The sequence below is a fragment of the Mytilus galloprovincialis genome, chromosome 2 (genome assembly GCF_965363235.1).
Source record: "Mytilus galloprovincialis chromosome 2, xbMytGall1.hap1.1, whole genome shotgun sequence".
In the NCBI taxonomy this organism is placed as follows: domain Eukaryota; kingdom Metazoa; phylum Mollusca; class Bivalvia; order Mytilida; family Mytilidae; genus Mytilus; species Mytilus galloprovincialis.
Window position 1 is genome coordinate 5,772,047 of NC_134839.1, and position 72,089 is coordinate 5,844,135.

Here is a 72,089-nt window from a genome sequence, read left to right on the forward strand (position 1 = left end):
TGATCAATTCAATACAAATTGCTTACAAACTCATTTCGTTTGTTACCTTTTTTGAGACCGGAATTGGATTTTTTATTACATTAGTTGTACGGTGCGTACTGCTGTGTGTTGTTTATTCTACATTGGCTCGAGGTAAAGGGTCTCACAAAACATGTTTATCCCTATGGCAATTTTGCTTATATCTCAAGGAAGTCCTTTATGTTTTTTTTTTTAATTTCGATTCAATCATATGTTTTATGTTTTAGTGTAACGTCCATTTCATTGAAAAGGTACACATTTTGTTAAAGGGTCAGCTGAAGCCCGCCTCTGGATGCGGGATTTTCTCGCTGCGTTGAAGACCTATTTTTGTCATTCGTCTATTGTCTGCCCTTCAGTCGGGTTGTTGTCTCTGTGATACATTCCCTTTTTCCATTGTTATTTTTTTTTATCAAACTGGAAGAGTCTATTTGTTTCTTTATTTTATTGAAGTCTAAAAATAACATATTTTCATGATTTGTTTTATTTTTATTAAAAGACAATTAGTCAGGAACAATAGATGTAAATTTACTAATAATAGCCTCTATGACGTTTCGTCAATTGTTTTTTATACTTTTCGTAGAATCTAATATTTCCCCGTTCTTATATCAAATATGTTTGTTTGTTAATACGACCACATAAGTGGATTTAGTGTGTGTCAATGAAACAACAAAAGTATATAAACAAGAGGTTATTTTATTTTACACCTAAAATATTGTGAACCTTCAAGAAATTTTTTAGTTCGTCATATTGCATTGATTTTGGCAGGTTTGTTATCAAGATGAAAGAGTCGAATATTAACAGTAAGTGTAATTCTAGTACATTATCTTGAGGTTTATATGTTAGATAATTATTATTTAATAGTTATAATTATACATTTGTACAAATGTTATAATTATTATTATAATTGATAGTTTCTTGTAGGTGTGTTTTTTATGATTATTATTACTATTATTCCTAGTTTCTTGTTGATGTGTTTTTATCATTATTATTACTATTATTCCTAGTTTCTTGTTGATGTGTCTTAATGATTATCATTACTATCATTCCTAGTTTCTTGTTGGTGTGTTTTTATGATTATGATTAATATCATTCCTAGTTTCTAGTTGGCGTGTTTTTTTATTATCATTAGTATTAATCCAAGTTTCTTGTTGGTGTGTTTTTTTTTATAATCATTTTTACAGTTATTCCTAGTTACTTGTAAGTGTGTTCTTTAAAATTATTATTTGTAATATTCCTAGTTTCTTGTGGGTGTCTATTATGGTTATTTTTACTATTTATCCTAGTTTTTTGTTGGTGTGTTTCTTATAATGATTATGACTATTATTTCTAGTTTCTTGTTGGTGTGTTTTTATGATTATTATTACCATCATTCCTAGTTTCTTGTATGTGTGTTTCTTACAATTATTATTTCTTGTACTGATGGCAATAATTAGATATTAAAAATAACGATTTGGCACAAATCAAAACTTTAGTCCTCTCACAAAATCAAAAATTGGAATGAAATAAAGTTTAAAGGTCAATGATAAATTTTAGGAAAGAAATAATGAACGAATATTAAGTATTTATTTAATTTGTTTATTGTTTATTTTTGTACAGTTGGCTTCAACAATGAAAGAGTTTCCATGGATGTAGCCTCTGATTATTGTGACAACGTTAAAGACGAAAGACAGGTCAATACTCTGCAAGGTTCCACTGTACAGGTCAAAAAAGTAAATAAACCTCGTCAGGTAGCTAATGTACCAATGCAGTTGAATGAGAGTGTAGTTAGAGTGACAACAGAACCAAGGACTACCAGAGATGTATGGATTACATTGAAGCAGCACAAGTGGTCCATACTTGCATTTGTGTGTGGTGTAGTCTTGGCACTAGTGGTAGTTGTCCCTGTAATGGTGTCAAAATTCTCATCAACAGAAACGGGTAGATTTTTTTGTTTTCTATTAATTATATTTAAGACTTTTTCTCCGACATTTTTCGATATACATTATACACTATGTCTATTAGTCCGTATTTGTAGTTCCTTATTTTATTCATAGGAACGTTTAGTCGATCAAGTGTGGTCTTTGGAAGTTAAAAAATATCTAAGAATCAATTTGGAAGCAGCTCGTTTACATAATACTATGCTTTAAGAAGAAAAGCACATGATTATGCTCCAGAAACCAATAGAAAATGACTCAAATGTATATTTATCTGTTGAATATCCTAAGCATGTCAAGGTTCGTTAAAATTGTCTGCGATATCAAATTTCTAATAACGGCAATACTTTTTCTGCAAACGACTTTACGTGAAAAACGACAAGTCTATATTTTTTGTCAAGCTGGACTCAGATAAAATGAGGTGTCCATAGGAGAACATTGGCAGATATTAAAAAACTGTTAAGCTTCCCAATATTTAAATAAACACACACTCATGTATTTATATATACTAGTATATATATTAAGCTCACATGATATACTCAGAAATAATTATAAACTGGTACATCTCAGATCCGACAGTCAAATTTCATTTATGACTTTTGAACAGCAGTATACTAATGTTGCCTTTATTTGTCAAATTTAGAAATGTTAAAATAAGGATTAGAATATTACATCACATTTTAAACGTATGAATTTTGTATATATTTGTTTATTTCAGATGATCAGGCTGGATATTTATTTTCTCTTAGATTTGACAGAAAGTCAACTCATTCATTACTATTCCTGTCCAATGATGATACAGTACTGGGTAATTCTTTCACTGAAGAGACCCCGAATCCCGTGAATCATCCGGAACAGTTTAACAATTACGACGGAACCATAGGAGATAGATGCTTAACTTCTACAAGTAAACTATACTTTGAGATTAAGTTCTCGTTCAAAATATTCAAGTCATTGAATTATGACTCAAATGCATTAGTCCTTGAAGTAGGAGTAGCCAGTCGTAAAAAAATAGACACTCACCATTATGTAGGACATCACGGATGGTCGTTTTTCATTAATAATTGCAATACTACTATAAGCCTTATAGCCAAACATGGTACTACAAACACACGGGAAGAAGTAAAGAAATTAGATATCAGTAATACAGCCGGTACAGTGACCACAGGAAGACTTGGATTCTTTGTTAACATGAACCGTAATGAGTTCTCCGTTATTGACAAAGACACTTTAAAAATATTGTACACGTTTACAAAAGTAGTGTCCGCTGATCAGCTTTGCCTAGCGTTTGGTGTTTATAATCCCGAAACATTCGAAACAAACCAGGAAATAAGGTATGCGTATGATTTCAAAAATCTTCCAATTTTAAATGTGGTTGCTTAGAAAAAAATAAATAAAAAACATATGTTGAACAATGTTGAATCAGCTTTACTTAAAACCCCATTATAACTATAGGGTCATTACACTATTAGTATTTTCATTTTTATTTTTTTTACTAACATTTTTATAATATAGTCCAAAATATTTTCGCAGCACAAATGTTTCGTTTGATTGCGTGAATATTGAATTGGATGACAATTGGCAGCTAGAATTTCAGCCCAGAACCAACGATCAACCATCTTTTATATGGAATAGTGTACCGAAAAGTGAACCGAAATGAAAATTATGCGAAGTAGCTTGAACAATTGGGTCCTCATTACAAGTATCGTTTTAATTGGTTTTAATTCAGCGCCAACCGTTTACTGAATATAGAACTATATCAACTAGAGCTGTTCCTGTCTGGCACCACAACCCTTTATAATAAGGGACGTCCATTTGGGTGTGTAAGATGTAAAAATATACAGTCCCGTCAGGACTGTGAGGACGTTAAACCCAATGTCTCGTTTTGCAAAAATGATTTTTGCAACAAACAGTTCATCGATCTGTAGGTGGAATGCTGCCATTTAAATATTATTCACACTTCTGACATATTCTTTTTAATCATAAGTAATATTTTCCCGCTTTTTTTGTTTGTTTTAATATTTACTTGCCATTCGGACAAGTACACTGTAGTGTTATGAGATATATCAATAATTTATATTCTCCTGATCCACTAAAACTCCCTGTGGTTATTTATTTTAGAGACAAGTGCCTGTGGGTTGTGTTCCATATATGTGTTTTTATCATTAAGATGATTTTTACCTTTACAACCTACTATATACAATGTTTTATATACGTATTTGAATGTTTTATGCGAGTTGCTTGACTTATATAAAATTTTGCATCTTAGAACTTGCAACACGTTTTTGGGGTTGATCTATTGTCAGTATACCAATATTTTGTATCTTCAATGACTACGTTAAAGTATTTTATGTGCATAATGGTATGCCGCTGTATAACCAAACGACTGAAGTGATTTTTATTTAGTGGAGGTGGGGTTCTGCAGCTCGCAAATCAACTTAGAGTCAATTTGAGCAAATGTCATCCCGAAGCGTCCATTGTCCGAATATTGATTTTCATTTTCACGATTATCTACTAGTTTGCCTGAGGAGATTGGTGATTAAAAGACAATCTACATACGATTCTCATTTAATGTGAGATGTTCATTATTTGATTATAAAAATGTAGGTAAATTTTAAATAATTTGACATTAATAATGTGTAGAATTTTCTCCAGAGATATCCGATCGGATGAACTACACAGTCGGCAAAAGAAAACATGTTTCAGATGTTCCACTCTGCTTTTTATCTAAATGAGGTTATAGAACGATTATATTTCATTAAGATGACTCAAGTAGATTGTTCAGGGCTGCTTGACGATAAATGCAAACAAAGATGTACAAGTCTATAAGGATAATGTCCTTCCATTAAATTATCTAAATGTTGGTGTCCCTATTGTACGCATATATCCCGTCAAACTTACAATAAAAAATACAGTTAAGTCGTATCATATCATGTCTACTCCTAGAAATCGACATTGAGAGACTATTTTAAGAACAAAACTGTACGATAAAAGAGATAATATTAGCTTCTGAATGACGAACATTTGTTTCTGTGTAGACAAATGCTAGCCAGACCTGCATATGGAGTATATATCTCCCAGGTAATACGATAATTTACTTGAATTTCATATCATTATTTCCTTAACAGAGTATTCATTGCTGCTTTCTAGAAAGCTATTTACATAAAAGTTTTGAGTGGCCGAGTTGAAATCAATATTCGAAAAATTTTACGGACACTTTATTTGGCAAAGTTTTTAGGAATTTTCGTCCTAAATGCTCTTCAACTCCGTACTCTATTCGGCCTTTTTAACTATTTTGGATTCGAGCGTCACTGATGAGACTTTTGTAGACGAAACGCACGTCTAGCGTAAATACAAAATATATTCCTGGTATCTATGATGAATTTATAAAACGAGTTGCTCGACCGATTCAAAATATATGTTCGAATAGTCGTAACCAGAATCTATCTTCGTTTCTCGAATATGACCTACCGAATCACACGTATCACTTGGTTTGTACTTAAATGAGCAGCACATCGGGTATCATGTGTGGACCATAATCTGCTTACTCTTCCGGATCACGTGTTTGATCAGTCTTTAGATTTGTGTATTGTATATTGTATACTGTCGATTTTTTTTTTTATATTTATTTGGGCCTTTTGTTTGTTGTCATGGCACTGTCAGTTTGTTTCCGACTTTTATGTATGAATATCCTTTCGGAATCTTTTTTTGGTCTCTCTTTCAGACATTTTATTGATAAAATCGTATGACCAGTTTTTATGATATTCATACAATGTGTTCTGCATTTTTATGGCACTTTCAGTTACGAAATCACAATGCTAGTGTCATCATCTTTCATCAAGATAGGTCAATACAAGGCAAAATCCAGGTGAGCGATAAAGTGCAGCTTTTTTTTTATTTCGTTTTTTATTTTCTTAGGATTGGATTGTTTTCCTACACCGATCTGCTACAGCTGGTAAGATACTGAACTGGATTCTTTGCTTAAAAAAAGAAAACACGACGTTATCAAATTCATGCGTCCGAAGCACATATCGTGATTTACCTTCATCAAGAACTGTTAAAGCCAAATATGTGAAAGCCAATGTAAAATTTGACCGAGGGAGTTGAAATCTTAGTTTTTTAATAATTTCAAATTATAAACGTATTATTTTGAAAGGTTTATTTTAAGTTATGTCAGTACCGAAATACTGACTATTGGTCTGTTGATTTCCTCGGGACTGATAGTCCACCAGCAGAGTACCGTACTTAAAAAAAAACGTTATAAGTTTTGAGCGGCCGAAGCGCTTTTCTGGATTTAGATTTATCAAGAACTATCAATGCCAACAATGCCAAAAACCAAGGATGTTTAAGAACCGAATCAAATGATAAGCTTTACGTCAGCCAAAAAGGATTTTTTTTAAATAGCCAGATTCATCTAAAGTCAACATTGATGGAGGAAGATGGAATTTAAGTGTCTTAATAATATCAAAATATATCAACGAACAATCTGAGAGAGATTAGTTATTAAGCATATCGGTAACGGAAGATTTATACCAATAATTAAAGGATCTGTCTTTCTCTATGTTAATTGCGAAAGTGAAATGACTCGCACAACATAGTGAAACTAACTTTTATCTCAAATTCAGAGATTAGATGGTGTTATGCTTCATCCGGCGGTGATTTCATCAACAATTGTATTTGACATGGTCCAATCGCTTTCTGGTAACATTCTTTAAAACAAATGTTGCAATTTCTCTTTGAATCATTGCATTTGGTATTTTTTGGGGAAAAATTTAGTAATCTATATTTGAAGTAATCGCTTATATGAACTATGCATATTCATATCATCTGAATCCTGGGCAAATTAACAAACGAGACATAAACATGATGTATAAATATGATATATACTGCAAAAAAAAAGACAATTATTCAATTAGTAGTTCGTGACTTGGGACGGGCACAAACATCGTTTTGGTGTGTTTAAACATGTTTGCTGGCGCCAACAACCCTCTCTTTAACCTGGGAGGCAGTGGTGTGACAGCACACAAATAACTCACAAAAACATAAAAGACACAAGTACAGTTCTGAGGGTTATTGTAGTTACTGTAAGCAAGTTAAAAGACAAAACAACTTATAAAAAATCAGTTGAGTAAGACTAAAATATCAAGCTTTACGAATGCTTTCAATGAGTTCACACATTTGTTGAAATGTTGTACGTAACAAGCAAGTGGCAATATATTATAACAAAGGCACAAATGTGTTTCAAGATCATACTTTTGATAAATAACAGATAAAGTCACAGCTTTACATAGTTCATCATTTTTTATGCAAAGAATGATTAATCCTCAAGACTTTCAAATAGCACTTATTCAGCCTAAAACATAAGCGACAGATTTTTGTTATATTCTTTTGTTTATCTCTTAAATCCTAAATGTATTATTTAATTGTCATTCGATAACATCGTGTCTATAAGGAAATCGTTACCTAGCAAACTTCAAAATTAAAATATGTTTTGAGTTCAGTGAAAGTCAGACATTCGTACTGACAACATCGGCCCAAATTGTAAAACTGCATGTATACTGTTCTTAAATCATTAAATCGTGCACACCTGCATAGGGCTGGTGTCTAACTCTACATGTGGAGTTAATGCAAATATCATCATGCAAGTAACTGAGCTCAAGTCATTGTCTATCGTTGTCATTGCACATTTATGTAACCGGTCTTGTTATTATCATCGTTATTCTAGTAATCATTTATCTCTGTTATGATATTTACGATTTAAAAATCCAAACTTAACTTAACCACCATCGAGCTGATTGTAGACGTTGGGTGAGTTTTAAATCGACAAAGAACAATCCGAGAGTAGCCGATATATGATATCAAAAGTATTTTGAGTCATGTACAATTTGTGTACAAAAATATATCAATTAAACGTTGTGCATAGAAAATAAGAAGATTAGAGTGCAAAGTATTTTTTACGGCAAATTTTCCTTTAAAAGGTTGTAGTACTTGATTAAACAAGCTTTTTGAAAAGATATCAAGTAGTTTTATAATGCTGTATAAATATGTTTATAGTATTGATCGACTTTGAGTTATCAAAATGCATAACAAACAGTATGTACAAAGATTTGCAAATGACGGTATTAAGCAAAAACACTTCAAAGACACAAAAAATTAGTTTATTCGACGTTTTGTAATTAAACATTGTTGTTTAACTTGATAAAGTGTGTCCATGTTTTATAAAAAGAATAAACCATATCGGGTAATTGATGAATTTTTCTACTTTAATGTTCTAATTTACCAACTTTGCCTCGCGACACAGCAACGTCCTAATCAACTGTTCGGTGGATATATCAGTGATACAGTGGCGGTTAATCACTGGCCAACATGTTTTACTCAACCACATTCTGGCTGAGTCAAGAGCGTATTGATTCCTTGTTGTTTAAATAGAGTATTGGATGGGTGAACAAAAAAATCAAGCTACCCTGTTTTGATTTAAATAATCTCGCACAAAACCACTGTTATTAACCTAGGGGATATAATGGCCTAAAATGTCCCCAGATTTACAAGATAATAAAACGACTAACAGAGCAGATTTTTCTCCATAAAATATTAGAATATGAGTCAATGATTACAAAAAACTGTTTTTATCTAACAAAAAAAGGTGTTCAATGGCGTCACAATGGTAGGTGCGAATGACGTCATAATTGGGAAAATAAGCAAAAATACAGAAATTTGGATGGTTTTTCTAAATTTTTACCACCGCACCATGCTTGCACCAATTCGAAATTTTAACATTTTGACAAGTTCATACATATCAAACTTCGGATAAAAAATCTTTTTGGTGCAAGGTTGGTGCGATGGTTTATTTTTTTCATAGTCAAGAGGAGCAATAAAAAGCTGAAATTTGACGTCCAAATTGGACCTATTCATCTGACAAAGTTTAGTTTATATATCTTTATGCCTATAGGAACTTTATTTTATTGTTTATGAATGTAACCTTTATTCCTAGTATTATGCAAAAATGCAGCGGGGTTAATATAAAAAAGAAGATGTGGTATGATTGCCAATGAGACAACTGTCCACAAGAGACCAAAATGACACAGACATTAACAACTATAGGTCACCGTACGGCCTTCAACAATGAGCAAAGCCCATACCGCATAGTCAGCTATAAAAGGCCCCGATAAGACAATGTAAAACAATTCAATCGAGAAAACTAACGGCCTCATTTATATAAAAAAAAATGAACGAAAAACAAATATGTAACATATAAACAAACGACAACCACTGAATTACAGGCTTTAAACATATTTATGAGATCTCAACCCTCCCCCTATACCTCTAGCCAATGAGAAAAGTAAACGCATAACAATACGCACATTTAAAATTTAGTTCAAGAAAAGTCCGAGTCTGATGTCAGAAGATGTAACCAAAGAAAATAAACAACATGACAATAATACATAAATAACAACAGACTACTAGCAGTTAACTGACATGCAAGCTCCAGACTTCAATTAAACTGATTGAAAGGTTATGATTTCATCATATGAATATCAGGCACAATCCTTCCCGTTAGGGGTTTAGTATCATACCATCATAATATATATGAGAAGAACATAACCCGTGTCATGCCAACTGATAGTTTACTTAACTTTTCACTTATTTTAAGCTTAAAAAGGTGACCAATTCCAGAGGCACGTCCTATCACCTTGTAAATAGAGGTACCCATACCCCCTCTTTTCAACCCCAACCCCTACCTGAAACATAAGTACTGTAATGGAAATACACCGATATTTCAAAACACCCGTTAATGCATGTGTCTGTATCTATTTATTTTACATAATTAATATTAAGATTTCTTAGTTCTAAATAGGTGTTCTTCTGGTCGTTATATTATTCTTCTTGTCGCTGATGAGTAAGACCCCACCCAGCACTAGATGCACAATCTGTATATATCAGCAATACCCAGTGTTTTGTTTTGTAGAGTTTGTTACGTTTTACAATTTGCATCTTAAATTGCCTTTCTGTTGCAACATATCAAAATTAAATCTTGTCAAATAAAAAACAAATTGAGGTTGCCATGGGCACAGATGTGTTGCTAGGGGGAAACAACAGTGAATTTGGCAAACATGTGCATTTAATTATGTAATATTTAAAAAGTGTACAAGTGTAAAGTTCAATCCATGCTTAACAGGTATATTTTCAAATATAGATAGATTCAAGCTGTATATTAATCATATTTGATGAGTTTAACTCCGCCATTATATTGGTTGCTAGGCAACAGAATAAATGAGTTAGACCCTAAATGCAATTTTTTTCAGAGGGTCTATGGTATAGAGTTACAACATGACAAATTAAATGAAATTTGGGGGTGGGGCCAAAAATGGCTCTTATAGCCCCTAGAATGGAAATCAGAATATTCCCTGCATTATCTGGTATTTCGTAGACCAAAGATATCTGAATGCTATTGCATGGTCTGATTGGCAGTACTAAATGGATTCACATTATGATCATCCACAATATAAATTGCAAAACTGTCTGTACTGTTTTTCTTTTGTAATGTAAATGTGGTAAGCATAATAGTCATGTCAAAGTGAATGAATGCCCATCGATATAATAAATGACCATGACTGTTAGTCAGACCTTTCATTCTAGGTGGACTTTTGTAGACCTTTTAATCACACTAAAGCAGATATTAACTGACTGATTAAAATCACTTTTACCCAACATGCTCATCTTTAGATCTTTGAAAATAAGTAACACACACCACATTAAATGGGGATGACAATCGATTGCAATATCAAACGAAGGACCTGATATCTTATTGGTATTTTAATGATTTCAAACATGTTCTAAAATAATCTGAGATCATTCGGAACTCAACATGAACAAATAGTTTATTGTTTGATTAAACTCTACTGATTAAAATAAAATACACCGCCTTTACTATCTTTTGCCGGTAATGGCAACCTGGAGATACCAGAATATTTAGCAAAAATCAAAAACACTGAGAAACTTCCTGTTTGAAGGACAACACACTTGTTGAAAATTGTTTTTCTCTTTGTTTATATCGAAAGTAGATGGAAAGTTAATAATACCAAGTGCAAAACACTTTTCTAGAGTAGAAACAGACGATCGCCGATAGAGTGGAAACGTAACACCCGAACTTTCGGTTTCCTTTTTTCAAGTTTACTAAGAAAAAAATGGAGTGATTCTTACTTTATAAGGACGTGACACATGTTGTAGTATGCAAAAGTCTTCTCATGGGATGTTCGTGTTTACTAGGAAACGAGTGGGTAGAACTGAAATACAAGGTCATATCAGACGTAATAAGGAAATGAGATGAATATGATATGTAATTTCTTCCAAATGTTTTTTTTTTTTTTTTTTATTTATGATACTAAATGTCATTGGATTGATTATGAAAACACTGACCAAAGATAAATGGCTTATAATTTGTAACCGAAGACGGACGTTTTGGGGTAACATGGTGTAGAGCATTTCGAAAATAAAGGAAACAGTAGTATACCCCTGTTCAAAAACCATAAATTGATTGGGAGAAAACAAATCCGCGTTTTAAATTAAAATCGAGGGAAACACATCAACTATAAGAGGAAAACAACGAAACAACAGAAATATTGAAGAGCAGCAATAAACCAAACGACAATGAAACACACACAGATATAATCGAAGTAGTTAAATCTTATTCTAATATTATGACGTGCTTCTTTTGCTTTGTGAACAAACCCGTGCTCTAAATCCAATAAATTTTGTTTGCACATGCGTATATTGACTACTGCAGAATCATGAAGGTTATCAACTTGGCATGCCTTTTATATATCTTATTAACTTAAAACACTTCGAAAATCTTACTTGATGCACATATTGTTGATAATTGATTTATTATATCTGTAATGTGTTGCACTCCGAAATTGACATATTTGACCTAGATACGACAACCGTTCATGTTGGCTGTTCAAACTCCTCCCTCTGAAAATGACAGTGTCAGTTGTTTCCTTCTTTGTAAACAAAAATGGGAGGTTCATGGGAGGTTCATGGAAGAGCCTACACAAACGATCTACACTTATACCCATCGGACATAAAAATTACCTTAAATTACCTTAAAAGAGGGACGAAAGTTACCAGAGGGACAGTCAAACTCATAAATCGAAAATAAACTGACAACGCCTTGGCTTAAAATGAAAAGGACAAAGAGACAAACAATAGTACACATGACACAACATAGAAAACTAAAGAATAAACAACACGAACCCCTCCAAGTATTAGGGGAATATCAGGTGCTCCGGAAGGATAATCAGATCCTGCTCCACATGTGGCACCCGTCGTGTTGCTTATAAGACAACAAATCCGGTAATAGTCTTATTCGGTAGGTCATATTCATGACAGGGAAGGGGATTGTAGTTACGACGTTAGGAACATATCCGATATCAACAAACTCGTGATGGCGTCCGTAAAATTAACGAAGTGATGATTTCAACTTCGCCATTTTGGAACTCTTAATTTAACAGCTTCCTTGTGAGCAACAACCCTCTATCAAGAAAATCAGGATAATAAATGCAAGCACGGGAATAACGTATCAAGATATATACACCGTATGCGGGTGCTGCTGGAATGTTGCTACTTAGAAATAGGAAGTTCACAATTGGAAAGCTGAAATCATCTCTTTTGTCGTAACGTTTTGTTTTCAATCGACCCTCATTGTCAATTTCTAGATGTAAGTCAAGATATGAGGCTGACTTAACTGTATCTGTTGTATACTTTATCTCTAGTTCAATGGGATAGATACGTTCAACATAGTCACCAAATTTTGAATTATTTAGTGAAAGAACATCATCTTTATAGCGGAAACTAGAGTTTAAGGATATTGCTAACTTCTTATCTTTCTTCCTAAGAAGTTCCTGTATGAAGCCAGCCTCATAATAATAAAGAAACAAATCGGCAAGAGGAGGGGCACAATTAGTTCCTATTGGAATGCCGATAGTCTGTTGAAAACCACGTCCTCCGAACGTAACAAAGATGTTGTCAATCAAGAAATCAATCATCTTGATAATATCAGTGTCAGAGAATTTTTTGTTTGAATCAGAGTGATTCTTTACAAAGTAGTTGTCCTAATTAAAATCAAAATAATTGATGCAAGCTATACTTTCTTGGTAGTTTTTACACGGGTAGGCATTAAATTTGTGTAATTTTAGCCCTCGCTATCGTTCGGGTAAAAATAATGGAATTTAAGTTAATAGACTTAAATTCAGTTATCGCCGGGGCCACTCACGGATTGTGTTTCATGTTTTAGATTTACCCAACATGTGTGACGTTATATTCTGTGACGTCATTTAGTCCTTTTTAGAATTTCATCGCAGCAAGCAAGCTGTTTGAATTTTGTAAGCGGTAAACTTGAAAATTGAAATGGTAAAGTAAACTAGTGTAAGAATTTGTATGGTTATAACCTGATTCATGCTTCTTATGTTTATTAGAAGTAATCTTAGAAAGAATTCGTTTTATCGATCGTCATTTTTGAACCATATTGCATCGCCACGTGGAGAGCACATGTAAAGACTGAATGAGAAATCGGTCCCATGAATGGATTATTCGTTTTCATTTTTATAATTATTTAAGTTTTACAAGTGTGAGTAATTAGATGCAACATTGTCCTAAGATTTGCAGATTATAATCATGTTTACCATGCGTCATTGTATATTTCTACATAAAATTAGATGCACGACGAGTTTAATTTGTTTTTATTTTAATTTTTTTTATATATTACTTTTTCCCCATATCTTATACTATTGAAATTGAGTATTGACAGATCGTCTAGTGCCTATGGGTCAGTGCTATGGGTAAGCCTAACAAATTGTATTTGCGCTGTAACAGATCATGCAGGTTAGTAACGTGTCTTTAATGATTATGTGTTGTGGGCAGGTGTTATTTAATGAACGCCCGAAAACTTCCGAATTAAAAGTAAATTTTCCTTAAGAGGGTATACATCGGTAATTGTGTATCTAGATCTTTCATAGCACATATACAGCAAATATTCCATGAAAGGATATGAACGTAAAAGGGACGTACTCTTTGGGGCGAATGACCCAGGTTCGTAACCGGAAGTTCAACTTTCGATACAAATAAACAAAAATCTTGGAAATCTTGAACAGAGACCATACCCAGAGTTAAGAAGCAGTTGGTGGATTTAAGCAAATATTATCATTATCTGTATGTATCCGGCTATAAATTTTCCGTGTACCTACACATTTGTTTACTAAAAATTGTCAAGAGTCGTTCATCACAGTGACATGTATACATTTTTTAGTTGCTACTACTCTCTAGCCTAGACTAGGTCGATATGGTATGAATAGTTCGGTTAAATCAAGAATTTAGCCATATGTAAACAGGCCACAGCTTGAATTATTGTTGTAATAACTCAATTATATACTAATATTACACTATGTTACTATCAACTGACTATGGTCCGGATTTAAGTTTAATAAATATATAAATCTGTATATATACTAATTTTGAATTATTTTTTTTTTAAATTATTGTAACTATTATCGACACAACTACATGTATGAGTATACGTAATTTTTAATTGTTATTGTTTCTTTGTACAGTCATTTGGTTTTGTTATGTCAATGCTGTGTAGCAAAGTGGAACTAATATTTACTTTTTGTTGAGTTGTAGCACAATGTTGGGTAGATCAGTTAGAGACCTTGCTCGACCACAGAACACGGCCAAGGGTCGTAACAGTTGGACCAGAGACTTGGACAACAAGGACACACCAGTTTTTACAGATGGGTTACCAGACTGGACTGGATTCACGACTCATCACGCCACTAACTCAACTCCTTTGGTCACATATGCATACATTTGTACATTGAATCATCATCAGATGTTATTTATGCAAACTCCTAGAACTTTGCATTGGTATGATCCAGTTGAGAATTTTTCAGGTAATCGTCAGATTTACTAGTTAAAAGCAGTATATTACTTTTAAGTTAAACCCCCTCATGTACAAAATGTACATGTGATTACAACATATAACAAACATATTTATATAGATTAAGACAACTTTTTCTAATCTTATGGGTTGGATTGAAAAGATTTGTGTAACGTTTATATCTCAGTTTCTAAACTTAAAATTGCTGAATGTGTTACTTTTACAAATTTATATGGCCTTACAATGATGGGATGCCGCATCATGTGTTTGAAATAAAAAACTTTCATAAATACGAGGTTACATTCTATATAATTGTTATATAATATATTACATTGAAACTTTTAAATGTTGTTTGGTATTTATCACATTTTGAATGGAGGACGCTATCAATTTATATAACATTATAATATTTATCTTGTTTAATAACCTGATAAAAAAAAAAAAAAAAAAAAAAAAAAAATCAGATATGCATGTACTGCATGAATACAGATTTTGCAATAAAGTACCACAATTTAAAGGACAAAAGTTTATAGAAGTGTATATTTATTGATCACTAATTTAGGACAGACTTCTTATTGCTGTTTGCCACAAACCCTACCAACCAGTCTCAGGGTGTGGGAAATTTTCATTATTATTGATTTTTTTTATATATATATATATATATATAAAGGGAAAAAAGGGGTCCAATGGTTTTATCTTGTAATCAACTTTTAAATGAGACTATTTCAAGTTTTGTGTAATTTAATTTGTCAGTAGCAGTTAAACGGATATGTACATGTAATATTAGCAAATCTAGTACAAACTAAGTAATTATTTACATCCTGTCTTGCAGTCTGCTCCACCGTTAAAAATCTTTAGTAATTAGGTGTCGAAAAAAGCTTTAATTTATATATATATACTAGTCTAGAATGTATTGTAATCTTCATCCTCGGAATTCTAGAAGTTGCCCAATTTATGAGTATCGTACACTGTATGTTTAGGTGCCGTTTGTTATTTTAGGCTGGTGCATTACCAGGAACTTTTCATTTGCATAAATCATTGGCCCTACTGGTTGCTTGGCAACAGTTGATTCCAAATTATGGTTGTTATTTATTATGAAATTATAGTACCGGTTGAATTTCAGTAACAGTTAGCATGAATGCTTGGGCTTTTGAAATGTTATGCTTTTAATTATGAGGGTATCAAGATGTAACGGTTGTTAAGCACTTGTTTGTGTTTTGTTTTTTGTGTAACGCAGGTCATCCTTTATAGCTTTTGGATGTCCTAACAGGTAACTTTAACCAGGTTTACTTTGATTAATATATGCCTTCTTGTGATATCCAAGTTCAAATCACCTTATCCTTTAATGGAAATAAGGTTTCATTTGGGCAACCTGGTTCAAACCCAAGATGAGACAGAGAGAGAGTGGTTGCTGCTGTTAAACTAAATGTTTGTTTCTGCTTACATGGATTTAGACTCTAGTATAGGGTTCTCATAGTCATTCTTTTAATTTGCGTTTGCCTGAGTTGATCCAGTTATTCTTGCTTTGTATTTATGGGCGTTTACATTATAATAATTTCACTCCTACATAGTCATCTTACACATTCAGGTATTGACCATCCAATCTTTTATGGTAATACACTTTACAACGGACAAATGTCAGCTTTTACCTCAAAAACTAACAAAACATAAAAGCAAACTTATCTAAAGTAGAAATACTGTTGCCTGCATATATATGGTTTATTTTGGCTTCAATATTGATTCACTTGCACATCTATGCATCAGACTAAAACTCCTTTATTTTTAAACCAGTTGCAGGTATGATAAGAGTTATGTTTCTCTAATATATTTTATGGTGATATGATAATAAACCCCCATGACGGGTTGGTGCTAGATTTTCGTATATTCAAGACATAGTTTTTCGAACAGTTTAATTGAGGTCTGGAGCTGGCATGTTGGTAACTGTTCGTAGTCCCTTGTTGATTTTTGTAATATCGTCATTTTCAATTTTTGTTTTGTTTAATTTGTTACTTATTCTGATATTGGACTTTTATGATTTTTACTGTGCGTATTGTTGTGCGTTGCTTCTTCTTCATTTAGTTGAGATTTTGAAAAACTTGTTTAACCCCTCGCCATTTAAGTATCTGTTCCAAGTCTGGGGCCTCTGGCCTATGTTAGCTTGGGATGAACTTTTATTTTAGATTTGAGTTTAGTATGACATTCATTATCACTAATCTGGTAAAAAAAAAATAATCATTATGGATGAAGCCATTTCTGGTTTTTAGAGGGATTGCTTCAGATGCTTGGCCCCAACTGCAGATGTTTATCATCCCAAGGGAATTTTTACAGTTATTTCAGACCTTTAGTAACCGTTTACTTGTAAGTTCCACACCACCCGTACATACCATGTATCAGAGAGGACAGTCTTTCTTTTTTTCATGAGTTCGGTTCTCTAGTTGATTTATTGAATACATTTCCTATCTCTTTATGAATTGTTAAGGTATTGCTTACTTGTACATTTTGTATCGCTCTCAACAAAAATTGTGACATTACTAATACTAGGATTGGATATTTTTTTTTAGTAATTTAATGTGTGTCAAAATTGAGGTTTGAGTTTTTAAGAAGGTATTAATACTCCAGGCCAGAGTCATGCTGAAGTTTAGCAATATTTTCTTATCTTGTGTTGGTATGAATTCAGTGTATTTGAAGCTGTCCTTTCATTGATTTTGGAGGATTATTAAATGGGTTGGAGATCCAATACTGACACTTAATACAGGGTTTTACAGAAGAATTATTATTTTTCTTGATTTATTATGCTTTAAATTGTATTCGTATTACTATGTAGCTATACTTCCATGTAGCTATTTGCCGTACAGAATTGAAGGAGATTTTTAATGTTTGATGTTTGAATAGTAGAATCCTCAATAGTAAGTATGTTTTTGTAGCAGACTGACATCCTCCAGATGGGGTTGACTTAGGTCTAGCCACAGAAATGCATTTTTGTGGTGGCATATTTGTCGCATGTTAAAAAGTTAACTCAGAGTATATAATGAAACTAAGGATCCAACATATTTTTAATAAACTTGTAGTGGTATTGACACAGGTAGTTCTAGAGTGGGTCTTTGCCAATGAGATGAAGAACATGATCAGATGGAGTGTGAGATTCATCATTCCTAAGTCAGGATTGTCTCAATTTAGACCAATGCAAACATGGACTGGTGCTGCTATAGAATTTACAACTATTTATTGCCGTTATAATAAGCGGTCGGGTTGCTACATAAAATATTATGATTTTCGATCAGACCTGAACTTTTTCAACTAGATGTTTTTCACTTGTCACCCTTAACCTGCTTATGAAATGAATTAATAACATCTTTATATTATTTGTTGATATACTATAATATACTATATTTTATGATATACAAATACAATCAACTATCTTGTGGTTTGCTGTAGTTTTGGTAAGTATTTTTATCTGTGTAGGTAAATATGTTTTGAACAGTTGTTCACAAAACTTCATCTAGATTAATTAACATATATTATGTACCAGTTGTACTTTAAATAAAACTATCTATTTATCTATCTAGACATTTATCATATATATGGACCAAGTTGTGCGTTAAATAAAATAGCTATTTATCTACCTAGATTATTTAATATATATATGTACCAAGTTGTACGTTAAATAATATCTATCTATCTATCTAGATTATTTAATATATATATGTACCAAGTTGTACGTTAAATAAAAATATCTATCTATCTACCTATCTGTAGTTATCTCATATCTGGTTCACAGCTTTGCAGCGAACCGCCCTTTTTATGGCGGTTGACAGAGTCTCTGTTTTCCTCCGTCAATGTGGCAGAATTCGCTGCATAGAATCTTAATGTTAACTATGAAATTTTAGGTTTTTGGATAATACAGACTACACTTGTGTATTCCCCGGTGTTTTCTAAATTTAAAGCACCAGTGTATCCCACGGTGCATCTTTACATTTTCATATATATCTATCTTCACATATATCTATCTATCTACCTGGTTGCCATATTATCTTCGGGTAACCGACCATAGATCTATCTACATATACATGGTCTATGGTCAATCTATCTATCTATATATATTATATATTATATGAATCTATCATATTATGAATAAAAGCTGTGGCCAGATATCGCCAAACCATATATGTATTTTGTTTTAATGGCACCATCTGAGATAATCACGAATATAATGCCTACCAATGTTAAAACAACCAATAAAGTATAGTTTGCATTAATTATTTCTTAAATAAAATTTGAAAAAAATAAACATGTATGATTAATAACATTACCTCAATATTTCGTAGTCTCACACTATTGGTGGTAGTATGTTACCAAGAAAAGGTGTTTTCTAGTTAAAGTTGCCTCTTACCTATTCTTTTTCTTATGTTTAACAGAACCTATATTAACGAAAACAATAGAAGTACGATTCCGTATGCCCTCTGAATTTCTATAAATGAACTCGTACCTTATCTTTTTGATATCAAATTTACCCTTTATAATTGTATCTTCTCTTGGAAAATATCAACGTCAGAGTGATGATTTTACCAGAAAAGTATAATTCGGAGTTTAGTATGACGTCCATTATCACTGTACTATTATGCATATTTTAGGGGCCAGCTGAAGGACACCTACGGGTGCGGGAATCCTCGCTACATTGAAGACCCATTGGTTGCCTTCGGCTGTTGTTTGCTCTATGGTCGGGTGGTTGTCGCTTTGACATATTCACCATTTCCTTTCTCAATTTTATTAGAAAACTGTTTAACATTGAAACTTTCTATGAATTCAGACGTGTAGCAATGTTTAAAGGTAACAGGCTTATTAGAGACTTTTAGGTTTTTGACGTACTTAAACGTAACACACCTTAACATTTAAAAAACAAATGTTCATTGTTATCACCGGTTGGTCATTTACTTTGTGAATTAAACAAAAGTTGTATATTTTGACGTACGTAATACACCTTAACTTGGTCGTTGTAAAATTGTGGTTCTCTCCCTTTCTCCATTTAGTTCAAATTTATTAGAAATAGCGTATTCCACGAGCAAGAGCTTACACGTGTCTTATATCTGAAAATACGAAAAGGCAAACTTTATTGGCAGAGGACACACATATATTTTGAATGATATACAGTTAACATTTTTTTCAATTTTCGTACAAAAAGAGTTTCTTTTTAACTAATTTGTGGATATGGTGTGCCTTGTCAAAAAGAATACGGGATAATTGGTTTTTGAATATATTTATTCTAAAACGAATAAAGTTGATCAAAGATTAAGGACCTTGTACAAGATCAGTAATTTATGTAAATTTATACACGAAAGTTGTTAAGCTTTTTCTTATTTAGGCATATTACAATACCTGGATTATTTGGGGTTTATTTTATTTGATTGCCTTTAACATGAATAAAGGCAACAGTAGTATACCGCTGTTCAAACTCATAAATCCATGGAAAAAAAAAACAAAATCGGAGTAACAAACTAAAACTGAGGGAAACGCATTAAATATAAGAGGAGAACATGAGTAAGGGCTTTTGTTAATATATGTGAGCATACAAAACATATTTTTTGTTGTCTTATTCATGTTATTGATAACTTAGTTTTTTTGGGGTTTTTTTTTAATGAATGATCTGTGTCGTGTGCTCCATGATCTATCAAGAAAAGCAATTTTACATGGAAAGTTTATTATGGCAAGTGACGAAAAGAACATATCGCGGTGGGATAAATTTGCAATGTTGAGAATCCCTTGAAGGATGCAGATTCAAGAGTTTCAGCAGGGGTGTTACGAACGGAAGGACCGACGGACAGGCAGAGGGACTGTCGGTACTGTTGTGTTACTAATACCCTTCGAAGCATCGCTGGGGAAAGGTAATTACTTTGAAAAAAAATGCATTGTCTTAGATATTGAAGCCAAATTAGGCATAAGCGACAATCAAAGCTGATGAAGCAGCATATTCGATTTGTTTACAATCCATGTTTCTGCTAAAAGGAGGTCCTATAGTAAAGACTTATATACTCTTCTCTGAAATACCTTATTGGTTTCTGACGAATGCATTTGAATTTCTTTCAATCAAAGGAAAACATGTGATTGTATTTTTAAATCAAGAGTAATACACCAATAGCAAGCTTTAAATTATAATTTAAAATGTTTAAAATAATTTTTAGAAAGATTCATTCAATTGTAAATATACGACATACATTTCTATCATTTCCCGTAGTAAGAGCAGATGGCAGTTAGGTCCGCTGCTGTATGCCCTAAGGTAATCGGTGCCCTCAGGTAATCGTGGCAATAGTGCCCATATGCGTAGTAATAACATGATCTAAAAATAGAATAAACTAAAAATATATCATTGTACTTTCTATTTCGACTGACAGTATATGTGCGAAAAATAGGAGAAAACAGGAACACATACAAATTTTTACAATAAGTTACGACAAATAATTCACGAAAAAAATCCAAATATTTGGTTTATTTGTGGTCATTGCAACGTGAACAGATATTTTTTTTTTGTGAAACGTAAATGACTTAAAATAATAAAAAAGAAAACACTTTTTGAATGGTGATTGGAACTTTTATAATAATAGTTGTCAAAAACTGGTTTCATAGAGATTTATGTAAATAAATGTATATACAATTATTTAAACTAATTATTAAAGAATAAAAGTTATCCACACATGCCTAAGGCAGCAAACATTTGATTTTCGGGGGGGGGGGCTATGGATTTGTTTCCTTCGGCGAAAGACAATATTTTTTTGGAGACAGGTCGAAAACATTTTTTTCTTTCATTTCAATTTTAGCATTACATATAGTGGCAGAACAATTAGAAACAAACTTAAAAAAAAAACATAGCCTCCCCCCCCCCCCTGAAAATGAAATGTTTGCTGCCTAAGTTTCGTGGATGTCCTGTTGAAACTTTGACTATCATTGTGTTTGGTAATATATGACACTTACATATGGACAGATAACGCATATATTGATTTTGGTTACTTCTTTTAAAGTAACATAAGTAGAACATGATAACATTTAATAGATAGGTTATTAAAATCAGTCCATCTTGTTCGACTGCATGAGGGGCAGTGGCTGATCCATTCATTTAAAAAAAGGGGGGGGGAGTCCCCAATCCAGGACACAAGGAGGGGGTTCCAACTATATGTTCCCATTCAAATGCATTGATCTCCAAAAAAAAAAAAAGGGTTCCTATCCCCAGAACACCGATGGACCCGCCACTGAACTGTTACAAAAAATATCGCTATAAACTGTCACGGCATTATTTGAATTTAAGTGTACTGCATGCATCTTGCACTGTAAGATTAGCATTAACACTAATGCAAAATTGTTAAATAATTACCACTTTCGTTGGTTTTTTCTTATCTTTGTTTGAAATGTATTGTATTTAAAGCTTCTTTGTGTACCATTCTTTGTTTATTCGAAAGGGGTAGTAGATATATATATATATATATATATATATATATATATATATATATATATATACAATTAAAATAGAAGAACCTAGATAACGATATGTATGCGTTCAATAATGATACATATAAAAAAGAAGCTGTGGTATAAATCCCAATGAGACAACTGTCCACGAAAGGACACAGAAATTAACAACTGTAGGTCACCGTACGGCCCTCAACAATGAGCAAAGTCCATATCACATTGTCATCTATAAAAGGTTCAGAAATAACAATAAAATCCAATTCAAACGAGAAAACTAACGGCATCAATTATATAAAACAAATGAACAAAAACAAATATGTAGCACATACTAGTAAACAAACGACAACCACTGAATTACAGGCTCCTGACTTGGGGCAGGCACATACGGTTTTTTTTCTCATAAAAGTTGTACAAACAATCGATATGTGAAAAGTATTCCATCAATTATATCAAAGTATATTAAGCAAAGCATACATTTATAGATCCGAATTTTACTCGATTGGCTTTAAAATAGTTAATAATATATGACACTAACAAATGGACAGATTATGCATATATTAATTTTGGTTACTTCTTTTAAAGTAACATAAGTAGAAAATGATATCATTTAATAGATAGGTTATTGAAAATCAGTCCATCTTGTCCGACTGCATGAGAGGCAGTGGCGGATCCATCCATTTAAAAAAAGGGGGGTTCCCAATCCAGGACACAAGGAGGGGGTTCCAACTATATGTTTCCATTCAAATGCATTGATCTCCAAAAAAAAAAGTGTGCCTATACCCAGAACACCCCTGGACCCGCCACTGTCCATTGTTCAACTACTAAATTGTCTGTTTTACTTACTAGTACACTTGGTACAATAAAAAACCTGATAATAAATTGTTCAAATAAGGCCTTTGAAAATAGTGGAATTAATTACTTTTGGAGTGTCAAAAACTCGTTGGAAGTACTTGATAAATTGCATGCATATATTGGTGATTTTAAATCTGTTCAAAGTTTTGATTTTTCTACTCTATATTCCACTTTGCCTCATATTCTTATTAAGAAAAAAATCACATCCCTAATTAACTGGGCATTTAAAAAGTCGGAATGCGAGTACATTTGTTCAAACTCTTTGCGATCATTTTTAGTAGCAATAAACAAAAGAACTATGTCAATTGGACATGCTTTGATACTATTTATGCGCTTGAATTTTTATTTGATAACATTTTTGTTCGCTTTAGAGATTCCGGATATCGTCAAGTTATTGGAATTACAATGGGAACTAACTGTGAACCAATTATTGCGGACCTGTTTTTGTATTGTTATGAGTTACAATTTATGACTTAAATTAGCAAAGACCCATCAAAACAATATTTGATACAAAAATTTAACAATACTTTTAGGTATTTGGATGATATATTGGCTCTCAATACTAACGACTTCCGTATGTATACTAAAGAAATTTATCCTGTAGAACTTACTTTAATTAAAGCTAATGATAACAATGACCACTGCCCTTTCCTCGATCTTGTTATCTATATCATTGTTGATAAGAGAGATGTTTTTTTCATTTCCTATTGTTAATTATCCATTTGTAGATGGTGACGTTCCCTTATCATCATCTTATGGTGTTTATATATCTCAACTTGTACGATTCTCTCGTGTATGTAACAACGTATTAGATTTTAGCGAGAGAAATTTATGTATTACTACGTCTATTATACGTTCAGGTATTTCACATCCAATTTTTTATGGAAATATTCTATATAAAGAACAAAAATGTCAGTATTCTCCTCAGAAACTAACAAAACCTTTACATAGACTTATTGAAAAGGGATATAGTTACGATACTGTTGTCAGGTCATTAAAGATTGCATATTTTGGCTTTAATATTGATTCACTGATAGAGTCTTTGAATCGGAACTAAACACATCTATTTCTAAAAAAAACAGTTGTTGGCATGACACAGGTTATGTTCTTCTCAGATATTTTATGATAGTATGATACTAAACCCCTAACAGGAGGGATTGTGCCTGATATTCATATGATGAACACATAATCTTTCAATCAGTTTAATTGAGGTCTGAGGCTGGCATGTAAGTTAACTGCTAGTAGTCTGTTGTAATTGTTGTACTATTGTCATTTTATTTATTTTCTTTTGTTACATCTTTTGACATCGGACTCGGACTTCTCTTGAACTGAATTATAATGTGCGTGTTGTTATGCTTTTACTTTTCTACACTGGCTAGATGTATAGGGGGAGGGTTGAGATCTCATAAACATGTTTAACCCCGCCGCAATTTTGCGCATGTCCCAAGTCAGGAGCCTCTGGCCTTTGTTAGGCTTGTATGATTTTAAATTTTAGTTTCTTGTGTATAATTCGGAGTTTAGTATGACGTCCATTATCACTGAACTATTATGCATATTTTTAGGGGCCAACTGAAGGACACCTACAGCTGCGGGAATTCTCGCTATATTGGAGACCCATTGGTTGCCCTCGGCTGTTGTCTGCTCTTTGGTCGGGTGGTTGTCGCTTTGACATATTCACCATTTCCTTTCTCAATTTTAATAACTATACTATACTATACTGATCTAATTTTGTATTCTATAAACGGCATCTATATATTTACACTACAAATCTACAACTCTCAGTCTATGGCTACACGTGCTGATCTTATCTATATTCATGCATAATATTCATTAGCTGTGTATGAGTATCAAAATCGTATCATACGCGATGATGACCAGCCAGTACACACTAAGGGTTTTATTCACCAGTATTAAAAAAAAGAAACATTGCAGTACGAACAGTAATCTAATTTTTTTTTCATTTGACATTACTTTGAAAGTAACGTAGTTACAAGCACAGGTTATATAGTATATAACTGCTTTTTTTAAAATGTTAATTGTCTTAATCAATCTTATTTGAGAGATGTTGGATATTTTCAAGGAAAAACCTCACATCTCCAATGGACTTTTGTACATAGTCAGATAACCTTAGGTCATCTCTAAATTACTGTGTATTTCCTATATCTCAGATCATATCTATGATTGCTCACATGGTGAGGTTACCTCAGGTCACCTCTGTATGAATTAACATTGTGAGGTTACCTAATATTACCTCTGTATTGCTGTACATGGTAAGGTTACTCTGTATTACTGCACATACTCGTATTACCACACTTTGTATAAACTTTACGAAACACTATTTTTTTAGTTTTCCTCAGGGCACTTTTGCATTTCTATACATGGCCAAGTGCACATGTTAACTAATGTCAATTCTCAACTACTGTATATAAATATGTAACCTCAGAATACCTCTGTATGTTAGAATATGGTGAGGTTACCCAAAGTCACAACTTCATGGTCAGCTACATGTTACCATAGATAAACTTTGCAAAACGCTAATTTTCTACAAACCTCAGGTTACCACAATTGAATGTTCATAACTCCCTTCGTCAGCTTAGTCAGTCCAGATTACATCTATGTTCTTTTTTTTCACGGACAGGCTACCTCAGGTCATCTGTAAATTACTGTACATGACCAGGTTACCTCATGTCATCTGTAAATTACTGTACATGGTAAGGTTACCTCAGGTCATATGTAAATTACTATACATGACCAGGTTACCTCAGGGAACCACTGTACTTCTGTGCATGGTAAGGTTATCTCAGGGAACCATGTTACTACTGTGCATGATCGGGTTACTTCAAGGAACCATTGTTCTACTGTGCATGGTCTGGTTACCTCAGGGATCCATTGTACTACTGTGCATGGTCATGTTACCTCAGGGAACCACTGTACTACTGTGTATGGTCAGGTTACCTCAGGGAACCATTGTACTACTGTGCATTGTCATGTTACCTCAGGGAACCTTTGTACTACTGTGCATGGTCAGGTTTCCCCAGGGAACCATTGTACTATTGACATGGTCAGGTTACTTCAGGGAACCATTGTACTACTGTGCATGGTCAGGTTACCTCAGGTCATGTGTAAATTACTATACATGACCAGGTTACCTCAGGGAACCATGGTATTACTGTGCATGATCGGGTTACTTCAAGGAACCATTGTTCTACTGTGCATGGTCTGGTTACCTCAGGGATCCATTGTACTACTGTGCATGGTCATGTTACCGAGGGAACCATTGCACTACTGTGCATGGTCAGGTAACCTCAGGGAACCACTGTACTACTGTGGATGGTCAGGTTACCTCAGGGAACCATTGTACTACTGTGCATTGTCATGTTACCTCAGGGAACCTTTGTATTACTGTGCATGGTCAGGTTATCTCAGAATACCTCTGTATGTTAGAATATGGTGAGGTTACCCAAAGTCACAACTTCATGGTCAGCTGCATGTTACCACAGATAAACTTTGCAAAACGCTAATTTTCTACAAACCTCAGGTTACCACAATTGAATGTTCATAACTCCCTTCGTCAGCTTAGTCAGTCCAGATTACATCTATAAAATTGAGAATGGAAATGGGGAATGTGTCAAAGAGACAACAACCCGACCAAATAAAAAAAACAACAGCAGAAGGTCACCAACAGGTCTTCAATGTAGCGAGAAATTCCCGCACCCGGAGGCGTCCTTCAGCTGGCCCCTAAACAAATATATACTAGTTCAGTGATAATGAACGCCATACTAATTTCCAAATTGTACACAAGATCGATATTCTTTTTTTAACGGACAGGCTACCTCAGGTCATCTGTAAATTACTGTACATGACCAGGTTATCTCAGGTCATCTGTAAATTACTGTACATGGCAAGGTTACCTCAGGTCATATGTAAATTACTATACATGACCAGGTTACCTCAGGGAACCACTGTAGTACTGTGCATGGTAAGGTTATCTCAGGGAACCAGTGCACTACTGTGCATGGTCAGGTTTCTTCAGGGAACCATTGTTCTACTGTACATGGTAGGTAACCTCACGGAATCATTGTACTACTCTGCATGGTCAGGTTACTTCAGGGAACAATTGTACTACTGTGCATGGTAAGTAATTCGAGAATCATTGCACTACCGTGCATGGTCAGGTTACTTCAGAGAACCATTGCACTACTGTGCATGATCATATTACTTCAGGGAACCATTGAACTACTGTACATGGTCATGTTACCTCAGGGAACTATTGTACTACTGTGCATGGTCAGTTTATCTCAGGGAACCATTGTACTACTGTGCATGGTCAGGTTACCGAGGGAACCATTGTGCTTCTGTGCATGGTCAGGTTACCTCAGGGAACCATTGTGCTTCTGTGCATTGTCAGGTTTCCTCAGAGAACCATTGTACTACTGTACATGGTCATGTTACCTCAGGGAACCACAGTACTACTGTGCATGGTCAGGTTACCTCAGGGAACCATTGTACTACTGTGCATTGTCATGTTACCTCAGGTGACCATTGTACCACTGTGCATGGTCAGTTTTCACAAGGGAATCATTGTACTACTGGACATGGTCAGGTTACTGCAGGGAACCATTGTACTTCTGTGCATTGCCAGGTTACCTCAGGGAACCATTGTACAAATGTGCATGGTCAGGTTACCTCAGGGAACCATTGTACTCTTGTGCATGGTCAGGTTACCTCAGTGAACCACTTTACAACTGTGCATGGTCAGGTTATTCATAAAGATAGACAAGAATGAGATTTACAAATAATTTAGTAGACTGAATTTTTTTCTGAACTCATTTTTTTCTGTTTGTTTATAGGTATATGGTGAATGGAAACATAAATATAGACTTTTAAAAAAATCTTGCATCTTTTGGGGATATCATTCCAGGAAAGTGGAAAGATATCATGTTTACTTGAAGTGGTGAGGTCTAGTAAAAATAGCAAACAGAAAGTAGAAAAAAAAATGAGTTGACTTCACGATTGCGTAACGTTTTATTCTTCGTGGCAAGACCCCCTTTTTTCAATTAAATCACAATTTCACTTTGGTACATACATGATATGAACATGATTTTTTTTTCTAAGATCAGCTGTTTTGCATGTAAGCCTATGGAGCAGTCAATAACAAGACTGCAACCTTATGTTAATTTGATTTGAATCAATTATATTTGTTGTTATTTTTTGGGTTACCTGAGGTAATCCTGTTATGAAAGAATACTTCGTAGATAATTTGCTGGTATATGCATTTATGCTGTAATTACACAATTTCTTAATTTAAAATGTAGGAGTTCATAGATTTGTATTGTTTATGCGATTATATGTAAATGTTACATGAGTTCACTTGAGTTAAATGGGTTGTATTTGGTGTTATAATTAGGGTTACCTGAGGTAACCCTGTCATGAATGAATACTTCGTAGATACTTTGCTAGTCCTTACATTAATTGTAATAAACCAACTTATTCATTTTGAATGTAGGACTTCATTGAAGTTATATTGTTTATGGGATATATATGTAAAGGTGATCTCAAATAACGTCAGCTAAGTGGGTTATATTTGCAATTATATTTGGGGTTACCTCAGATACCCCTGTTATGAAAGAATGCTTATTAGATAGTTTGCTAGTGTAAACATTTATGTTGTAATCAATCAATTTCTATATTTTACATGTAGGACTTCACAGATGCAAATTGCTTACGCGATATTTAGAGAATGCGATCTGTCTTAAATCGATTTGAATGGATTATACTTGTAGCTATTTTATGGGTTACCTGAGGTAACCCTGTCATGACAGAATACTTAGTAGATACTTTGCTAGTGTATACATTTATATTGTAATTCGACAATTTTTATAATTTGAAATGTAGGACTTCATAGATTTGAATTGTTTATGTGATGTATATATATAAAGGTGACCTCAGTTTACTTGAGTTAGATGGGTTATCTTTGTTATTATTGTTATGGTTACCTGAGGTAACCCTGTAATGAATGAATCCTTCGTCGACACTTTGCTAGTGTTTACATTAATTGTAGTAAACAAACTTCTTTATTTTAGATGTAGGACTTCATGAAAGTTGTATTGTTTTTGTGATGCACATGTAAATGTGACCTCAGTTAACTTCAGTTATGTGGGTTATATTTGTAATTATGTCTGGGGTTACCTCAGGTACCCATGTTATGAAGAATGCTTTTTAGATAGTTTGCTAGTGTAAACATTTATGTTGTAATCAAACAATTTCTTTATTTTAAATGTAGGACTTCATAGATGGGTATTGTTTATGTGATATTTCTGAAAGGCGACTTAAGATAACTTGATATGAATGGATAATACTTGTTTCTATTTCATGGGTTACCTGAGGTAACCTGTCATGACAGAATATTTAGTAGATACCTTGCTAGTATATGCATTTATGGTGTAATAAATCAACTTCTTCATTTTTAATGTAGGAATTCATTAAAGTTATATTGTTAATGTGATGTATATGTAAAGGTGATTTGAATTTACTTGAGTTAAATAGTTTGTTTTTGTTGTTTTTGTATCGGTTACCTCAGGTAACCCTGCTATGAAAGAATTCTTAGTATATACTTTGTTAGTGTATACATTTATATTTTAATTACACAATTTCTTAATTTAAAAATGTAGGACTTCATAGATTTGTATTGTTTATGTGATGCATATATATTTAAAGGTGATACCTGAGTTTACTTGAGTTATATGGGTTGTATTTGTTGTTATTATTGGGTTACCTGAGGTAACCCTGTAATGAATGAATTCTTTGTAGATACTTTGCTATTGTTTACATTAAATGTAATAAACAAACTTCTTTATTTCAAATGTAGGACTTCATGAAAGTTGTATTGTTTATGTAATGTATATATATAAAGGTGACCTCAGTTAACTTGAGTTAGATGGGTTATCTTTGTTATTATTGTTATGGTTACCTGAGGGAACCCTGTAATGAATGAATTCTTTGTAGATACTTTGCTATTGTTTACATTAAATGTAATAAACAAACTTCTTTATTTCAAATGTAGGACTTCATGAAAGTTGTATTGTTTATGTAATGTATATATATAAAGGTGACCTCAGTTTACTTGAGTTAGATGGGTTATCTTTGTTATTATTGTTATGGTTACCTGAGGGAACCCTGTAATGAATGAATTCTTTGTAGATACTTTGCTATTGTTTACATTAAATGTAATAAACAAACTTCTTTATTTCAAATGTAGGACTTCATGAAAGTTGTATTGTTTATGTAATGTATATATATAAAGGTGACCTCAGTTTACTTGAGTTAGATGGGTTATCTTTGTTATTATTGTTATGGTTACCTGAGGTAACCCTGTAATGAATGAATCCTTCGTCGACACTTTGCTAGTGTTTACATTAATTGTAATAAACAAACTTCTTTATTTTAGATGTAGGACTTCATGAAAGTTGTATTGTTTTTGTGATGCACATGTAAAGGTGACCTCAGTTAACTTCAGTTATGTGGGTTATATTTGTAATTATGTCTGGGGTTACCTCAGGTACCCATGTTATGAAGAATGCTTTTTAGGTAGTTTGCTAGTGTAAACATTTATGTTGTAATCAAACAATTTCTTTATTTTAAATGTAGGACTTCATAGATGGGTATTGTTTATGTGATATTTCTGAAAGGCGACTTAAGATAACTTAATATGAATGGATAATACTTGTTTCTATTTCATGGGTTACCTGAGGTTACCGTGCATGACAGAATATTTAGTAGATACTTTTTTTTGCTAGTATATGCCTTTATGGTGTAATAAACCAACCACTTAATTTTTAATGTTGGAATTCTTTGAAGTTATATTTTTATATGATGTATATGTAAAGGTGATCTGAATTAACTTGAGTTAAATAGGTTGTATTTGCTGTTATTGTTTTGGTTACCTCAGGTAACCCTGCTATGAAGGAATTCTTAGTTGATACTTTGCTAGTGTATACATTCATATTGTAATTCCACAATTTTTTAATTTGAAATGTAGGACTTCATAGATTTGTATTGTTTATGTGAAGTATATATATTTAAAGGTAACCTGAGTGAACTTGAGTTAGATGGGTTATCTTTGTTCTGATTGTTTTGTTATCTGAGGTAACTCTGTCACGTAAGAATACGTCGTAGATAGTTTTCCAGAGTATACATTTAACTTCTAATAAACCATTTACTTTTTCATTTTGGACTTCATAGATAAGTATTGTTTATATGATATTCAGGAAAGGCGAATTTAGTTAACTTAATTTGAATGGATTATATTTGTTGTTATTTTTGAAATAACATGAGGTATATCTGTTATGAAAGAATACTTCGTAGATAATTTGTTGGTATATGCATTTATGCTGTAATGACACAATTTCTTAATCTAAAATGTAGGACTTCATAGATTTGTATTGTGTATGCGAGGTATATATAAATGTAACCTGAGTTAACTTGAGTTGACAGGGTTGTATTTTTTGTAATAATTGGGGTTACCTCATGCAACCCTGTCATGAATGAATACTTCGTAGATACTTTGGTAGTGTTTACATTTATTGTAATAAACAAACTTCTTTATTTTAAATGTAGGACTTCATGAAAGTTGTATTGTTTATTTGATGTACATGTAAAGGTGATATCAGTTTACTTCAGTTAAGTTAAGTGTGTTATATTTGTAATTATTATTTGGGGTTACCTCAGGTATCCATGTTATAAAGAATGCTTATTAGATGGTTTGCTAGTGAAAACATTTATGTTGTAATCAAACAATTTCTTTATTTTACATGTAGGCCTCATAGATGTGCATTGTTTATGTGATATATCGGAAAAGCGACTTTAGTTAACTTGATATCCAAAGATAATACAAGTTGCTATTTTATGGGTTACCTGAGGTAACCATGTCATAACAAAATACTTAGTAGATACTTTGCTAGTATATGCATTTATGCTGTAATAAACCACTTTCTGTTTTTGTTATGTAGGAATTCATTGAAATTATATTGTTTTTGTGATGTATATGTAAAGTTGATCTGAATTAACTTGAGTTAAATAGGTTGTATTTGCTGTTATTGTTTGGGTTACCGCAGGTTACCCTGTTATGAAAGAATTTGTAGTACATACTTTGCTAGTGTATACATTTATATTTTAATAACACAATTTCTTAATTTAGAATGTAGGACTTCATAGATTTGTATTGTTTATGTGATGTAGATATAAAGTTACCTCAGTTGACTTGAGTTTAATGGTTGTATTTGTTGCTATAATTGGGGTTACCTCAGGTAACCCTGTCATGAATGAATACTTCAGATCATTAATTGAATTTTTATAAAAAAAAAAAGTTTATAATTTTACCAGCCATCCCCACTCTACACGTACATACGAAATGAATGATCGGTGAATACAAATAATAAAATCATTTGGGAAGTTTGTTGACATCTTTGGTATTTGGTCACATTAAAATTTGGTATTAAGATCTATCTAAATAAGAACTATAGATATTTTCGTGCGTATTTAATCAATGGCGCATTATCACGATTACCTCAGGGCACCGATTACCTCAGGGCATACAGCAGCGGACCTAACTGCCACCTGCGTAGTAAGAGTTCAATTTATGTTGTTTTAATACGGGTATTTTATGACAATATCTGCTTCATGACAATCCAGACTACAACAACCTTGGTAAAAGTGGTAGATGAGTAGCAGGGGCGGATCCAGACATTTCAAAAAGTGGTGTCCCAGAATAAAAGAAAAAAATGTTGTCTCCTTTTTCTGAATATTCACGTAATTTTCTAATTTTTTCTAAAAAAAGGTACGATTCAATCACAGACTCCAACCCCTAGTATCGCCACCGAATAAATTATTTGTAACTTTTTATCTGTAGTACATGGTAAATACAGGTAACTATTTATCTGTAATACATGGTAAATACACGTCCACTTGTTTTTTTAACTATCTGGTGAGTTAAGTCTTTTTCAATTTATAGTTCGTTCTTATATTGTGCTGTTATACCACTGTCCTACAATGTAGGTTAAGGGGAGGGTTGGGATCCCGCTAACATGTTTAACCCCGCCACATTATATATGTATGTGTTTGTCCCAAGTCAGGAGCCTGTAATTCAGTGGTTGTCATTTGTTTATATGTTACATATTTGTTTTTCGTTCATTTTTTATATAAACAAGGCCGTTAGTTTTCTCGTTTGAAATGTTTTACATTGTCAATTCGGAGCCTTTTATAGCTGACTATGCGGTATGGGCTTTGCTCATTGTTGAAGCCGTACGGTTACCTATAGTTGTTAATTTCTGTCTCATTTTGTCTCTTGTGGAGAGTTGTCTCATTGGCAATCATACCACATCTTTTTTTATATTGCATGGTCTGCAGGGAACCTACCGAGTATTATCAATGATATTTGCCTTTTTTGTGAACAACTGAAATTGATGCGCAGAATTCCATAAGTGATGACTCTGACATTTGACATTTTAGTTTGTTTATAAGTTCATTTCTTTTCTAAGTCATATTTTTTTATAGATTATATATCATTATTGTTCAGTAGATCTCTTTTCTTCGATGTATCTAACAATTATTGTGTTTCAAGTCATATAATCATGAGACAAACGTTTAACCTGTTTAAGTTATGAAACTTGTTTATTTCATATCGGTTTAGAATAGGCTACTCTTGTTGGATAAAAAGGGGCCACATGACATTCATTATTCTTCAGTTATAAATTCTATCGGTCATTAACAGAACAAACTGGACCAGAAAACCGGTCGTTAACGGACTTTTACTTAATAATGACCGGTGGGGCGTGGTTTCAGTCTGTTAATGACCGATGGGGCGTGGTTTCTTTGTTAATGACCGGTGGGGCGTGGTTTCTATGTTTAGAGAGATGTCCTTTTAATAAAACATTTTTCTTTTTTCAATATTATATCTAAGTTGTTGAATTGTTTACCATATGTTTTCCCAAATTATAAAATTATAGAGAACTTGATTTAGTATTCAAACTCTGAAAAATTGTATATAATAAATGAATGGCAGTATTACTACGACTGGTTTTCACTCTTTGCCATATAAATCGTACAACTACTCGAGTTTGTTTTGGACATTTTGAATTTATGAGAATATTTCAAAAACATGGTTCCTCAATGAAATAAACATAATAGTTATTGAAGAACTGGTTATCATCGTGATACATGGACAGCCCATAGGACAGTGGTATTGACTGTGACAGCGATATTGACCTCGCCTTCGTCTCAGTCATTATCACTCTCTTAGTCAATACCACTGTCCTGTGGGCAGTCCATATATCACGATAATGACCAGTTTTTCAAGAACTATTATGTATTTATTCTTAATTAAACTTGATGCAAAAAAATGGTTTCGAAATGACGACGAAAAACTTGTCACTAGATACCAATAATCAGACTGTAACGACCAAATCGAAGTCTAAAACATGTTAAATGCTAGATTTTTAAGTTTTTACAGTCCAATTTTCAGATCACGGTCCTTGCTATAATGTATACTAGTTGAGTCGGTTTAAATCTCACTCACCTTCACGACTTAGTATGAAAAATGACAAAGACTTCTCAATCTTAATTTACCGCAAGGACTGTAATTTGAAAAATGGACTGAAAAGGTTTTTAAATCTTGACAATTTTATCTGGTAAGAACGAGAAAAACAGCAAATCTTGCATGGCCGTATTCTGCAACAGAAGGAACATCTTGTTCTTAATCAAGATCATTTATAAATTCAGCCCTTCTCTTTGAAAGTCCAACACATAACTCAACTATTCATGAGAGTTAATTTTTACACTAAGTCTTGTAAACCTGTCGACCTTTGCATTTATCGGCTTTTCAACATGTCGACCTATCAACCTGTTAACCTTAACACTTGTCAACCTATCGATCTATGCATTTATCGACTTTTTAACATGTCGATCTGTTAACCTGTCGACTTTAACAATTGTCAACCTTGTAAACCTTTCTAATGACAAACTGTACATATACAGTCAGGAGCGTTACTTAAACAAGTTATTTTTTTTAATTACTTATGTAAGTAATTTTTTATTTTAAATACAATAAAATTACTTAATAGTTATTTTAATTTTCAATAGAAACATAGACTAAATGTAGTTTTCATGATTTTAAACTACATTTTATATCATAAAATAAAGAATTTATCAAATTTGAGAGGAGTATAGAGATGAAGGGTTACTTTGAAAAAAATAACAAAAATATTACTTGAATAAGTTATTTTAAACATTTTTGAAAAAAATAGCAATTACACTTATCTAAGGCACATATGTAATTGATTTAGGTTACAAATTATAAATAACTTCAGGTCTTAATTAATTCACAAGTATCTATCTATTTATATCAGTCTACCTTCAAGATTTTAGAGGAAAATGATAATTTAATAGTCCCAAGAGACCAATCTTTGACCCAGAAGCGTCCGTATGAGAGATAAGTGCGTCGGAAAGTTAATTGGTGTTTCTGAAGAATTAGTTTTTATATATCAAGGGGAAAATAACCAGATAACTGTGAAAATTATTTAAAGCTAGTAAAATCTGTATTCTTGGACACCTATAAAAATAATATTCAGAAAAATAACTTATATAAGTTATATTTAAATAAGCCTCGTTTTCAACATTACTTGTATAGGTAATTTTAATTGTTACTTGTTTAAGTAATGCCCCTGACTGATATATATACCGATTTTTTTTTTTTTTTTTTTTTTTTTTTTTTTTTTTAAATTTTACATACTTTATTGATAAATTTCACATTTGTTAGTTTGATACAGAAAGTACCGGTACCTTATCCCGGCCTCGTTAAACATTAGATTGTATATTTAGAAAATTTGTTAGTAATTGTTAGTATTCAAAATTATACAATATATACAATATATTATTGTGTATCAATTATTTCAATATTGATCAATAAAGAGAGAATTTTATTTAAGAGAGAAAGTGAGAAGAGAAGAGAAAATAATAAAGAAATAAAACACAAAAGCAAAACAAAAACAAAAAGAATAAAAAAAACTAGAGAAAAAAAAATAAAAGTAAAAATAAAAGGTCCTTGAAATTTGGAATTTGGCAGCAGTATTTTTTCCCTAAGATACAACATTAAATAAATTTGGCAAAGTTGGTTTTCCATTATAAATAATTCATATAAACACAAAACAGATATGAAAAATGTACATGCATTTTAGTCATAAAACATATAGAACAAAAGACAATAAACAATAAACAACATATAACAGTACATTATATAAAAACATATATGTTGGTGTGAGAAGGCTAAAACAAAATACACAATAACATTACAGAGGGTAATGCTAAGTTGCTTAAGTATAAATTATTCTAATAATGGAAGCCAGGGGTCCCAGTAGAGGTTGGCAATGTGAAGAGGCTTTGTTTTAAAAAATATATTCTTTTCTAGTATTAGATTTTCTTTTAGATAATTTTCAGCCTTGCAAAATTTACTTGATTTTCACACAGTTTTGTTCTATAGATAAAGAATTTTGATAAAAGTATTATTAAGTTTTTTATTTTATTATTTTCTGTTTTTCCTAAATTTCTTATAAAATTATATCCATGTTAAATGGAATAATTATTTGTGTTTGGTTATAAATCCAGTCCATGAGTCTCATCCACAGATCTGCTATTTTATGGCATGTCCAAAATATGTGTTCAATATCTTCAGTAACTTCATTGCAGAAAGTACATTTATCGCTTTGTTTTATTTTTATCTTAAATAAAAATTTATTTGTGCCCAATATTCTGTGTATTATTCTATATTGGAACCAGTGGAGTTTTGAGCTTTTTGTGGAATAAAAAGACATATTATGCACAGTTTTCCAATCAAAATTTTTGTTGTGTTAACGACCATTTTTCTTCACATCTAAGTTTAGTAATGCTTTTTTACGATTAAAACATTATACATATCTTTTGAGCCTTTTCTTGATACAAAAAATATTCTTATATTATTCGGCATTATTGGTCCTAGTGCTTTATAACAATTGTTCATGGATATATAGTTTTTTAAAGCCTTTTTATATGATTTTATTGATGAAATAACCCCATTATAAGTAAGAAAGTTTGACTTAATATTATAAATGTTTTGGAATTGTTGAAAAGTCATTAGTTTTCCCTCATCGTTTAATAAATCATTTATCAAAAGGATCCATTTATCTATCCAGTCTTTATAGAAAATAGATGTTGTTCCTATTTTTATGTTTTCATTATTCCAGAGCGAGTCTGATAAAAACTCCTCTTCATTTTTTGGTATGAATTTATTTTGTAAATCTGTCCAAGCTTTAAAAACTTCTTCCCAAAAAGGGTTTTTACATCTTTTTGTTGGGCCTAAATAAACTAGGTTTTCAATACTAATTTTTTCAGTACTTTCTAATATCTTATTTAGTTTTGGGTTGTTTTTCAACAACCGTCTTATCCAAGTTAGTTTCAATCCTTTTATATATTTGTCAATATCTATCATTTTCAGCCCTCCTAATTTGTGTTCAGAACATAATATTTCTCTTTTTATCTTGTCAGGTTTGTTTTCCCAAATAAATGAATAAATTTTGTCAGTTAGTTGTTTCAAAGTATTTTTGCATGGTGCTTGTAATTATAAAAAAAAGATGGTTCAATTTTGAAATAATTAGTGTCTTAATGATAGTTATTTTTCGAACTGGTGTTAATGTTTGTTTAGACCAAATTTTTATTTTATTTTCAATTTCTTTAATTCTTGGACCATAATTCAACAACTCCATTTCATACAAATTAACAGAAAAGTTTATTCCTAGTAATGTAAACCTACTGGAACCCCATTCCAATCCCCATTTTACACACATTGTGTCTTGACTATATTTTTTTTTGCCTATCCACACCACCTTTTGTTTTGTCCAAGTTCATATGGAGACCAGACATTTCAGCATATTTTTGGAGTAAGCGAAGAGATGCATCTAGAGATTCAGGTGTACCGTCAAGTATTATTGATGTGTCATCTGCATATTGGGAGATAAGATATTCTGTGTCATCAATTTTAATTCCTTTAATTTCTTTGTTCTTTCTGATTAAAATTCCTAGAATTTCAGCACATAAAAGAAAATTATAAGGTGATAAAGGATCCCCTTGACTACAGCCTCTATGAATCTGAAAGAAATCTGATAAAAAACAGTTTTTGGTTACTGATGAGCTTATATTTGTGTAAAAGGTCTTTATCCAAAGTTTTATAGAGGGTCCAAAATTGAAAAAGTCTAATACTTCATTTATGAATATTCATGATACCGAATCAAAAGCTTTTTCAAAATCTATGAGAAGGAGGAGGCCTGGCAAATCATTTACCTCTGTATAGAATAAAATATCATATATGAGACGATTATTTTCTCCAATATATCTCCCAGGAATAAAACCTGTCTGATCATTGCTAATAATAATGGGTAGAACAGATTTTATACGCTCTGCTATAAAACTTGATGCTAGTTTATATGTTGTATTCAAAAGACTTATTGGTCGCCAATTTTTCATAAACTGTCTAGGTTTGTCACCTTTTGGTAAGCAAGTAATAATACCCTGTTTTTGAGTTATTGATAATTCCCCCCTATTGTAACCATAAATTATAGATCTGAAAACAAATTTTCCTACATTTGTCCAAAAGAATTTAAAGAATTCATTTGTAAATCCATCTGACCCTGGACTTTTCTCATTTTTCATTCTACGCATAGCTGTTGTCAATTCATTATAAGTTATCTCCCCCTGTAAAGATTCTTTTAAAGTATCATTTAATTTTTTAATATCAAAATCGGGTATTTCACTATTAAGATTTACTTTACTCAAGCTTTCTGTTTTAGTATACAGTTTTTTATAGTAATTTTTGGCCTCTTCTAATATTTTATCTTGTTTACAAATTGTCTCCCCTTTTTCGTTAACTAGTTTGGGGATGGTTTTATTTATAAAATGTTTAGTTTCCATATTTTAAACTAGATGGCTTTTCCCCTTCTTCAATCCATTGCATTTTTGACCTGATATAGTATCCCCTCATTTTTTCTTTCCTTATTATTCTAAGATCAGATTTATGGTGTTCAATTTCATTTAATATTTCCTCTGTTAAGATACTTTCCTCTAATTTTTGAATTTTTTTTCTGATAATATTTTTTCCTCTTTATCTCTTTCCTTCTTTTTTTAAGATGCATAAGAAATAGTTTTTCCTCTGATTTCTGTAAGTAATATTTCTAAAAAAAAGTTGGTCATTTATTGTAAAGTGGATGTCTAAATCATTAATTTGTTCTAATGTTTCTCTATTATATACTAATGATCCATATTGGTCTTTTACTTTAAGTATAATGTCTTTTATAGTTTTGGAGCATTCAATATCATGTCAAAGTGAGTTGTTAAATTTCCATAACCCTTTTCCAAGTATGAAATCATTCATCTTTAGATTTGATATTATTGGGGAGTGATCTGATCTATAGCTGTTGTGATTTTGTACATCAACTACATTTTGATTAAGATCTTGTGATATTAAAAAGAAGTCTAATCTTGCTTGTTTTATGGGATTAGCTTTTCTCCATGTGAACTGTTTTAAATCTGGATTAATTTCCCTAAAGGGGTCTGTTAAATTATAAAGATCTTTTAAGTCTAGAACTTTCTCCTTAGCTTTTGGGTTTTTAATATTTTGATAGTTATATGTATCAAGACTTTGGTTTTGTACTAAATTGTAGTCTCCAGTTATAACAACTGATGGATTGTTTAAAGTTTCTATCATTCCACTCAGCTTTATATAAAAATCTGGTGTATCTTTGTTTGGACCATATAAGGTTATTAGGGTCATTCTCTTTCCTTCGATTTCCATATCAATTCCTAACAAATTTCCTTGGTCGTCTTTTTTTACTTTATGTATTTTATACTCAAAGTTTGTTGTCAATAAAATTGCTACCCCTCTTTGATTTGTAGCAAATGAATTAAAAATGCACTCTTCTCCCCATAGATTTTTTATTGATATTTCATCATTTTCTGAAAAATGTGTATCTTGTAAGAAATATATATTACAGTTTTTTTATTTAAGATAATCAAAAACATCTCTATTGAATTAAGACCTTGACAGTTGTATGAGAGAAACTTTATACTATTATTACTCATTTTCAAGTGATATTTCTATTTTAAAAAACAAAAATATGTATGTTTTAAGCACAAAAAAAAAAACCATACAGCTGTGTACTTTAAATGTGTGAAGTGATAAATCTTTGAGATGTCTGATCTCACCTGCATGTCTGAGACGAATTCATATTGTAACCAGAAAACACCAACAATGCTGCATAATATATTATAAATTACTGTGCCAATAACATGAAATAGAGAAACTATTGTTCTATTTTCTTTTAAATTACAGAAATGATGTTCTCTATGTGTGATATCTTTAACATTAAAACAAGAGATGATTATCTCCCTTACATCATAAGTCAATATAATGATTTGTGAGAGTCATTGATTGATATGATAGTTAACTCAGTCATTCAAATATATATGTATATATTTTTCTTATATTAATTTATCCAAATAAGTATCCAAATACATTGTAGTAAGGTTTGTTCAAAAAGTTAGAGATAGTGAAGAAAAACAATTTATTTCTTTTTTATATAAAAAAATCAGCTATCTATGTATGATTTGTGTGTACAGAGATTTCACTCTTTTGCCCAGCTGTATATGTTTTAGAGAGAAAGCAAGCTGGTACTTTATGCATTCAAGGTTCATAGTTTGTTTATCCTGTAGTTAATATTTCTTATCTTAAAACAATATATAGTTTGATTTTGACCACACATAAATAGTGCATGTATATATCTAGTCAATAAACTTGCAAAGTACTGGCTCTTGTTAAATGCACATGTTAAACCTTAAAGTACAGAAAAATATAGCACTAAAATATACCGATTTTTACTTTTAAATACCAAAAACAATTGTGGTAAAAAATATATTCTGTAAATGTGTTATTTTTTAATTGTTGTACACATTTTACCTTCGTTCAGCTAAATAAGTGTCCATTTGTTTGATAAGAGAGCAACCCTTTTATTTTTATGGGAGGGGTGCATGGATAATAGATATAGGATTAAATCATAGATATAGGAAGATGTGGTGTGAGTGCCAATGAGACAACTCTCCATCCAAATAACAATTTATAAAAGTAAACAATTAGAGGTCGATTTACGGCCTTCATCACGGAGCCTTGGCTCACACCGAACAAAAAGCCATTAAAGGCCCAAAATTACTAGTGTAAAACAGTTCAAACGAGAAAACCAACGGTCTAATCTATATAAAAAACGAGAAACGAGAAACACGTATAAATTACATTAACAAACGACAACTACTGTATATCAGATTGACATAGGACAGATGCAAACATTTGCAGCGGGATTAAACGTTTTAATGGTACCAAACCTTCTCCCTTTTTCTGAAACAATAGCATAACATCACAACATAGAAAACCACACGATAAAATATCAATTGGAAGGCTTAACTAAATAAAAAAAAGTTTGATTAAATTCTAACATTTTTGGCTAAATTTTGATTGAGCCTAATTTGTCCTAGCTTGCAAACATGATTTTTTTCTTTATTCCAATCATCTTGTTTTGCGGCTATTTTTTATTCTGTCTATTGATTTTGTAAACGCTTTTTGAAAATTATCAAATGGGGTAAAATGTAAACCCTTTTTAACTCAAGGTGCTGGCCAACTGTGAAATGAAATCAATTTTATTCAGTCAAAAGCAGGGCCAGAAATATCTTCCTTTTAAATTAACAGCCCCTCTAGCCCCCCCCCCCCCTTTTCCCCCGGAAAATCGAATGATCCGTGCCTGATATATGAATGCGTTATTAGAAATAAAACAGTAGTATAACTATCCGACTGAAATCTGAAATGCGGAAACCGGCGAAGGGAGACAGCACAACAATTTATATTATATCTTATAAGTCCGTTTAGTTATTAGCCTAAGTTACTTGCGTTATCGTTCGTAAGTTTCGTTTGAAACTTAAAATTCTCTATATTAAATCGTCATAGTAACGTAACTTCACAGTACATTTGGATTTCAAATATTTTGGCCACGAGCATCACTGAAGAGACTTGTATTGTCGAACTGCGCATCTGGTGCAGGAAAATTGGTAACGTTAATGTTATTACATCTACCATTTAGTGTAACAGAAAAATGACGTTAAATTGTAAACGCACACTATCTAATTCTTCCTGCTTTCCTTTTTGGGTAAATGCAAAGTATAACAAACAAGTATAAATGCCGTGAGAATGGAATCCAATATGATTTTATAATTAACATAGGATATTCAATTTATTTAACTGCTAGTAATTATGTGTTTTTGGAGGAATATTGCTGCATTATATATTCAACCCGAGTATGATTTTATTCAAGCAGTGACATACAATAGCTTATAGTTATGATACTGACGTTTTCTTACTTTTTGATCGTCTTATATATAGATTTGTATTTTTGTAATGTGTGTATCATTTCGTTTTGTTGAAAGCAGGACATTTATATCTAGTGGCGGAAGGAACACGCATATCTAGTTCATGCCGTCCCTAGCATATTACGCTTGTGGCGACGTCAAATTATGATAAAGGACAAACTTGCAAGACATTTTCATTAATCCGTATTTTTTATAGATAACCCTGTAATCTTAATGTTATTTGGTGTACCAACTTCAACTTTAAAAGTACTTTTTATTGGTATAGTTATCAAAGCCAAAAAATAATCTTCACGAAATCAAATCTCTGTTTTTTTGGCCGTAAAAGTTTTGTGAGGGCATGAAAGTTTAACTCGGACACTTCCGCAAGACATTGCAAATCTATTGTTTTGAATTGAATATGAAGCTCAATTTATTTTTCAATTCGAATTGTGGGAGCTTACACTTAGTACAAAACGATCGTGCTTACAATTTAATAAATTATCTGTCAAAATTTTATTTTTGAACTGAAATGTTCCAAGTTTCAAAATTAACTTTCCGATGGGACATTTCCGTACATCATATTCTTTTGAAAATATGTATGCAAATCTTAAAAGGAGACAGCCATGTTAACCAGTACTGAAATATATCACGTCATAGAATGTTCATGCAAAATTTCGAAGAGTTGCGTGGACATTTCGCGAATTGTTCGAGTTTTATTTTTCGAGTTTGTTACATGGGACAACTCTAAGTAAACGTTTTTTCGGATAATCTGTGTCTTCCTAAGACTATGAATATTATATTTTTATTCTTTCTATATCATGATGTGAAAATTCAAGAATCAATCTTTATTTTCATGTATAAGTTGAAATATTTATTTCAGAATTTCTATAAAAATTTTCCCGTCAAATAGTTACTTAACGCTATTTTTCGTAGTAGTAGCAATATCTAACGTTGCGTCAGTATCAATGGTTTTATCACGTACATTTGTATCTATATATTAACAGAACAGGAAATGAAAAGAATACTCTAACTTAAGGCACAATCTTTTGCTGTTTTATGTAGTTAGCAAAGAACTGACTTAAGACTGTTTTATTTGGTGTTTTATATTTATATTATTTGCTGTTTATGTTGAAAAGTTCGGATTTAAAACCAGTCTGTGCAAGAATGTCAACTCACTTCAGATGTCTCATTTTTTAATTTGAATGGCTTTTATGAATGTTAACTATAACCATACACTTTAACCATGTTATTTATCTCCTATATCTGTAACTTGTGTTGCTATATTTTTCAGTGTGAATGTTTTTCCAGTCAATTTTTCCTGTTGTGTTATCTGTTGTTTTACTATTTCCTTATAGTTATAATTTTTGTGGATATAATTTCCCAGTCTATTCATTAGTTTTTGGTTATCATATTTGTTTGATGTTTCCCCAGTGTGCCGTTTTCTTGACAAAATAATGTGACAAAAATACTGTACAAATAAAAAAAAACCACTCAGGACAGAGAAATACATGAAAAGATAAAATAAAAGTGCATAAAAACATGTAAACCACAGAATAACTACGGCCACCTTCCATAGTTTTACGAAAGAACACCAGAACACCACAATAGATTTTTGAACTGTGCGTCACACGAGTTTTTCAATGCAAAAAAAAATACGTAACAGGTAAAATTAAATGAAATTATAAAATTGGAATTAAGTTTGTAATGGTGTTATTTCACGTATTTTCTAACCATTACAAGACTATTATTACATTGAACTCAGCGTAGATTCTCGATCTAATTGACATTTATGGGATATTAATGGTGTATCAATGAAATGAGCTTTTCTAAAAGGCTCGAGGCATCCCCAAAGCATGCCTGAAAGAAGCTTGTAAGAATAAATACATGTTCCCTAATATCAAATTGTGTAAGTAATGCTGTAATTATTGTATTTTCTAACAATTTCTGTTTTTTTTTCAAAATCAAAATTGTCTTAAAACAAATAAATCCTGTACATATAGTTATTTTTTACTAATGTGCTTTATCTATATGCCTTTTGTGTTTCTTTGTTACATGACGTGGCTCTGTACGCATGCATCCTGTCACTGTGTTATTGGGTTATGGTAAAATACTTGAAATCATATCTTTCATTTTTTTCTAATGTGCTTTGTCTGTAAGCCGTTTTGTGCTTCTTTGTTACATATTTGTTTGTTTTCATAGTGATTGAGGTTATAACACAATTTAACTGCTGTAACCCTATTCTGCCACTTTTACATATTAGGTCTGTTTGTTTTGTTCACATATCGTTGTCAATATATTGGAATTGTATGCGACTGTCATACAAATGAGAGGTTTACCTAGCTATAAAACCAGGTTTAAACCACTATTTTTTAATTTAAAAAATGCCAATAGTAATCAAAGGTACCTGGATTATAATTTAATACTCCAGACGCGCGTTTCTTCTACATAAGACTTATCAGTGACGATCAGATCAAAATAATTATAAAGCCAAACAAGTCCAAAGTTGAATAGCATTAAGGATGTCTGCTTGTCATCTTTTGGAATTTTTGTCAGATTTTCAGATTCCTCTGGATTTATCCATTTGAATGGCTTAAAAAAATTTCCCCATGAACCACAATTTTTTTTTTGATAAATCTTTTACATGTATAATTATAAGTCATTTGTAAAAGTCTTATAAAATTTTATTTATTTTTTGATAGTATTTGAGAACTTTAACTGGTCAATGATAAAGCTATGAATAATCAAGAGAGAACATTTTCCCGCCAAAATTCAAATGGCTAATATCTCGAAAACTAGCACATTGACCCCTAATTTTTTTTTCTTTTTTAATTCCTCAATTTATTCCCTATCAATACATACTAGTTTTATGAAAAGTTATTTATTTTGAAACTGAGCAGCGAATATCCTTAAGTACCCAAAATTCCAAAAAGTTGTTGCCAAATATGGCTAAGTCAGGAATATGACAGGTGTGATCAATTCGTTTTGAGCTTTTGATTTTACCATTTGATTATCGACTTTCCGTTTTGAATTCTCCTCAGAGTTCAGTTGTTTTGTGATTTTACTCCATACTGCATTTATATTCTGTGTAATTTGTACGAAAGCGATTGATCTTTTTTTTTTAGTTTGATTGACTTATTGTGAATTGTAATTTATAGAGGAAAATAACTGTACCCTTTTCACAAGACGAGGATTATGCCATCATTATAAGACTGGTGCCAAAATTGAAGGTAATTCCAAGATAGCCGCCACATACAATTGTCAAGTATCTGTCACAGCTCAACTTTTGTAATTATATTAATAAAATGATCTGAACTCACCTAATACTTTGTGATGTTTTCTTTTGTCCTTATTACTAGCCTCAAACGTCTTGGAATTGAATTATAAAGTTTTCTTGTGAATTCTAAGGATATATTTGTCCGTACGTCCCGAATTGCTGTCTCAATTTGAGCCTTTGTAGTGATGTTATGTGCCTGATTTTGCAGTTCAATTTTAATTTTACGCCACATATTTTCAATAATATTAAGGTCTGGACTTTGTGCTGGCCATTCCATACCATGAAGTTGATTTTGTTCAATGTAATCTTTCACAATGTTGGCCCCATAAACCGGGGCATTGTCATCTTGATATATGTAACTGTCATTGATATATATATGTAACTGTCAGCAGGGAAATGACGAGCAATAACAGGCCAAACAAAATTGTCAACAATCTCAGTATACTTTAAAGCAACACCTTCATATGTAATGCAGTCCCAGATCATCAAACTCAGTCGTGACCCACGTCCAGGATTTAAGCAAGGAGGAGTCCAATCCTCACTAGGCCGTCTCCAGACTAAAACACGATTATCCATTCCAATTTCCACTTTACATTCATCACTATATATGACCCTTCTCCAATAATCTTCCACAGTTTTGTGCCTGGCCAATTTACACCATGCCAGCCTTTTTTTTTTTACTTTTGCAGCACGAATTCTGATGGATTTTTTTACAATATGTTTTTTGAACCCTTCTTCAAACAATTTTCGCTGAACAGTACGCTTAGATACTGGTTCTTCCCTAGATGCTTTAAAAACAGCAGTTATTTCATGCAGTGGACGTTTTCTGTCCGACTTGACAGTGGTGGAAAGTTTGCGAGTATCCCGCGATGTTAGCAGATTTGGCCTTCTCGTTCTCTCCTTGTTTTCCAAACTCCCCCGACCTTTAAAACGGTTTAAAACCCCATAAATTGTTGGAAGTGGATGTCTTGTTTGTCGTGCGATGTCAGGTCCTTTCATACCAGCCTTATGTAATGCTGCAATGACATTTTTCTCAGACAATGACAGTTCCTTGCATTTTGGGGCCATTCTCAAAACTATACGAAATGCAAACAAAGCAGACGATTCCAAACTTCCGGTGACGTATCAGGTCAATGACCTTCCTCAAAACTTTGATATTATGCAAAAGGAGAGATAACTCCAACTTATTTACAGAGAAAACGGCTTTAGAAGTTGTCACTTCATAACCCGCATTCGACATGACGTCGTTAAATTATCTTCACTTTTGGCACGGTAGTGTATCTTAATTTTGTCAAAATTACTACATTTATTTGAACGTATTTATTTGATCTTGATGTTTGCATGGCAAATTATTCAGATGTTCTTTTTATGTTCAAAAATAAGCAAAGTACTTCTCATAATAACATTGCATGGATGTTTCACAAGAATCCGTTATGTTGATTGGATATCTAATCAAAATAGATGTAGTAATTTTGATACATATCTTATTTTTTAGTATAAAGTTATTTCCTCAAAAATAATAACCATAAGGAAAAAGTAGAATGGAACATTTCCCCACGAGAAAACACCAAATATAAATTTATCGTCTGCGAAAAAATCCAACTGCACAATCGACACGCAAACAATAGGAAATGTGTTGACTTTGAGATAATTACATGAGAAAAGAACCAAAAACTTATCCATCGACAGATAACATAATAGGGACAATTAAATGGAAAAATATTCAAACTGAAATATATAGCAACACAAGTTACAGATATAGGAGATATATAACATGGTTAGAGTGTATGGTTATGGTAACATTCATAAAGGCCATGCAAATAAAAAAAATATGTTTTAATAAGCCTGTTACTTTTACACATTGTTACACGTCTTATTTCATTAAAAGTCTCAATGAAACGGTTTTCTGGTATAAATCATTATTCTGACGTTGATATATTTTAATTGAAGATTAAATCACCGAGGGTCAATTTAATATCAATGACATAAGGTACGAGTTCATTTACAGAAATTCAGAGGACATACGGAATCGTACTTCTATTTTTTTCGTTAATATAGGTTCTGTTAAACATAAGAAAAGGAATAGGTTAGAGGCACCTTTAATTAGAAAACACTTTTTCTTGGTAACATACTACCACCACTAGTGTGAGACTACGAAATTTTGAGGTTATGTTAATAATCATACATGTTTATTTATTTCAAATTTTATTTAAGGAATAATTGATGCAAGCTTTACTTTATTGGTTGTTTTAACATGGGTAGGCATTATATTCGTGATTATTTATGCCCGAGCGATAGCGAGTGCTAAAATAACACGAATATAATGCCTACCCATGTAAAAACTACAATAAAGTAAAGCTTGCATCAATTATATCGATTCTGATTAGGACAATTAAAGGGGCATTAGCTGTCAAATTCATGTTCACCGATTCGAATCAAATTCTCATATTATAACAATGTAAACCATTTATCCAAACTATTAAAAGTCTAAATAAAACAAGGCACAGGCATAAAAATACGTAGCTTCGTTTCGTGTGTATTTGAGTCTAGACGCCATCTAATTATTTATCAAGTTGACCTCTATAGTCATCCGATGACCATATATATATATATAAGCGATGTAAACATAAATATAAATATAAATAGATTAAGCAAACACGTGCTGTTGAATTGTTCTAGGTCTATTTATTTTCATATTAAAGATAACAAATAAATGTTAATCATCGTTTTTACCTGTATTAGAATTTTTATTTGTGGATCGAATCAGTCAATCAAATGAGTTACCTTTGTTTCACTTTCAATGTTGACATTCTCTTCCTTTAAATAATTTCACACATACAAATCACGTGTAATCACGTGTAATCCATCTCAAGCTAAGGGATTAAATTAAAGTTCTAATGAATACGGATTCAATGAGGTCGAGTTATTCACTTGGGACAACATCCATAATGCGCCTCGAAATGAGGAACTCAAAAGTCATGTGTAAAGAAAAAATCTCTGTGTAGTGTCTGTTTCTATTTTTTACAAAAGACTGAGACATGTGTCACATCCTTATTAAGTAAGAATCACTCCATTCTTTTCTCAGTAAACTTGATAACAATGACACCGAAAGTTCGGGTGTTACGTTTCCGCTCTATTGGCGATCGTCCGTTTCTTCTCTAGAAAAGTGTTTGCACTTGTTATTATTAACTTTCCATCTACTTTCGATATAAACAAAGAGAAGGACAATTTTCAACAAGTGTGTTTTCCTTCAAACAGGAAGTTTCTTAGCATTTTTGATTTTAGCTAAATATACTGGTATCTCCAGCTGGCCAACATCGACAAAGATAGTAAAGGCGGTGTATTTTTTTATCAGTAAAGTTTTATCAAACAGCATACTGTTTGTTCATGTTTTTTTTTTTTCAGAATGATCTACGGTGATTTAAGAACATGTCATTAGTTTATCAAGAAATATCAGGTCCTTCGTTTTGTATTGCAAATTAATGTGATGTGGGCTACTTATTTTCAAAGATTAAAGCAAAGTTATTATCTAAAGTTGAATAAAAGTAATGTTAATCAGTCAGTTTATATCTGCTAAAGTGTGATTAGAGATCTCAAAAAGTCCACTTTAAATGAAAGGTCTGACTTACAGTCATGGTAATTATTCATAACGATGGACATTTCTTCACTCTGACATGACTGTTATATATGCTTACCACATTTATATTACAAAAGAAACACAGCAGTGACAGTTTTGCAATTTACATTGTAGATCATAATGTGAATCCATTTATTACTGACAATTAGACCATGCTATAGCCTTAAGTTATCTTTGCGACTACGAAAACTCAGGGAATATGTTGATTTCCATCCAAATTTTGGTTAATAACAGTGCTAGTATGCTAGATTATCAAAACCAAAACATTGAAGCGGGACTCTGTTGTTAGCCCAACCATTCCTCTATAAAAGCGAGCTTAAAAAAGTACAACCCTTGTATTTTTAATGAGTTGGTTTTACCCTATAATATTTCATACTCCCTATACAAGAAGAGGTTGATTGGTCATATTGTGTCTCCCAACCCTCTTCTCATTTCCCTCACCAGAAACATATATAAGAAGAGTGAATTAATTCCTTTTTTAAAACGTACCAATATTTAAGAAAGTTACACAAACTGTTGCATCGGTGAGAGTCCAACCACTTGAAAAAGTCAAGATACAAATAAATTAGAAATTGATAAAAGGATTACGAAATTGTGTATTTTTATAATAAGAAACGAACTTTTGGTATCAAAAATAGTTTTTTTTTCCTAGACAAAGCAGCAATTAATGTATGATGTCATATAAATACACAAATTCTTACGCATGAAATTATAAATGCTTCTACATTCAGGACGTAGGATACACATATATTCAAATAGTAAACAATCATAAACATTTGACGTTACCATTTGAGACGCAATATCGTGCGTAACGTGTAAGCGGATATAGGTACTAACCAAGCGGACATGATCGATTTTGAAATATCACGATAACAAAAATCTTTGTTTTGTTATATCAACATTCAGTGTACATTTCTCAACATCTGAAATTCCTGCTCCAAAATAATTTTCGCATAGATCTTTTCCTATTTATAAGACAACTTTTATATTCTAATAAGAACAATTAACTTGTAAATGCGCAAATAGTTGTGAATGTCAACACCAACTTTCAATTTCGATACAATTGTAGAGACATTTACATGTTTTACCTGAAAGAAAGCTAATACAGGGCAAAAGTAATAGTTACCAATCATAACCCTACCTGTGATTACTCATTCCTTAAAACTTTTTTGGGTAATACACGAGAATGAAAATTTTATTTTTGTGTACGGTGTACAGCAACTTAACTATGCACCGTACAGAAGGATTTATGTGGTCAGCTAAACACCGTACACAACGCTTTTTTTTCGCAATAAAATATCGAAAAATACATATGCATGAAAGATTTCAATGCCAATTATTGATACAACTATACTTATTACACACGTACAGTGGCCTTCCATCAGAAAAAGAGTTGCAATGAACAAAGTATTATATCGGATGAGACGAGTGCCAACTTCATTGACAAGAAATTGCACATGTTTTTAGTAATCGTTCTTTGTTTAGGGAAAGTAATGAGACATCTCTAATCATCAACCTACGACCAAATCATTTCTTAAAACAACAATTATGTTTAGATTGAGGTACACATTGATATTATGTAAACAAAACAAAGATATTCGTTACCGTGTGAGGTTAAAATCGATCACGCCCACTTGGTAAGTACCTATATCCGCTGTACTGATGATACACGGTGGTTATGGCAATAATCTTGACTTTACAGAAAGTTCTGTAACCAGGGGCGGATCCCCCCATTTTTTTAAAAGAGGGTTCCAAACAATTGGGATAAAGGGAAAAAGGGGGTTTCCAACTAAATGTCCCAAATGCATTGAACGTCCAAAATAATTTGGTGCTCCAACCCCCGGAACCCCCGGGGTTCGTCACTGTGTAACGCGTATTCTCCTACTTTGGCTAACTTAAATTATGCTACAATTTTCTCAGTTTTGAAATATTCAATGTACTACTATACCTTGATCTACGTTCAATCCAGGAGAAGTTTGAACTGTTGAACTGTTGAAAAAATAACGTTTGTAAACAATGAATGACGTCATGTCTAAATCCAATCACATAAACGTTTTACAATAGCCAATTGTATGTTCCACATTGACGCGCTTTTGTGATTACGATAATAACATCAACGTCAACATTTTGAGACAACAGCAGAGAAAATATTGCAGCCATTTGCAGAAAGTCTTAAAGTTACAGAAACAGACGATTGTTACGACAAGTCAGAGATGGATGCAGATCATTTTCGAATCATCTACGGATTGCTATTTGTTCATGTATGTTTTACAAATGTATGTCTTCATCCATCACAAGTTTTATTTTGTGAACATTTGGTCAGATCATATATTTTGCCGGGATATTTTGTCTTCTTTTTTGAAAAAAAACTGGGCCTATTTCAATGCACTTTTTGGAGTGCTAAATCAATAATTAGTTTCTGAACACAAATACACACTTCGTGAAACTATTAAAAAAATGCATTCAATAAAAACGTTTACAATGCAAGTCTGATAGAGTCATAGAGATTGCTTCTAAAGTTCAAAGGATAAAACTTTTATCCCTCCATGAACATGGAATGTTGTATTTACTTTTACAGGCTCCCCAGTACGAGATTTATTACTTTGACGTCCTACGGCTGTTTTGCCAGACAAGCTTGGGCGTCCCACGGCCCCAGCTTGTCTGGCAAAACAGCCGTAGGACGTCAGAGTAATCTCGGACTGCAGGCTCCCTAGACCTTCGGGCTTCATCACAGATAGCATCATGCATATTAACAATGTCAATGTATGATGTTTTTCTCAGTGTGTTGAAATCTACATTTGGTTCATATGCATGTTGATTCTGTATTCTGTTGACATTTAGACTATACCCCAAAAAAACTGTCTTTCCCTTCAAGAATTTAGTTCAAACGAGGTTCATAAGGGGAAACAGAACATTATATTTAGATATATATATTTGTTTATAAAAAGATGTTGTATTATTGCCACGAGACAACTCTCCACAAGAGACCAAATGACCAGAAATTAACAACTATAGGTCACCATACGGTTATATCAATAATGAGCACAGCCATATCGCATAGTCAGCTATAAAAGGCCCCGAAATGACAAATGTCAAACAATTCAATCAAGAAAACTAACGTTCTTATTTATGTACAAAAAATGAACGAACAATGAATATGTAACACACCAACAAACGACAACCACTGAATTACAGGCTCCTGACTTCAGACAGGCACATATAGATAAGACTTAGTTAATAATTTTTTACACTTAGAACTGTAGATTGTATATAATTTTAGTTTTTTCCTTCTGTTTAAAAGAGATTAAATAACAGACGCAATGTTCAACATATTTGTTTTAAGACGGCAAATTTGTGTTATATATTCTTTTATAAAGAGACAGAAAGACATACATTTTGCCTCAAACGCAAGCGAGAATAGACCAAGAAACAATTTTCCAATGTCCTTTTTTTCACGGAGTTAATGCAACTTCAAAATGGCTGGCTTTCATATCATTCTCATTGTTGTTATGAAGTAGAGAGCAGCAATGAGTAATCGATAATAGTGTGGTGCTTGAATATAAAGAAAAGAGAATAACAGGCAAAATTTATAATAAATAGTGAAAAATGGTATAGAATATTACAGAATACAGAAATGAAGAAACCACATCCAGACCCTTTTACAAGTTGTACATTTTAATTATTTTTGCCTTCTAAATCTTTCTGTATGGAGCGATATTGTCTTCCGTTTTCTTACTGCAAACGAAACTGCATGTGAAATTTATATGAAGAGATCATGTACATACACTTTTTAGATATATATTTATTTTATTGGTCAATGATTGAATTTATACTGGTTCAAAGCTCCGTAGAGCTCTGTGGGGGGGGGCAGCACTACCATTCCGACGCCCCTTTAGTCCGACACCACATTGGTCCGATTGCCCAATAGCTCGACGCCCTATTAGTGCGACCACACATTGAAACGACACACAAATAAACGGACACATAATTATTGAGCAATATTTTGTATAAAAAATCTTTATTTCAAGAGGATTATCCCAATAGTTAAAAATAATCCTACTGAGATTCCTAAAAAAAATAACATATTCATAAAATAAACGTATTAAAAATTTGCTTAATGTCCAGTGGCACATATTACATGCATGTTCAAAACAATTGTTAAATAAGTACAATAGGTAAGTCCTGTAATAGATGTCATCTGGGGTGAAAGACGGTAAAAGAAACTTGGACTGCCACTAGACAATGAAGGCATATTCAAAAGGGACAGGAATTTGCCCTGCTGCAGGTTCAGACAAAAGGCCACCGACGACTTCTCACGGCCCCTCAAAGAATAGTTCTTAATCTGCAGAGATCATGGCACTCTCTTTCTATATGAGGCTTCCGATCAAACGTGACCAATCTCACTGTCACATTTGTTGAAAATTAAACATCCCGCACAATTTTACTGTCGATGTTTTTACTGTTTTTACTGTATCACATAAACATTATCCTTTATGATGATAGACTTGCACTACTGGTGACATTATCTTAGTATAATGTGTTCACATATGGAACAAATCTTGTCCTTATGTCCCACGTATGTGTCAATTGCTCCTGAACCACTTGCCAGCATTTTGTAAATCATCGATTCAATCTTTATCTCATGATGTACTTTTTCAAAGGACAATTTATAAAAGGTTACGTCCATAAATAATACCATAAAATGCATGTTGGGTAAAACAACTTTTTATAAATTCATGCAAAATATTTGATGCAGTATCTATTGTTATAGGCATCTAAAAATGGATCCCACCAGAACACACAGACTTAGTCTATGAGAAAAATAAAGTCACTAAAAACTGTTATGAACAGATAAAATACGAGATAGAGATAGAACTGGTATGAAAGGTGATAGTAGAACATTGAAATAATTTGAAAGGTAGGTATAGCTTTACACTCAATTATGATTTTTTTAAGTATTTGCAGTTTTTCCTATTATTTTATTTCAATAACATGAAATGTTGTTGTGTGTTCATAGGACAACAAACCAACAACGAGCAAATTCAAAAGAATAAAGGGCAGCAATACAATTCTACAACAATTGAAAGATGTCATTAAAGTTAACAAAGACGTCTATGGGAAGTACATATCCGTACACACAACTTCTCAATTAACTGTTTCACAGATTGTATTGATATTGTGCTCGAATAATGTTAATACATATATGTTTTGGTGCCGATCTAAAGATGAGTGTAACAGCAGGACATAGTTTAACTTAGGAACCTGAAGGAAATATATACAAAGATCTCCTTCTCTGAAAATGAATAACATATTTAAAAGATAATATAATGAGAATTGCCACAGGTACTAATAATGAAAAATTCCACAAAAAGAATACTTTTTTTTTATTTTTAAACTACTGTATAGTGTATAAAATAACGAAAAGTTGAAGGATTGCCAATGAGACAACTATCCACCAAATTTGAGACGATGTGGATGTGAACAATAATATACAACTGAGTCTGTGCAGACTTCAACAATGAGAAAACCCATACCGTATTGTCGGCTAAAAAAGAACAAGACATAAACAATATATGAAACAATTAATTGTAGAAAAATTAACGACCTAATTTATAACAAAACTATATAAGAATGTTGAAGTGCAGCCCGTATTGAAAACATGGAAATTTGCCATGAACCCAGACTTTGGGCGCTGAAATTCTTCTCCAAATCGTATTAGATCAGGCCCTGAAGTCATAAAACTTTTCTCAGTGCTCGGAGCACAAAAAAATCGTGCTCGAAACATGAAATCCAGCATTTTGATTGGTTGATTTGTTTTTAAGTAGGTAAAGCAAACATTATTCCATTCTTTTTTTTTCATTTTTTTCCATGTATAATATGAACCTTGTATAATTAACGTTATACCACCTTTAGCAATGCATGACATATTATGTCATGGTTGACCTATGTTTGATCTTATTATTGGACTTTAACAAAAATGATAAATGTTATAATCCACTTTTTCCTTTCCAGAAACAAGTTGGCAAAGATATATATCACATGCATTGGAAGAGCAGTGGAAAATAACATTGAAGGAGAATTATGAAACAGTGATTAAAACATCAAATTGAGAGAGAGAAGAACACATTTTTTACTCTTTTATGCTGTTCAATCTTAAGATTACTGTTAATTGTAGAATTAAATTCAAAACAGTGTGGCTGTGGCCATTGATTGACACATTAAATTCACCCATTGACTGGGACAATTTAGGTGAACGTTTGTATGTAACGACCACTGCTCACTATGTACTTTTTAAAGACACTTAAACTATGGGGTCACCAAAGGTTCTCAACACCTTAATAAAGTATTTCGAAAAATTAATCAGAAATAACACGATGTTTTGATTTATATCAATTATATAAATCAAAACATAAAGGTTATTTCTGATTAATTTTTCGTATTATTTTATAATTAAAGGCGTTGAGAAACCTTTGGTGACTCCACAGTTTAAATGTCGACCGTAGGTACGTCGTGAACAGTGGTCGTTACAGACAAACGTTCACGTAAATTGTCCTAGTCAATGGATGAATTTAATTTGTCAATCAATGGCCACAGCCACACTCTTTTGAATTTCATTCTATTTGCAATGGAGGTTATTGCAGTTGATAAGAATATAAAATAAAAAAATTGAGTTTCTAAGCTTGTTTTATTCAGTAAAAAAATCAATTTTGATAAGCAAACCATGTATGTTCAAAAATTCAAAAAGGTAAATATATGTACCAAATGACCTCCGTCAGACATTAATCAGTCTGTTGGAAATCAGTCTTTAGATTTTTATACTTTTACAAAATGTACTCTGTATGTATGTCTGTAAGATTCAAACCCATCACAGTTTTCTGAGGAACTACAAATCATGAGTTTCCTGAAAGTCATCACTCTTCATGAGAACATGCTATACTGAGTAATGTAGTTTAAATATCACCCTTTCAACTCCCGTTAACAGGATGCCTAGATATTGTAACACCAAATTTCATATATTATTTTAGTAAAATACGCTCTGCAGTTAAGGTTTATATATAAATAGGAAAGAATACAAGAGTTATGCAGACCTAAGTTACTATTCACAATACACACATTACAAGTGAATGAAATTGCAGCATGATTAATGTATACAAAAAAAAAAAGAAATCTGTCAATAAATTTATTTAACCATTAAATATCTAACAATGGGCTCATGATTGGAAATTTATTTATGAGAAATAAGACTGGAAAAGTGGTCGTATTCTGATTATTCCCTCAGCACACATCATTAAGGAGAAATAACATAGACTGTTCAGTCTGAAGGTACCTGGTCATGTAGAGGGGCATGTCTTATAGTAGATTATCTCCTTGTGGCGAACTAGCATGTTAAAAAAGTAACTCATTATTGGTCTAGTTCTATACACAATAGGTTAATTACATTGTATTTATATCTGAGTATCATGTCCTCTTCCTGCACTTAACTTGCCACTGGATCACATAACATCAATCCATCCACCCATCTTCTCAAAAGTAATATAACGAGTTCCAATTTTCAATTCTTGTTCAATATGTTCTGATTTGACTCAAGCAAGATACAAATACATGTAATATGGTATTGTCAAATAGAAATATTAATAAGGTCTTGCTAAAAACATAAACCTTATAAGATAACCACACAAGATGCAATTCTGACAATAAATATGACATAAAAGCAAGAATATTAAAAAAAAAGAGCTAAAGTTACTGTCGAAGAGCTGGAACTAAAGCAAAACCAAATCAGGACAAACAAAAATCAGAGAAATAAAAAAAACATAACGAAAACATCAACATGTCACGATATAGAAAATGAATGGAAATGGGGTAAGTGTCCAAAGAGAAGAATTAACTCACCCGAAATATACAAAACAACCTAAGACCTTTTAAATAGACATCACTGTATGCATTCAAATGTAAACATTGTAACTAATTTTAAGGTAAATAAACTAAATTTTACCTGATATAGAAACAAATAAAACCTTAAAAAAGATGCACATTTACGTACTTAAAGAGAGGACATCTTTTTTAATGAACACAGGGATCTATTAATAAATGCACTGAAAAGAGCAGGTACATAAAAAGAAGATGTGGTATGATTGCCAATGAGACAACTATCCACAAAAGACCAAAATGACACAGACATTAACAACTATAGGTCACCGTACGGCCTTCAATAATGCGCAAAGCCCATACCGCATAGTCAGCTATAATAGGCCCCGATAAGACAATGTAAAACAATTCAAACGAGAAAACTAACGGCCTTATATATGTAAAAAAATGAACGAAAAACAAATATGTAACACATAAACAAACGACTATCACTGAATTAGAGGCTCCTGACTTGGGACAGGCACATACATAAATAATGTGGCGGGGTTAAACATGTTAGCGGGATCCCAACACTCCCCCTAACCTGGGACAGTGGTATAACATGTTTATACTTAAAACAGTAATGAAAAATTCCCTACAGATACAGTACTGATTTAATTAATGTTATAATGAAACAGTACTGACGAAATCAGCACTGAAACAGTACTGTCAAAATCAGTACTGAAACAGTACTGACAAAATCAGAACTGAAACAGTACTGTCAAAATCAGAACTTAAACAGTACTGTCAAAATCAGTACTGAAACAGTACTGAAGAAGTAGTACTGAAACAGTACTGTTAAAATCAGTACTGAAACAGTACTGTTAAAACAACTATAGGTCACCGTACGGCCTTCAATAATGAGCAAAGCCCATACCGCATAGTCAGCTATAATAGGCCCCGATAAGACAATGTAAAACAATTCAAACGAGAAAACTAACGGCCTTATTTATGTAAAAAAATGAACGAAAAACAAATATGTAACACATAAACAAACGACAACCACTGAATTACAGGCTCCTGACTTGGGACAGGCACATACATAAATAATGTGGCGGGGTTAAACATGTTAGCGGGATCCCAACCCTCCCCCTAACCTGGGACAGTGGTATAACATGTTTATACTTAAAACAGTAATGAAAAATTCCCTACAGATACAGTACTGATTTAATTAATGTTATAATGAAACAGTACTGACGAAATCAGCACGGAAACAGTACTGTCAAAATCAGTACTGAAACAGTACTGAAAAAATCAGAACTGAAACAGTACTGTCAAAATCAGTACTGAAACAGTACTGAAGAAGTAGTACTGAAACAGTACTGTTAAAATCAGTACTGAAACAGTACTATTAAAATCAGTACTGAAACAGTATTGTCAAAATCAGTACCGGAACAGTACTGTCAAAATCAGTACTTAATCAGTACTGTCAAAAACAGTACTGAATAAACAAAAAGTATAACATTACAAGTTTTCTGTCTTGCCGAACAGTTCTGATATATACGAGGGTAGAAATGTACCAAAAAAACGTGCGTAACTCTTGGTAGTATACCATAACTTATAAGTTCAAGCTCCTCTGAACATTTCAAAGTCGTTACTATAGCTACCTTAACAACATACAAAAAGTCAAATCTAGTTTAATTTTGGTCTTTTGGTTTTAATCTTTAGATAAATTATGTATGTTTAATGGAACTTTCCATTCTTTTGACAGTTTTGACTACACTTCTACACAGATTAACTCATCAAACGTTTTTCTAATTTTTCATAAAAGTTTTAAAAGCTTAAATAAACCGGTATGGCAGTGTATGAGAGTTATGTAAAGTGAGTTCATTTTTCAGTAAAATACAGTCATGACAGTCTTTAAAAAGTTTTTCGTTAATGCTTTTTCGTAATCTTAGAATTACAAATGTTCTGTAGGATTGTATGAAGACTTCGGCAAAACCGCGAAATTAAACAACATAACGTAATATCAGAGTTCCACATTAGACAGCTGTGGCGTTCCATACTCAGTTATCGTTAAAAAGGATTAGATGGTCTACTAATCAAGAATATTATAAGGCAAAATAGAATGTAGTGCCGTTCTAGGATAGGTTATTGTTTCATCAGGCACCTATAAAATGCTGCAGTGTACTTGTCCGATTGTCAAGTAAATATTAAGACAACAAAAAAACAAAAATCGGTAGAAAATACCGAATATTGTCTAAATTAGCTCGTCATCCAGACTACATCGATTTATAGTCGGAGTTTTTTTCTAATAATATGAACGAGATTTTGTAGGTAGACATGTGTCTCCTCGTGCAAAATCTTGAACGCATACATAAGAAGTTTATACTGGCATCGATACGTTAAGGGCATACGATACAGTTTTGAACCTGTATTTACAAGTTGATGAAAATTTGCATATATGCTATTTTTTACCTGATTAAATCAAATATGTCATAAAAAATATACCTTCATGTGCTACTTTTTAAGTAAAATGAGGTCGAAATTTTGTATATTAGCTCAAAATTCAGATTTGTGTCCGTATTTTCTTTTTCGAAAGCACGACGTAACTTTTTTGCTTTAAAAGATAAACACAAATTGTTTTTTTGTTAAAGAATCGGTAATTTCTGTATTTTATAAGTATCATTAAAAATTATGCAATTTTTATTCCGAAATAACTCTATATTTATCAAATGTTCATGAATAGAGGAAAAAACGTCATTTTTTGCTGCATGTTTATTAAAATTAAAAAAAATTGCGCTATTTACAGTTTTATAAAATTTGGGTCACATAATCTCCTTGCAAAATGAAACAAATTGCCATTTTAAAAAATAGGGGTCCATGCACTCGTTTTCAAATTAAATCAGTTTGAATGATAAAAATCAGTCGAAAAATTCATCTTTTCCCGATATGTCATAGTTTGACGTCGCGAAAATAACATTTTACGTTAGCAACGTCATTACCTTCCCTGTAACTGTATCGTATGCCCTTAACGTTGCGGGCAGCCAATGGAGAAACTTGAGGATTGATGGTTGCATTTTGTTTTTTACATGTAGCTTTTTTTGCTTCGAATTACGGGACAGAGTTTTTAGTTTCAGTCGATATACACGCCATCTTGAAATAATTACTTGTCACATATAAATTCTGTTTGGTTGCTTTATGATGTGGCTGATATTCAGCAACAACTATTGGCTTAAATGACATAAAGAATTACAGACTGTTCTCTTCTGAGGATATTAAGCCATCAAATGCCGGAAAATTAACTATGTGTATTACATTTCAGATCAAATGTTACTAATTCATGGTTGTTTTGTTATGCATATATTGAAATTGAAAATTGAAATACCAATCATTAATACGTCTTTATTTGCATGGCTAATCTGCAATATGCACGATTTGTTTGCTAAACATTTTTCTATACAATGTTTTCAAAAATGCATTATATGTATTTTATGACTTTTGTCAATCTAGGCACACCTCCAGAGAGACACACCTCGTGAATCTTGTCTGTATATTTGTAAATATTTTAATTTTCAACAAGTAAAGTGAACAAAATATAAAAAGAATGGATGTATAACGCACACTCCTAAAGTTGAACAACATAATTTCCCTTTTAAAACTAAATATCATTAATCAATATATAAAAATACCACATTTCTAATACTAAATACTAACAACCCGATACACACATATTACCTTGAAAAAGAATACAGCGAAGTAGATCAGAGTTCCACATTAGACAGCTGTGGCGTTCCATACTCAGTTATCGTTAAAAAGGATTAGATGGTCTACTAATCAAGAATATTATAAGGCAAAATAGAATGTAGTGCCGTTCTATGATAGGTTATTGTTTCATCAGAACCAAATATTTTAACATCTGTAATAACATAAGGATATAGTGTTGAGAACGTTGCATCACTCATCTATCATTTGGTTAAAAATTACCTTGTTTTTTCAGTGAGAATAGGGAATATGTGCATTTTCTAGAGGTTTTAAACTTATGTATCCTGTACACCCAATGATGCCAAGCTTGCTATCAAACAATTGCTTGCGAAAGTACTTCGAATCAACGATTTCTTATATATTCCTTGGAGCTATATATATATATACAGACCCAAATCCCCCTAAAAAGAGCAGTTCTTTGGTCAAACAGCGACATATTATATGCACAGATAGTACTATAATAAAATGATTGAAGTTAAATGATTTCAAATGACAATGGACCAACCCATAAAAAAACGTAATACAAGATCCAAGATTCAAGATTTTATTAAAGTCAACCAATTTGCATAAAACATTCATATAAAGTAAGTGATAAAATTAAACATCATTTCAATGATTGCAACACATATATGGTAACACAGCACCCAGGCATTTGTCTTTGAAATAGAAAATTACGACAAGGACAAGGAGATCGTGACTTATGTATCTAATCTCATAAGCAGCAACATTTAATTTTTGTTCAATGTATTAAGCAATTTTTAGAATTTCAAAGTTTCATGCGTTTATCGTGAGTTTCTTAAAAGTTAAAAATATATATGTTATATTTTCGAACATCCAACTAGTTTTGGTCGCCTGCAAGGTTTGATATTTACGACTTTCAGATTGCCTGGGACAAATAAAAGCCATCATCAGGCACCTATAAAATGCTGCAGTGTACTTGTCCGATTGTCAAGTAAATATTAAGACAACAAAAAAACAAAAATCGGTAGAAAATACCGAATATTGTCTAAATTAGCTCGTCATCCAGACTACATCGATTTATAGTCGGAGTTTTTTTCTAATAATATGAACGAGATTTTGTAGGTAGACATGTGTCTCCTCGTGCAAAATCTTGAACGCATACATAAGAAGTTTATACTGGCATCGATACGTTAACGTTGCGGGCAGCCAATGGAGAAACTTGAGGATTGATGGTTGCATTTTGTTTTTTACATGTAGCTTTTTTTGCTTCGAATTACGGGACAGAGTTTTTAGTTTCAGTCGATATACACGCCATCTTGAAATAATTACTTGTCACATATAAATTCTGTTTGGTTGCTTTATGATGTGGCTGATATTCAGCAACAACTATTGGCTTAAATGACATAAAGAATTACAGACTGTTCTCTTCTGAGGATATTAAGCCATCAAATGCCGGAAAATTAACTATGTGTATTACATTTCAGATCAAATGTTACTAATTCATGGTTGTTTTGTTATGCATATATTGAAATTGAAAATTGAAATACCAATCATTAATACGTCTTTATTTGCATGGCTAATCTGCAATATGCACGATTTGTTTGCTAAACATTTTTCTATACAATGTTTTCAAAAATGCATTATATGTATTTTATGACTTTTGTCAATCTAGGCACACCTCCAGAGAGACACACCTCGTGAATCTTGTCTGTATATTTGTAAATATTTTAATTTTCAACAAGTAAAGTGAACAAAATATAAAAAGAATGGATGTATAACGCACACTTCTAAAGTTGAACAACATAATTTCCCTTTTAAAACTAAATATCATTAATCAATATATAAAAATACCACATTTCTAATACTAAATACTAACAACCTGATACACACATATTACCTTGAAAAAGAATACAGCGAAGTAGTTCAGAGGTTTTTAGAAAAGCTAAAACTTATAATTTTCTTAATTTTCAAAGTGTATATCACTGTTGCGTTTTGTTTTAATCTGTGTCAAAAAAGCGTTTACCAGAACGTAATATGTGTTTGCACATAACGTAATAGATGTTTGGACATAATGTAATAGGCATTTGCACAAAGCGTAATAGGTGTTTGCACATAATGTAAGCGGTATTTTCACATAACGTTATAGTGTTCGCACATAATGATGTAGTTGTTATATATAACTTAATAGGTATTTGTACATAACGCAATAGGTGTTTGCACATAAGGTAAACTATGTTTGCACATAGGGTAAACGATGTTTGTACACAGGGTGAACGATGTTTGCACATGAGGTAAACAAGGTTTGCACAAAAAGTATAAGTTGTTTGCACATAATGTAAAAAGCATTTGCACATGAGGTAATGAATGCTCACAGAGAGTATCAATTGTTCGGGAAAACGCATATGAATTATACCATGATGTATTGTGTTTTTCAATAGAGATACATATGTATAAAAACAACATAACGCCAAGAGACTATAATATCATGAGGTTTACATAGAACAAAGGTGTATCAAAACAAAATCTTTAGAACATTCGGCATAACAATCACATTTGAGACAGGACGCAATTATTAACTGACTTACGTAAAAGAAGAATAGACACAACATAGATAAAATCTGAGAGAAACGGAAAGTTGGTTGATCATAAAGTTTCGATGTATTCACAGAATATATAGTAGTTAAAGCATGATGTAATGCCTATTGTACACAACAAACTTTAGCAATGAAATATCATACAACTGTTTGACAAACAAATTACTAATTTGACATAACACAGAGATGCCGTGTCGTGAAATACAGACATTTGCACATAACATAGAGAAGAAACGACAGGACGTAAAGACAAAGCGACAGAACACATTAAATATGTACACTATAAGACAGTTCCGGCGTTCCATAAATGTTTGTTGATCAAATATGTCCAAAGTTATTTTTTCGTATCACCTAATCCATTTTTATTCTTTGCATTTTTGACATATTATAACTTCATTAATTTCTAGGTAAACTTGATAACAATGAAACCGAAAGTTTCCGCATAAAGCTTCAGGACTGTGGGTTATCTTCTAGTTCAACTCAGGACAAATGTTTATCACTTGTTTCTGTAACTTTCTATCTATTTTAATATCAACACAGAAAAAGTGTGTTACTTTCATACTGGAAGTGTTGATTTTTACTTAAAAAAAACTGTTTCACAAGGCCAGTGGTTTAATTAAACAAAAGGAAATATTCGTTCACATATATTTGCAAATGATCTGACGGGATATAAGAGTGTTCTTGAAAAATTTAATTAAAAAGAAATCAGGTCCAACCTTATCTTATTGCAATTAATTGTCATCCCCTTACCCTTTATCTGTGCAGGATGTTCCTGTTTAGTGTTAAAGATCGGACCCAAGTAATGATCTTAAATCGAGCGAGGAAGGTTCCTCAGTCGTAACGTTAAGCCTCGCGAGTTACAGGTGTATATATACAGGTTGTAATGATAAACATTGAAAAAATATACGTCAATCAGAGTAGGATTTTGTTGTTTAAAAACTTTCAACAAATGTGAAATGAATGAAAAATTAGACAATTCATATGTATTCAACCCTGATATGATGTGTTTTCAATTTCAAACAGCGGTATACAACTGTAGCCTTTATTCGACAATTTTTTATTTAACCATGTTAAAGATTGGGGTATCTACAGGTGAATACATCATGTACATACGAGAGCCATATCCAATTATCGAATGCAGGTCAAGCACTATAGTATGATAATAATGATTAATCACCAGTGTTTTTATTTATGAAATTGCACATAACAGTCTAACATTTCATTGCCGAGCCTCTGTGGTTAAGACGGAACAATGGGTTTCAAACCGACGAGAAATTCCCACATCCGATGGCGGGCCTAAGCTGTCCCCTTGATAGATATTTTTGTATTATTTCAGTGAAATTAGACGTCATACTACACTCCAAAACATATAATTGAACCAAAATTTAAAAACAACATACAAGACTAACAAAGGACAGAGGCTCCTGACTTGGAGGGAGTAGGCGCAATCAATGGGGAAAGTTTAGCATGTTTTGTGAGATCTCAACCCTCCCCTGTACATCTAGACATTATGTTATAAAGAAACTCAAATCATTTGCACAGTAAAACTCAGTTAAAAGGAAGTCCGAGTCCGATGTCAGAATAGATAACAAACGAAAATAAGGTTAATGACTTGATACATAGACCAAGAAATGAATTTTAGCAGTTACTGACATGCCAGATCCAGTCCTCAACTACACCGATTGAAAGATTATATCTGAGAGAAAAAAACAAAGCACAATCCCTCCAGTTATGGGTTAAGTATAATACCATCATAAAATATATGAGAAGCAATACAGATACGTTAAACATGTATCTCAAACGATAGGGATCAAATTTAAGCCTTACAATAGGCCACATACAGACCTCTCAAACAGTTTTGGCAATGATTCTCAACATGCAGAGAACGTTGTTTATAATCGGAACTGGCTGCAAATTTATGCACACTTCACAGAAAAACGAATTACCTACTTAGGGAAGCGTTTAACTGCCAGTCAGGAAATGATAATAGTTTAAATACACAATCAACCCTTCAGGTGGCAATTAAAATCGTTCTTTAATGGGACCCAATTACTTAAGTTACTTTGCAAAATGTCAAACGAAACATCTGTGTTGCGGAAATATTTGGTACTATGTTATAAGTTAGTACACAAATTCTGTAAACCAACTTATGTTCGCTGATAGTTTATTATGCGTTTAGTCCTTTCTAGCCAATTTCTCTGCGATATAGAATTCATGATTTTCAAATTTATTTATTAAACATGTAAAGATCTAACTTTTACATTTTAGCGACCATTTATATTCGGGTTTTTTTCTACGGGCGAAAGTCACTAAATTAAAAATTAGTTGGTTTACAACATATATGAAAATACTATTAGTGTAAAAATCCTCTTACTGAATTTGTGTCTTAACTATAGCTGATACAAATTGGGTCGAACTATATTTTTGAGAAAACTTTCTAAGCAATCACATTGATAATTGGAAGATTTGTAAAATCATAAGAATACATTATTTCCAGTTTTGTTTCAAGATATGGATGGTTATAAACTCCAAAAGCTAGACAAAGCTGATCAGCGGACACAATTTTTGTAAACGTGAACAATATTTTCGAAGTGTCCTTGTCAATAACAGAGAACTCATTGCGGTCCATGTTAACAAAGAATCCAAGTCTTCCTATGGTCACTGTACCGATTGTATTACTGCTACTTATTATCTTAACTGATTCACGTGTGTTCCTAGTACGATACTTGGCTCTAAAGCATATGCTAGTATTGCAATTATTGATATAAAACGACCATCCGTGTAGATTTACAGAATATTGAGTGTCTATTTTATTACGACTGGCCATTCCTACTTCGAGAACTAAGTCTGTTGAGTTTATCCACCGTAATATTTCGTACGAGAACTTAATCTCAAAGTATATTTTACTTGTAGAAGTTAAGCATCTATCTCCAATTGTTCCGTCGTACGTTTTGAACTGTTCTAGATGATTTACGGGATTCGGTGTCTCTTTAGTGAAAGAATTACCTAGTACTGTATTATCATCGGACATGAACAGTAATGAGTGAGTCGAATTTCTGTCAAATTTCAAAGAAAACAAATAACCAGCCTGGTCATCTGAAATAAACCAGTATAAATAACTGATACATTTATAAATAAAGAAAATTTAAAGAGAACTTTAAGAAAAATGCTATATTCACTGCTTGGAGTCTTCATATCAAAGTCAGTTCAAATAATACTCTGACTTTTTTTATTAGTTTTCTGTTTTTGTCAATTTTATTTTGTTAACAGCGTCCAAATTTAAAGAAATTTGAAATAGTAACAGAGGTCAAAATAAGTATTATAACCAATAATGCAACTATCAACCAAACTAAAGATTGTCGGTGTACAATGTAAATAACTTTATGTAACCACACGGTCTTCACTAAGAAATACATATCGTATATAAGCTATATATTTAAATATATATATGTAGTTAGTTATCAAAAGTACCAGGATTATAATTTAGTACGCCAGACGCGCCTTTCGTCTACATAAGACTCACCAGTGACGCTCATATCAAAATAGTTATAAAGCCAAACAATTACAAAGTTGAAGAGCAGTGGAGATCCAAAATTCCAAAAAGTTGTGCCAAATATGGCTAAGGTAATTTATTCCTTGGACAAGAAAATCCTAAGTTTTTCGAAAAATTCAAGGTTTTGTAAACAGGAAATTTATAAAAATGGCCACATAATTGATATTCATGTCAACACCGAAGTGCTGACTACTGGGCTCGTGATACCCTCGGGGACGAAACGTCCACCAGCAGTGGCATCGACCCAGTGGTGTAAACAGTTATCAAAAGTACCAGGATTATAATTAAGTACGCCAGACGCGCGTTTCGTCTACATAAGACTCATCATAAGTGTGTCTATTTAGATATTGATAAGTTGAACATTTATGTTTTTTTTAATATCTTCGAATGTTCATTTTTACGAACGTGCAAAACTATTCCAGTCCTGTCTGTGTGAAGTTCGTCAAAAAAGCTAGATTTGTTGTTTTTCACGCTACGTCGTTTGCAAAAACGGTATGTTAAGCAGTTAACAGTAAATTTATAACAGTGACATTTTTAACGTGATCCAATCTTGATTGTTGTATTGTCCAAATATTTAACAGAAAATGAATCAATTTCTGTTGAAGTCCAGATGATTAATTTGTGTTTTATCTTGTAAAGCAAAATTTTATATCAACGAGATGATACAAATTGATTCCAAATTAGATAAATACGTGTGCATTGAGCAGCGTTCAAGAATTTAGATATTCCAGTAAAACTGTAAGGCTCTACCTATGTTTTAACATCAAAAGACCCAATTTGATCGCGGTAACGGTACTATAAATCTGGTAAGAGACTACGAATACGTAATATACCTTGTCTTTAAGTCATTTGAAACTTCACATTAAAAAAAAAAATATGCATATGTTTTTTCATAACTAAATGGCTACTTTTTATTATAAAACGTATGTACCGGTACACGTTGTCCAAATTTAGAATTAATTTATTTTTTGTTAATTGTTTGCTTCCAGTTAACTATTCGCCGATATGTTATCTTATATTAAATATTATAAACGTGCTCACTATCCATGATTCCTTGTTGATTTTTAAACTACGGCTTCAAACACAACAATTAATTAGCTGCCATAGTTTCACATCATAACAGAGAGTGACGTTTTTAGACGATTATACGATACGGATTCGTAGAAATGATAGAATCGTGCACAGAAGACAAATTTTATTATATATATGTGCGTTAGTACAAGAATTGGATAAATATTATTTTTCTGTAGTCACTCGAGATGGTTCCATATGACTTTAAAACTATAAGTTATATCGATAAGTTTAGACAAAAATGTCTTATCTTTTTACCATGTTAATTTATATTTGATACGTTTGAATGCAGAAAATAGAAAAAAACATAAAATATACCATTTTCCGTTGATGAGGATTTTGACATCATCACAGGGACAACTATCACTAGTGTCAGGATAACACCACATGCAAATGCAAGTATAGTCTACTTGCACTGCTTCAATCTCATCCATATATCTCTAGTAGTCCTTGGTTCTGTATCCATTCTAACTACACTCTCATTCATCTGCATTGGTACATAAGCGCCCTGACGAGGTTCATTTACGTTTTTGACCTGTACAGTGGAACCATGCATAGTATTGACTGGTCTTTGGTCTTTAACGTTGTCCCAATAATCAGAGGCTACATCAAGGGAACCTCTTTCATTATTGAAGCCAACTATAAAAAAAAACATCTGACTCAATTAAATACATAAAATGCGTTCATTATTTCTCTCCTAAAATTTATCATTGGCATATTAACTTTATTTTTCATTCCTTTTTTTGATATTGTGAGATGGTCTAAAGTTTTGATGTGTGCCAAATCGTTACGTTTTGTTATCTAACAATTGTCTTTAATGCGGGGTTCTATATTGCCGATTATTTCTCCCGTTTGAGATCAGACAGCGATAATACACGAAAGGTGAAAAAGTCGGATTACTATCCTCAATTATCTGGAATGTCCTATCATTATCTGAACGCAGTCGTTTAAGTTCTTAACAGATTCCTACGGTCGGGAATGGTCCGGATAGTTCGGCGATGCACCCCGACAGTTAGGTTCGTCCCGCAACATTCGGGGAAACTCAGCCGATTGCGTCGAATCGGGTTACAAGCGTGACTATGTTGTGACAAATTCTGCTCTATCGGATCAAAATCCTAACAATGTTCTCTATATTCTGGACGGTGTCCTGTGGAACGGGAATGATCTGAAGAAATTTTTCATTGCTGTTTTTCTGCCGATTGAGTCCAGATTGCATTTAGATCTTGTCGATTGCGACCCGTTTTTAACGAAACCGTTCCGGAACAGTCCCGTTATTAATACGAAATTCGTCAATGATACCTACGTCATAGTCCCGACAATTACAGAATACAATACGACTGAGACTAGAAAAAGCCGTTTGCAATACGATATAGCGGACCATGATAGGATTGCGTTCCGACAGTACCTGATTATTCCGAATATGCCGACAGTTTTCAAACGAATAACTTCCGTCAGCTTAAGTTCACTATCTGGTCACTGTCTGATCTCTGTCGGATTACATTCGGTAGAATCGGGACACAGTCGTGACAGACTCGGTCGAATTTTTCCATGCGAAAAAACACTTCGGAATAGAATCGGATTGAGAACGGGATTATCGAGACAAATTCGCTTGGAAACGGTTGAATATCGACGCTTCTTGAACAATGTCTGATTGTTGTCGTGATTAAATAATTTTGTTTACAAATTTTAATTTAAGTTTGAATTTCCATCCACGATTCACAGGATCTTGATCAGACTTTTGACAAATTTTGATCGGGAATGGTCCTTTCAAGGACGGCAGTAAAAATACTGAATGTGTGACCCCAGTGACGAAAAGTGAAAAAGTCGGATTAGTATCCTCAATTATCTGGAATGTCCTATAATTGTCTGAACGCAGTCGTTTTAGTTCGAAACAGATTCCTACTGGTCGGGAAAGTTCCGAATAGTTCGGCAAAGCACCCCGACAGTTAGGTGCGTCCCGTAACATTCGGGGAAACTCAGCCGATTTTGTCTAGTCGGATTACAATCGTGCCTATGTCGTGACAGATTCTGATGTATCGGATCGAATTCCTAACAATGTTCTGTGTATTCGGGACGGTGTCCTGTGAAACGGGAATGATCTGAAGAAATTTTTCATTGCTGTTTTTCTGCCGATTGAGTCCAGATTGCATCCATATCTTGTCGATTGCGAACCGTTTTTGCGGAAACCGTTCCGAAACAGTCCCCTTATTAATTCTAAATTCGTCAATGATACCCACGTCATAGTCCCGACAATTACAGAATACAATACGACTGAGACCAGACAAAGCCGTTTGCAATGCGTTAAGCTGGGGTCACACATTCACGATTTTTACTGCCGTCCTCAACAGGACCATTCCCGATTAAAATTTATTAAAAGTCTGATCAAGATCCTATGAATCGTGGATGGAAATTCAAGCTTTAATTAAAATTTGTAAAAAAAAAAATTTTTGTATCTTTCGCCAGGTAAAATTCGACCGAGTCTGTCACGACTGCGTCCCTATTCTACCGAATGTAATCCGACAGAGATCAGATAGTGACAAGACAGTGAACCGACGCTGACGCTGACCGTGATAGGATTACGTTCCGACAGTACCTGATCATCCCGAGTATGCCGAAAGTTTTCGAACGTAGAACTTCCGTCAGCGTCGGTTCACTGTTTTGTCACTATCTGATCTCTGTCGGATTACATTCGGTAGAATCGGGACGCAGTCGTGACAGACTCGGTCGAATTTTACCTGGCGAAAGATACAAATCGGATTAGAAGCGGATTTAGAACGGGATTATCGGGATAAATTAGCTTGGAAACGGTTGAATATCGTTGCTTCCTGAACACTATCTGATTGTTGTCGTGATTAAATTTTTGTTTTTACAAATTTTAATTAAAGATCAGACTTTTAATAAATTTTAATCGGGAATGGTCCTGTCAAGGACGGCAGTAAAAATCGTGAATGTGTGACCCCAGCTTAACGCATTGCAAACGGCTTTGTCTGGTCTCAGTCGTATTGTATTCTGTAATTGTCGGGACTATGACGTGGGTATCATTGACGAATTTAGAATTAATAAGGGGACTGTTTCGGAACGGTTTCCGCAAAAACGGTTCGCAATCGACAAGATATGGATGCAATCTGGACTCAATCGGCAGAAAAACAGCAATGAAAAATTTCTTCAGATCATTCCCGTTTCACAGGACACCGTCCCGAATACACAGAACATTGTTAGGAATTCGATCCGATACATCAGAATCTGTCACGACATAGGCACGATTGTAATCCGACTAGACAAAATCGGCTGAGTTTCCCCGAATGTTACGGGACGCACCTAACTGTCGGGGTGCTTTGCCGAACTATTCGGAACTTTCCCGACCAGTAGGAATCTGTTTCGAACTAAAACGACTGCGTTCAGACAATTATAGGACATTCCAGATAATTGAGGATACTAATCCGACTTTTTCACTTTTCGTGTCGTATAGCTGTCTGATCTCAAACGGGAGAAATAATTGTGTGGCCTTTACTTTATAGTAAAGATTTATTGGTAGTATTTTTCAGACCCAGTAAACCAGTAACCTCTATAAAAATACGATATAGAAAATTGGCTGCTTAGTGTTTGGAAAGAGGGACAAACGATACCAGAAGGACAGTCAAACTCATAAATCGAAAATAAACTGACAACGCCATGGCTAAAAATGAAACGGACAAACAGACAAACAATCGTACACATGACACAGCATAGAAAACTAAAGAATAAACAACACGAACC

General features: G+C 32.7%; 3 long non-coding RNA genes across 3 annotated transcripts; all 3 read left to right on the forward strand.

Annotated features, from left to right (window-relative positions):
- The first annotated feature begins 1,622 nt into the window (after positions 1–1,622).
- On the forward strand, positions 1,623–3,026 carry LOC143062090 (uncharacterized). Its single transcript, XR_012974538.1, has 2 exons — positions 1,623–1,935; positions 2,650–3,026. It is a non-coding gene; the product is annotated as an uncharacterized LOC143062090 (long non-coding RNA).
- An 11,127-nt stretch (positions 3,027–14,153) lies between these two features.
- On the forward strand, positions 14,154–19,026 carry LOC143062738 (uncharacterized). The gene is made up of 2 exons (XR_012974832.1): positions 14,154–14,271; positions 14,607–19,026. It is a non-coding gene; the product is annotated as an uncharacterized LOC143062738 (long non-coding RNA).
- Positions 19,027–51,668: 32,642 nt separating this feature from the next.
- Positions 51,669–55,698, forward strand: LOC143062091 (uncharacterized). Its single transcript, XR_012974539.1, has 3 exons — positions 51,669–51,805; positions 54,316–54,462; positions 55,557–55,698. It is a non-coding gene; the product is annotated as an uncharacterized LOC143062091 (long non-coding RNA).
- Positions 55,699–72,089: the final 16,391 nt, after the last annotated feature.